This window comes from Triticum urartu, chromosome 5 (genome assembly GCF_003073215.2).
Source record: "Triticum urartu cultivar G1812 chromosome 5, Tu2.1, whole genome shotgun sequence".
NCBI classification, from domain to species: Eukaryota; Viridiplantae; Streptophyta; class Magnoliopsida; order Poales; family Poaceae; genus Triticum; species Triticum urartu.
In genome coordinates this window covers 590,253,649-590,324,887 of record NC_053026.1, presented here as the reverse complement: position 1 = coordinate 590,324,887, position 71,239 = coordinate 590,253,649, and the positions used below count along the sequence as shown (strand labels likewise).

At 46.5% G+C, this 71,239-nt stretch overlaps 3 protein-coding genes and 1 pseudogene across 3 annotated transcripts; 2 read left to right on the top strand and 2 right to left on the bottom strand.

Annotated features, from left to right (window-relative positions):
- The first annotated feature begins 36,226 nt into the window (after positions 1-36,226).
- LOC125507486 lies at positions 36,227-41,884 on the top strand (annotated as a pseudogene).
- An 886-nt stretch (positions 41,885-42,770) lies between these two features.
- LOC125507485 lies at positions 42,771-47,713 on the bottom strand. Its single transcript, XM_048672055.1, has 5 exons — positions 47,507-47,713; positions 46,736-47,395; positions 46,535-46,646; positions 43,094-43,146; positions 42,771-43,004 (listed from the first exon to the last, which is right to left on the bottom strand). The coding sequence occupies exons 1-5, from the start codon at positions 47,711-47,713 to the stop codon at positions 42,771-42,773; spliced, it is 1,266 nt and encodes a 421-aa protein (XP_048528012.1).
- Positions 47,714-56,614: 8,901 nt separating this feature from the next.
- Positions 56,615-61,002, top strand: LOC125511017. Its single transcript, XM_048676303.1, has 15 exons — positions 56,615-56,868; positions 57,678-57,772; positions 57,869-57,982; positions 58,094-58,198; positions 58,277-58,348; positions 58,549-58,661; positions 58,746-58,877; positions 58,968-59,036; positions 59,150-59,237; positions 59,360-59,431; positions 59,511-59,611; positions 59,697-59,814; positions 59,900-59,959; positions 60,428-60,538; positions 60,616-61,002. Exons 1-15 carry the CDS (start codon positions 56,682-56,684, stop codon positions 60,724-60,726), a joined length of 1,548 nt encoding a protein of 515 aa, XP_048532260.1. The 5' UTR covers positions 56,615-56,681; the 3' UTR covers positions 60,727-61,002.
- Positions 61,003-61,372: 370 nt separating this feature from the next.
- LOC125511018 (succinate dehydrogenase assembly factor 2, mitochondrial-like) lies at positions 61,373-64,336 on the bottom strand. The gene is made up of 4 exons (XM_048676305.1): positions 64,074-64,336; positions 63,833-63,959; positions 61,899-61,967; positions 61,373-61,816 (listed from the first exon to the last, which is right to left on the bottom strand). Exons 1-4 carry the CDS (start codon positions 64,259-64,261, stop codon positions 61,667-61,669), a joined length of 534 nt encoding a protein of 177 aa, XP_048532262.1. The 5' UTR covers positions 64,262-64,336; the 3' UTR covers positions 61,373-61,666.
- Between the last annotated feature and the right edge of the window lie 6,903 nt (positions 64,337-71,239).

The following is a 71,239-nucleotide window of genomic DNA, read 5'->3' as shown; positions in this document are numbered from 1 at the left end:
CCTCACCGGCATCACCGGACCCGTCGTCGCCGGAGCTTCGTCGCGCCGCCGCTTCCTTCCTCCTGCTGCTGTGTTTTATTCTCGAGGGAGACCAGCGCCCCGACCTGAAGCCTGTGTCCCTGCCTTGCGTGGACCTCGCCCTGCCTCCGCTCGATCTGCCTACGAGGCCCAGCTCCCTCCTTGGCGCGAAGCCCAGCTACAGCAGCACCCTGCCTCCTTTCGCCTGGGCCGGCCTCGCCTCGGCCTGCATCGGCTCCCGATCGACCTCCACGTCGCCCGCGCCTGGGCCTCCTTGCGTAAGGCTCAGCGCGCCAGCACCCCTCTGCAGCCTGCTCCTTCGACCGGGCCGAAGCCCATGGGTGAGGCCACCCACAGAGCCCCTCCTTTGTTTTATTTCTACTGTTGGGCCAGACTGCAGTTTCGGCCCGAGAGGTGTGTTTTTTCCGCATAACGTTTTAGTTAATTTTCCAGAGAACGCAGATCTATAGAAAAGCCCTTGCACTTCATGCATTTAATAACTCACCAACCGTGCATCGGATTAAAACAATTTATATATGAAACTTGCTTATAATTTCATCTAGTTTAATAATATCCAACTTTCATCTATGTTTAAAATGCTTAAGATACTGTTTGTTTAAACTTGCTTAATTAACTTGCTAAAATGATTTATTTCATAACTAAATAACCGTAACTCAGATTTTAATAAACTTTATATGTAAATGGGGTGGAAAAATGCCTAGTTTAACGTGGTGACCTTACCTTGCATGTTAAACAACTCTAAAATTGTGTTTAGGGCAGATCAGTACCAAACCTAATATATGCATATGAGGATTCTTCTGGACTTGTTGTTTGTTGTTCCAGCCTCATTTAAACTTGCCTAGATAGGTAGTTTTCTTTTGCTTCATCCTCTTGCCATGTTTAACAACATTTAATATTGTTGGATACATAAACAAGATCGAACTAAATAAGTCACGTGGTGTTTCGTCAATATGCAACGGAGTTGCATATTGAGCTCCACTTAATTTGTAGGGTTGTTTGTGCACTTTGCCATGCCATCCTTCATTAAACCGGACATGCATCATACTCGATTGTGCATCATGCCATGGTTATGTGATGGTTGTTTACTTTGTTGTTTGTTTCTTTCCGGGTTACTTCTCGCGTTAGCTTCGGTTTCATTCCGGAGTTGTGAGGATCCGTTCATCTACGTCTGTTTGTCTTCTTCATGGACTCATTCTTCTTCCTTGCGGGATCTCAGGCAAGATGACCATACCATCGAAATCACTTCTCTCTTTGCTTGCTAGTTGCTCGCTCCTTTGCTATGCCTATGCTACGATACCTACCACTTGCTTATCATGCCTCCCATATTGTTGAGCCAAGCCTCTAACCCACCTTGTCCTAGCAAACCGTTGTTTGGCTATGTTACCGCTTTGCTCAGCCCCTCTTATAGCGTTGTTAGTTGCAGGTGAAGATTGGAGTTTGTTCCTTGTTGGAACATGGATATTTTGTTGGGATATCATAATATCTCTTATTTAATTAATTCATCTATATACTTGGTAAAGGGTGGAAGGCTCGGCCTTATGCCTGGTGTTTTGTTCCATTCTTGCCGCCCTAGTTTCCGTCATATCAGTGTTATGTTCCCGGATTTTGCGTTCCTCACGCGGTTGCGTTATAATGGGAACCCCTTGACAGTTCGCCTTGAATAAAACTCCTCCAGCAATGCCCAACCTTGGTTTTACCATTTGCCTCACCACCACCTACTTTTCCCTTGGGAGTCGCTCTCTCGAGGGTCATCTTTATTTTAACCCCCCCCCCCCGGGCCAGTGCTTCTCTAAGTGTTGGTCCGAACCGGGCAGCCTGCGGGGCCACCTCAGGGAAACTCGAGGGCTGGTTTTACTCGTAGCTTGACCTATCTAAGTGTGCCCTGATGTAAGGACATATTTATCCCTAAGTGTTTTGGTGATTGATGACAACGCATTTGCGGACTAATCATGTGCCATGAGTATTCCAGACACTTCTTTGCTAGGCACAAGACGATTGGGTGCCCCTCGAAGACTGACGAAGATGGCGTCTTTTCAATGTTTCTTTTTGGTGGATTTGAGTCGTAGGAAAGCCGTACTATTAAGAGGGGTTATCCCCTCCTACTTCCTTGGAGCTTCCTCCGTTTTCTTACCTCCCTTGTCTGGCTGTCGTTGTTGGTTGCGGTAGTACTGCTCCCAGGTCAACGGTAGTACCGTAGGCATCCGCGGTAGTACCGCGCGGTGGCGCAGTAGTACCGCAGGTTCCCACGGTAGTACCGCTCCCCTGGAGCCGCACTACTGCTGCCCACCAGGCTAGTGCCGCCCCTTTGCGGTAGTAGGAGCGGATGTAGTTTTTTACATCCGCACCTACCGCGGTAGTACCGTTTTCGCCGAGCGGTAGTACCGCGCTATGCAGTCAGGCAGTAGTACCGCCCCTCGGCAGTACTATTGTGTCGGGTTTTTGCTACTTCCGTTTCTTTGCGGAAGTAGGCACGGAAGTTTCCCTTCTCCATTGGCAGGGATTTTTGCCTCGCGGTAGTACCGCATGGGGGGCGCGATAGTACCGCGCGTGCGGAAGTACCGCCCCCAGCTCCTGTGTGTCTGTTTATCGGTTCTGTGCTGGGGTTGCGGCAGTACTGTGGGTCGGTACGGTAGTACCGCACAGCCGTGCGGTAGTACCGCTTGGTTGCAAGCAGTAGTACCGCGCGGCCTTGCGGTAGTACCGCTGGCCAGGCGCGGTAGTGAAAGTGCGTTATATCGACTAGAGGGGGGTGAATAGACGATTTTTATGAAAGTCTTCAAAACGTGAGAGTTATGAAGACAAACAGTGAAGATTATGCCTATTACTATGCAGCGGAAGTTAGATTACACTAGGCCAGCCATGGTCATGTATTCAATAGAGTGAAAGCGCAATGAAAAACAGCTTCAGTGTAATAAGGATCAAGTAGAAAGAAGTTATGAAGCCAAACAGATCATACATTCATGTTGTGAAGACAAAATATAAAGCAAGCATGCAATGGCTTCACAATGAATAACTGTAAGTAAAAGGAAGTGGAGATGAAACCAGTGACACGTTGAAGACAATGATTTGTTGGACCAGTTCCAGTTGCTGTGACAACTGTACGTCTAGTTGGAGCGGCTAGGTATTTAAACCAAAGGACACACAGTCCCGGACACCCAGTCAAGGACACTTAGTCCAAGACACCCAGTCCTCACCGTTTTCTCCTTGAGCTAAGGTCACACAGACCTCGCCCAATCACTCTGGTAAGTCTTCAAGGTAGACTCTCAAACCTTCACAGACTTCGTTCACCGGCAATCCACAATTTCTCTTGGATGCTCAGAACGCGACGCCTAACCGTCTGGAGGATGCACCAGTCCTCAAGTGTAATAAGTCTTCAGATCACACAGACACGAAGACTTAAGTGATGCCCAATTTACTCTGGCTCTGGGTGGTTAGGGCTTTTCTCCTCACTAGGAATTTTTCTCTCAAAGGCTTCGAGGTGGGTTGCTCTCAAACGACAAAAGCCGTGCACTGAAATCTGAGCAGCCAACCGTTTATGGTTGTGGGGGTGGACTATTTATAGCCACTTGGCAACCCGACCTGATCTGTCCGAAATGACCCTGGGTCACTAAGGAACTGACACGTGTACCAACGGTCGAATTTTGAACTCACACGGCAACTTTACTTGGGCTACAAGTAAAGCTGACTTGTCTGACTCTGGACAAGATTTTCTCTCAAAGTCTTCGCTCGAAGACATAGGATTTGAATTAGGCATCACTTCAGTCATTCTGACTGGTTCTCTTGGACCCCACTTAACAGTACGGTGATTCCTATGACACAACATAAATGAAATAAAACTACGAAGGTTCTAAGTCTTCGAGTTCCATAAGCTTCATAGGGAGTCTTCTCATGTCATTGTCTTCAATATGAATATCTTCATAAGCCACCATTGTCTTCAATGTCTTCGTACATTTTTAGGGGTCATCTCTGGTAATAAAACCGAATCAATGAGGGACTTCTACCTGTGTTTTCCTGCAATTCTCACAAACACGTTAGTCCCTCAACTAGGTTTGTCGTCAATACTCCAAAACCAACTAGGGGTGGCACTAGATGCACTTACAATCTCCCCCTTTTTGGTTATTGATGACAAACTAGTTGAAGTTTTCAACAGGGAACATAATTTGTGAAATAGTAAAGGAATTTGTCTTCATAAGTTGCAAGGGCTCCCCCTGAAGATGTGCATATAAGTAATTTGCCTTTTGAATGCAAATGCACATGGCAGGTTGTACTTGTGGAGATCCACTTCAACTTATGATGACAATCCACTATGCATGTGAAAGTATATGAAGATAATGACATGCATAATGGAAAATGGACGTCTGCAGTAAGAGATGAGTGCGGAATTTATCGTCGCACATGCGGAATTTATCTTCGCATAACGGAGTGACAAACAGGTAGCAGACGGCCATCAAGGCTAAGTGTTACAACTCAAAGAAGCAAATGTAGCAAAAACGGGAGTTGTAAGCACGAAGCAAAATGTAGCAAAATATAAAGGCACCCGCCCAAAGTGACCCGCTTGAAGACTATAAACATCATGCTTCTCCCCCTTTTGTCAGTGATGACCAAAAAGGTTTGAAGACATAGAGTTGTCTACGCGTTCCCAGGCGCAGCAGGATCGGTGGAGTGGTTTGGTGGCGGTGCAGATGAGCTTGGTGCAGATTCGACGTGTGTTGAAGCAGGTGGAGATGATGTCGCGTCGTCGTCTTCTTCAATAATCCGGGCAGACACGGTGGCAGCAGAAGAAGAGAATTCTGACTCTTCAAGTGATGGTGTGCTTCGCATCACAGCTCTTCTTGGAGGCATGGAGTCAAATTGGAATCTCTCTCTGAAGCCATCCTCTTGCAGTTCAGCTTCATTGCTCATCATGGTGAGGCCTTTCCAGGTGCGGCGACAGGTCTCGTGTGCGACAAACGCATTCTTGGTTGCCAGATTTCTGATGCGATTGACGTCTTGCATGATGCTTTTCATCTGCCGTTTGAGCCAGTCGTGATGCCTATCTTGCTTTTGGTGAAGAGCCACAAGAAGCTCTCGGTCAGTGAGTGCTCGAGCGCGCTTCTTGGGTCTCTTGGCAGCTGTGCTGTCAGTGGCTTCAGTTGATGCAGGGGCACGTGTGGTGCCAGCCATTGGATACACTCGGGAGAGAGCTTCAACACCTTCAATATTTTGAGTGAAGCTCTGGTGTTCTGCATTTTGAAGACTTAATGGTTGCTTGCCAGGCTCTGGATATATTGCTTCAGCAGATGTGTCCACATCTGGCAAAAATATCCTATGGTTGCGGGCTGAGGGTTGATAGGAGATTGCAGAGTGAAGCTTGATCAGCCTCATAACCCAAGGAGCATAGAACTTCAATCCAAACAGTTCTGAGGCAGATGCTGCAAAGTGACGAATGAAGAGATCCTGTGCATTGAAGCATTTGCCATGAAGAATGCAGAAGATGAGAGTCTTCATTGCACCATCAATTGTTGCATATCGAGAATGTCCCTTTACAGGCCATAGAGTCCGCCTTATGATGTGATATATTGTTCTGGGTAGGTACTCTAAGTCTTCAACGAAGAACCTAGTTGGACAGGGTGCATTAGGAGGCAGTGGCTTCATTATTGAGAGCATCTGACTCATATCTGGCTCAGGATGCTGAAATATGCTCGCAATTGCTTCAGCATGGAGTTGGCACCCTTCTTCAAAGAATTCGCCAGGAGTGGGAAGGCCGGTAAGCTCAATTAGGTCGAAAGCATTGGCTTCATGATGGATATTGCCTGTCATCCACTCCAGAATCCATGTCTTCGGATCTCTGTTATAGCCTTTGATATGCAAAGTGGCATAGAACTGGAGCAGAAGCTCTTCGTTCCAGTGCTCTTCATCAGTGATAAATGGCAGCAAACCCACTTGCTTGAAGCAATCCAGTGCTTCTTCCAGACCAGGCAGACCAGCAACAGCTTCAACCTCAAGGCGCTTGTGAGGAAAGATGCGGCCTTGGTTGTATAGGATGCATGAATAATAGTTGCGCTGTTGATGGCTCCAGAACCTATCTGATACAATCCGTTCCCTTGAATAAGGGTTCTTGGAGCGGTCGAAAAACGTGTTATCTGCCCTGAAGCCGTTGATGTTGAAGGAACCAGGAGCTGATGCAGGACCTGGGAACCTTGGCAGTCGTGGGATCGGCTTCTGGACCTGGGGTCTGTATGCAATATGATAGTTGAATTGTGGTCCGGCAGCAGACTCAGGCACAGAATGTTCAGGAGCAGTAGCTTCATTGTCTTCTGAAGCTATTGTTGGGTTGGGCTCCACATTTGCTTCGGCGTTGTTTGTGGCAGCCTCAACATTTGCAGACTCAGGCACGTTCTCCTGGAGAACTGCTTCTTATTGGTGTGGGGGAGTTGGAGCTTGTGGTATCTCTGTATGCTCTTCGGCTGATGCAGCCGGAATGTGGTCAGCAGCCTGAGCCCTTGGCCCTTTGCGAAGCCTACGGAATTTGGGCGACGCTTGTGGAGTTGCAGTGGGCTGTGGCTCATCTTCCTCCTGTGGGCGATCTGCCCACGATGCATCTTGTGTAATTGGCGTCAATGGACGACCAATACTGATCAGTTCGCTTGTCTCAAGCTGAGGAAGGGCTGCATCACCTTGCACATTGTCTTGGAGACCAATGTCTTCAGCAGCGTTGGGTTCGTGCACAGTCAACTGACGATCTGCGTCAGGATAGCGGACGGAGAGGGGTTCAACTATCAAGGGCTCTGTGGGAGCAGCCCGAGATTTCTTGGTCTTGCGCTTCTTGATGATGGGTTCAGAAGGAGAGGCTTCAGAGTGTTTTCTCTTCTTAGCTTCAGCCTCTGCAGTCCGTGTCTTCTTGAGCTGTGAGGCGGTTGATCGACTCTTTGGCTTCGAGCCAGTCGTTGCAGCAGGGAAGATAATCGGAGCAGTTTCTGACCTTGGCGCTTCAGGTTCAGGCATAGCAGCCTTCTTTTTCTTCTTCGCGGCCATCCTGGGGTCAATGCCGGGACGCCCAAGTGCCTTGCGTTTCTCTGCCTCATTGTAGGCCTGCACGCAGCGATCAGCCAAAGTCTTCATGCGTTCTCGCGAGCCTTGAGCTTCGGCACGCGTCTTCAGGAAGTTCTCTTTCAGCTCGTGCAACATGATATTGAAGTTTCTCACTTCTTGCACACTGAGCTTGGCCACGTGCTTCTTGAACTGATCCTTTTCATAATCAATTTTCTGCTTCAGTTCTACAATTCGCTGGGCTATTGCAAGTTCTGAAGCAATTGCACCTTGAAAGGCAACGCTGAGGCCTATGGGTAGTTGCAGATCATCGAAGCTTATGTCTGGTGTGTCAAACCATTCATCAATGAAGCTGTGGATGACGGCGACATCAAACAGAGGCAGATTGTTGAAGATTTCAGCCTCCTCCTTGCTCTTGATGAGCTGCTCAAGTGCGTCATCTCCAAGATCTTCATCGCTTGATGGATCAATGTTTTCGCAGCACAGAACGGCAGCAGCTGTGAGCTCTTTTCCTGTGTGTGGCTGAGGCTTCTTGGCTTCTTGGGGCTTGGACACTCGTGATAAGCCTTCTGACTGCACACTGGCTTCAGGAGGTGCAGTTGCTAAAGGCTTCACTCTTGCGATCTTGGGAGAAGCGGCTGGCTTTGAAGCTTTTGGCTTCTTCTGCTTCGGCTTCAGCGCAGCACGGGCGTCATCTGACTCAGTATCTGCTGGAGGGTCATTCACAGTAGTCCCTTGGACTAGGATGCGAGTGATGAGGCCTGCAAGATTGGCATACGGCCCGATGATATTGGGATCGGCGTCGCGTGTGCCATCTGCCCTTGGTGAGGAGGGACCAGGGTTGAAGTCAAGCCCAAATTTCTTCTTATTTATCTTCGCTGATTGTTGTGCAAACTGAAAGTTGCGCTTGAAGAGATTATCATTGCGGCACCAGAGAAGTGATGACGGATGTGCTTCAGCTGGCTGTGGTCCTCTCACCATGCATGGATAGAAGCCTTGAGCAATGGCTTCGACTCTGGACCTGGGTACGAGATTTTTGTATAGTACGTCTCCCCACGGTCTCTTGATGGTGCACTTCTCCGCATATTCCTGAGTGACGAAGCGGTAGTGGAACCATTGCTCTGCCCAATATCTTCAAATCCATTGGATTCGTGTCTTGCGCTGACCATAGCTTTCTTCAGGATCAGTTTTGTACATCTCTGCCAATTCATCAGGCAGATCTTTGGACGTTTCACCACGTCGCTGTCTGCCTCCCTTCCTTGCTGCTGTTTCTGAAGCCATGAATAACTTGGAAGGCTTCAAGATGTTCAAAGGCTTCAAGGGCTTCCTTTTGCAAGAACTGGCTTCAGGAGAGTTGATGTGATGCTGTAAGTACTCTGCAAATGAATGCAGACAGCGACATACACTCACAGATAAGAAGTTGGTTCCAGATTTGTACGAACCCGCAGATCAGTACAAGTGAGGAATCTAACTACCTTATGAAGCACAAGTGAATATACTAGGCATGTCAAGAGATGTAGCGAGATAACTAACTGATGTGAAGAGAAACTCCTTATGGCAGAAAGTGACTGAACTATGGGATCAAAAGAGGCTGTAAAAAGAGGTTTTATTTACCACACTTGGAACTGCTAGACGAAGTGAGAGTTGAGGTCGAGCAGTTCGATCCTCCGTGCCCTAACTTGGCGACGGAAGACACCTACGGCGACGGCGGAGAGAGCGATGTCCGCTGTTGGCGTGAAAACGGCGTCGGAGAGGTTGCGGCAGTGAAGCGTTTCGTCGCCGGCGTCGTCTAGTGCTAGCGGTGGCGCTAGGGTTCGTGCGAGGGTGGAAGAAGGAGATAATGACCGCAGTGAATCGTGTATTTATAGGGATAGAGGCGGCACTGCGCTATTACGCAGGTACCCCTGGCGGTTCGCATTTGAGGCACGCGTGGCCAGTTAGAGGAAGATTGGGATTTGTTCCACGTCCCACGCACGCCTAAATTGTCGGGCGGTCGTTCCTGCTTCTCCAAATCTTATGTGGAGGAAAGAGCATTAAAATCGGACTTTTATGGTTGTCACTATGTCTTCAGCTGACAAGGACACAGTGAAGACATTTGACAGTTTCAACAGAATGCATATGACTTGGAGAGATAGAGTTTGAGATAGAGAGCATAGAGAGGTTAGGGTCCGATCACATTCACTTAGTTCAAAAGATTCAACCAAGAAGACATAGCTATAAGTGAATGCTGTAGAGGACAGAACATCAGTACATATATGTACATATAATCAACGCAGTGAAGATAATCATGAAGACATATTGAGAATGAAGCCAAACCAAATGTGAAGTCATTGAGAGGTAACGCCATGAGAGAAACACTTCAAAATGGAACGTTTGGTGGTGGCGTTACCCACCGTATAGGAAGTATTAGACCCAGACACGGCGCACAATTATCGTGGCGCTCCGAAGTCAAATTCCACATTAATGTATTCACACTTAGAATGTATGTCTTCATTGTTTGAAGATATACGCTACTTCGTGTGTTGCACATCTAAGTCATCAATATGCTTAAGTGTTAGGATGTGTGCCTGATCACAGGACATTTGAGGATTCCAAGATATTTAGCTCACACCGTAACTTGCAAAATCTCTTCTCATCCAAGGGCTTGGTGAAGATATCTGCCAATTGCTCTTCAGTGTTGACGTGTATGATATCAATGTCTTCCTTCACAACATGATCTCTGAGAAAGTGATGACGAATTTCAATGTGCTTTGTCTTCCGAGTGCTGAACTGGGTTGTTGGCAATCTTGATGGCGCTTTCGTTGTCGCAGTAAAGTGGCACTTGCTTCAGATGAATGCCATAATCCTTGAGTGTTTGCTTCATCCACAGAAGCTGAGCGCAGCAAGATCCAGCAGCAATGTATTCAGATTCAGCAGTGGAGAGATGATACACAGTTCTGCTTCTTTGAAGACCAACATACAAGTGATCGTCCCAGAAAGTGACATGTGCCTGATGTAGACTTGCGATCAACTTTGTCACCAGCATAATCAGCATCCGAAAATCCAACCAAATCAAACTCTGAGCCCTTTGGATACCATAATCCTAGAGTTGGGGTGTGAGCCAAATATCGAAGAATTCGCTTCACAGCTAAGTGATGCGACTCCTTTGGTGTCGCTTGAAATCGAGCACACATGCAAACACTAAGCATGATATCTGGCCTAGATGCACATAAATAAAGCAAAGACCCAATCATGGAGCGATATACCTTTTGATCGAACTCTTTACCATTGTCGTCGGGACCCAGATGATGCTTGGCTGGCATTGGTGTTGTGAAGCCTTTGCAGTCTTGCATACCGAACTTCTTCAGGCACTCTTTAAGATATTTCTCTTGAGATATGAAGATGCCGTTGCGTTGTTGCCGTATTTGAAGACCGAGGAAGAACTTCAGCTCCCCCATCATGGACATCTGATATTGCTCTTGCATCATATATCCAAACTCTTCACTATACTTCTGATTGGTGCAGCCGAAGATAATGTCATCCACATATATTTGGCACACAAACAGTTCACCATCATATGTCTTCGTGAAAAGAGTGGGATCCAGGGAACCAGGTATGAAGCCTTTGCTTTTCAGAAAGTACTTGAGTGTATCATACCAGGCCCTAGGGGCTTGTTTGAGGCCATACAGTGCCTTGTTGAGCTTGTATACCATATCAGGATGTTTTGGATTTTCAAACCCAGGTGGTTGTGCAACATACACTTCTTCTTCAATCTTGCCATTGAGAAAGGCACTTTTCACATCCATCTGATAGAGAAGTTTGTTATGATGATTTGCATAGGCCAGCAGTATGCGTATGGCTTCAAGCCTAGCCACAGGAGCAAATGTTTCATCGAAGTCAATGCCCTCCACTTGAGTATATCCTTGAGCAACGAGACGAGCTTTGTTTCTGACAACTTGACCATGCTCATCTTGCTTGTTGCGGTATATCCATTTGGTGCCTATTATGTTGTGCTTCCGTGGATCAGGACGCTTAACCAGTTCCCATACATTATTCAGCTCAAACTGTTGAAGCTCTTCTTGCATAGCTTGAATCCATTCAGGTTCCATGAAGGCTTCTTCAACTTTCTTGGGTTCTGATATTGAGACGAATGCGAAATGCCCACAGAAGTTTGTTAGCTGAGTTGCCCTTGAACGAGTGAGTGGACCAGGTGCATTGATGCTGTCAAGTATTTTGTCAATTTGTACTTCATTTGCAACACGAGGGTGTGTGGGGCGAAGACTTTGCTCTTGCTGATCTATGTGGTCATTTGAAGGTATATCTTCAGGCTGAGCATTGTCTTTATGTGGATCAGGTGCTGAGATGATAAGTTCTTCTTCAGGATGAGCTTCAGAAGGTACAATTTCTCCAGTTCCCATAAGCTTGATTGATTCATTTGCTGGAACTTCATCTAGCACATTTGGCAATTGTTCTCTTTGTGATCCATTGGTTTCATCAAATCGCACATCCACTGTTTCAACCACTTTGTAGTGGAAGAGATTGAAGACTCTGTAGGAGTGCGAATCCTTTTCATATCCAAGCATGAAGCCTTCATGTGCTTTTGGTGCAAACTTTGAGGTGTGATGTGGGTCCTTGATCCAGCATTTTGCGCCAAATACTCTGAAATAACTGACATTTGGCTTCTTGCCAGTTAGGAGTTCATAAGATGTCTTGTTCAGAAGCTTGTGAAGATAAACACGATTGATTGTATGGCATGCAGTATCAATGGCTTCAGTCCAGAATTTTCTTGGAGTCTTGTATTCATCTAGCATTGTTCTGGCCATCTCAATGAGTGTTCTGTTCTTGCGTTCGACGACGCCATTCTGCTGTGGCGTGTATGGAGCTGAGAATTCATGTGTGATGCCCAAGGTATCCAGATATGTATCAAGGCCAGTGTTCTTGAATTCAGTGCCATTGTCACTTCTGATGTGCTTTATCTTGGCGCCAAAATTGTTCATAGCTCGATTTGCGAAGCGTCTGAAGACATCCTGCACTTCAGTCTTGTAAAGGATTATGTGCACCCAAGTATATCTAGAATAATCATCAACAATTACGAAGCCATAGAGGCAAGCAGAAGTAGTAAAAGTTGAGTAGTGAGTGGGACCGAAAAGATCCATGTGAAGCAGTTCGAAGGGTTGAGTAGTGGTCATGATTGTCTTCGAAGAATGTTTTGCCCTTGTCATCTTCCCTGCTTCACAGGCACCGCATAAGTGATCTTTCTTGAACTTGACGCCCTCGATGCCTATGACGTGCTTTTTCTTCGCAAGGGTGTGGAGGTTCCTCATGCCAGCATGCCCAAGCCTTCGATGCCAAAGCCAGCATTCTGAAGCTTTTGCAAGAAGACATACTGCAAGTTGTGGTCCTGCTGAGAAATCTACCACATACAAATCACCTTTCCTATACCCTTCAAACACTAGAGATTTGTCAGATTCCATTAGCACCAGGCAGCGATATTTGCCAAACATTACAATCATATTCAAATCGCAAAGCATTGAGACAGACATTAAGTTGAAGCCAAGGGATTCAACAAGCATGACTTTATCCATGTGTTGATCCTTTGAGATTGCAACTCTACCTAGACCCAATACCTTACTTTTACCAGTGTCAGCGAATGTAATGTGGCTCTTGTCGGATGGACGTAAAGTTGAGTCCATAAGAAGGCTTCTTCTGCCAGTCATGTGATTTGTACACCCACTGTCAATAATCCATTCTGAAGACTTTGAAGTCGCTGGTGTCGTACCCTACAGTGCAGTTAGGGGGATAGGCTTCACGAAGAGTGTTGTGAAGCATAAACATTTGAAGAACCAATGGGTTATGAAAACTTAGATCCAGATTAGGACTACTGGGGAGAGTATCATGCGATTCAGGAACGAAGTACATAATGATGCCATTTGGGCAGTTTATCTTGCTCCCCACAAGATTTTTATGGTCCCCAGCAATATCATCAGAAAATTTTGTTTTTGTGCTGGAGACCTTTCCCTGCAAAAGAGAGTTAAGCTTTCTTAACCACCCACATCTTCAAGGGTGGCTTAGAAGCTATAAGTCTAAGTGCAACATCTGAGAATTTTGGCTTTGAAGCCTTAGCAAACAGTCTAGCAGGGGGACAATAATACTCATAGGCATAAGCAGAATAATTTTTGGTCATATGAACATGACGGTTCGATGAACCGCTCTCATATTCATATGCCTGAGTATAGTTTCCCTGCAAAACATTTGCGTTAGTGTGACTCAGGTGAGTCATCTGTCTGTATGGAGCCTTTGGACCATATGAAGCCTTTGGTCTGAGGTTTGTCTTCTTCAAGTGAGGTGTCATGAAGACATTCACAGGAAGATTTTCCAGACATGTTTTCGGAACCCAGATCTTCTTCATAGGCGGTCCATTCCTGCAGTTAGTACCAATGTACTTGGCAAACACTTCACCATTCTGATTCTTAAACATTTTATAGTTTGCATCAAAGGATTCATCAATGATAATTGGGTTAGCACAAGTGAAGCCAGACAGATTGGATGGATCTACTGAGGATTCCTTTGCAGCAACCCATGTGGTTTTGGGGTACTGCTCAGGTTTCCAGTAAGAGCCATCTGCATTAATTCTCCTCTCGAACCCAACACCCTCTTTCCTAGGGTTTCGGTTCAGAATCTGCTTCTTAAGGACATCACATAATGTTTGATGCCCTTTCAGACTTTTGTACATCCCTGTTTCAAGCAATGTCTTCAACCTAGCATTCTCATCAGCAATAGCAGTGGTATCCTCAGCAGAGGGGTTAGTTGCCACATCAACAGTTGAAGATATTGGAACAGTAGTAGCAGTGGAACATTCAGCAACAGAATTAGCATTATTACGCTCAATGCATTTAAGACATGGTGGTTCAAATCCTTCCTGAGCGGGACTGATCTGTTCGGCGCGAAGTGACTCGGTTTCCTTTTGAAGATCTTCATGAGCCACCCTTAATTTCTCAAGTTCTTGCTTCCTTTGAAGATAGTCATAGGAAAGCTTTTCATGAGTTGTTGAGAGAGTATCATAACGATCTTCAAGTTCCTGATACTTAATGTGAAGGTTTTTTATGTCTTCAATTAAGGATTCAGATCGAGTCATTTCAGCACCCAACAGATCATCGCTTCTGTCTAACAGTTTTTGAATATGTTCCATAGCTTTCTGTTGTTCAGTTGCAATTTTAGCAAGTGTTTTGTAGCTAGGTTTTGAATCACATTCAGAGTCATCGTCACTGGATGTTTCATAGCGAGTAGTGCGTGTGTTTACCTTGGCACCGCGTGCCATGAAGCAGTAGGTAGGAGTGGAGTCATTCTTGTCATTTGCGTCGGTGTCGGTGATGCAGTTATTGTCTTCAGTGTTGAAGATGGACTTGGCGACGTATGCTGTAGCCAGACTCGCAATGCCAGAATCAGACTCCTCCTCAGATTCCACCTCTGCCTCCTCAGATGCGGACTCCTCCTCTGAATCCATCTCCTTGCCAACAAATGCACGTGCCTTGCCAGATGAGCTCTTCTTGTGTGATGAAGACTTTGATGAAGACTTGGAAGAAGACTTTGAGTATTTCTTCTTTTTCTTGTCGTCAGAATCATATTCTTTGCTCTTCTTCTTCCTTCTGTTCTCATTGTCCCACTGTGGACACTCAGAAATGAAGTGTCCAGTTTTCTTGCACTTGTGACATGTTTTCTTCTTGTAGTCATGAGCAGAAACTTCATCATTCCTTGAGCTTGATCGTGAAGATTTTCTGAAGCCTTTCTTCTTGGTGAATTTTTGGAACTTCTTCACTAGCATTGCAAGTTCTCTTCCAATGTCTTCAGGATCATCAGAACTGCAGTCAGATTCTTCTTCAGATGAGGAGACAGCTTTTGCCTTCAAAGCACGAGTTCGCCCATAGTTTGGACCGTAGATATCTCTTTTCTCAGAAAGCTGAAACTCATGTGTGTTGAGCCTCTCAAGTATGTCAGACGGATCGAGTGTCTTGAAATCAGGACGTTCTTGAATCATCAGGGCCAGAATGTCAAACGAACTATCAAGTGATCTCAGCAGCGTCTTGACGATTTCATGTTTGGTGATCTCAGTAGCGCCGAGGGATTGAAGCTCATTTGTGATGTCAGTGAGTCGATCAAAGGTGTGCTGGACATTCTCATTGTCATTTCGCTTGAAGCGGTTGAAGAGATTGCGAAGGACACTGATTCTTTGATCTCTCTGGGTTGATATGCCTTCATTAACTTTGGAGAGCCAGTCCCAGACCAGTTTGGATGTCTTCAAGGCACTCACACGGCCATACTGTCCTTTGGTCAGATGACCACAGATGATATTCTTGGCAGTAGAGTCCAGTTGAACGAACTTCTTGACATCAGCAGCAGTGACACCTTCTCCAGCCTTGGGAACGCCGTTTTCGACGACATACCATAGGTCGACGTCAATGGCTTCAAGATGCATGCGCATCTTATTCTTCCAGTAGGGATATTCAGTTCCATCGAAGACGGGGCAAGCAGCGGAGACTTTGATTATCCCTACAGTCGACATAGCTAAAACTCCAGGTGGTTAAACCGAATCACACAGAACAAGGGAGCACCCTGCTCTGATACCAATTGAAAGTGCGTTATATCGACTAGAGGGGGGTGAATAGACGATTTTTATGAAAGTCTTCAAAACGTGAGAGTTATGAAGACAAAGAGTGAAGATTATGCCTATTACTATGCAGCAGAAGTTAGATTACACTAGGCCAGCCATGGTCATGTATTCAATAGAGTGAAAGCGCAATGACAAACAGCTTCAGTGTAATAAGGATCAAGTAGAAAGAAGTTATGAAGCCAAACAGATCATACATTCATGTTGTGAAGACAAAAGATAAAGCAAGCATGCAATGGCTTCACAATGAATAACTGTAAGTAAAAGGAAGTGGAGATGAAACCAGTGACACGTTGAAGACAATGATTTGTTGGACCAGTTCCAGTTGCTGTGACAACTGTACGTCTGGTTGGAGCGGCTAGGTATTTAAACCAAAGGACACACAGTCCCGGACACCCAGTCAAGGACACTTAGTCCAAGACACCTAGTCCTCACCGTTTTCTCCTTGAGCTAAGGTCACACAGACCTCGCCCAATCACTCTGGTAAGTCTTCAAGGTAGACTCCCAAACCTTCACAGACTTCGTTCACCGGCAATCCACAATTTCTCTTGGATGCTCAGAACGCGACGCCTAACCGTCTGGAGGATGCACAGTCCTCAAGTGTAATAAGTCTTCAGATCACACAGACACGAAGACTTAAGTGATGCCCAATTTACTCTGGCTCTGGGTGGTTAGGGCTTTTCTCCTCACTAGAAATTTTTCTCTCAAAGGCTTCGAGGTGGGTTGCTCTCAAACGACAAAAGCCGTGCACTGAAATCTGAGCAGCCAACCATTTATGGTTGTGGGGGTGGACTATTTATAGCCACTTGGCAACCCGACCTGATTTGTCCGAAATGACCCTGGGTCACTAAGGAACTGACACGTGTACCAACGGTCAAATTTTGAACTCACACGGCAACTTTTACTTGGGCTACAAGTAAAGCTGACTTGTCTGACTCTGGACAAGATTTTCTCTCAAAGTCTTCGCTCGAAGACATAGGATTTGAATTAGGCATCACTTCAGTCATTATGACTGGTTCTCTTGGACCCCACTTAACAGTACGGTGATTCCTATGACACAACATAAATGAAATAAAACTACGAAGGTTCTAAGTCTTCGAGTTCCATAAGCTTCATAGGGAGTCTTCTCATGTCATTGTCTTCAATATGAATATCTTCATAAACCACCATTGTCTTCAATGTCTTCGTACATTTTTAGGGGTCATCTCTGGTAATAAAACCGAATCAATGAGGGACTTCTACCTGTGTTTTCCTGGAATTCTCACAAACACGTTAGTCCCTCAACTAGGTTTGTCGTCAATACTCCAAAACCAACTAGGGGTGGCACTAGATGCACTTACAGGTAGTACCGCTGGCCGCGGGCTGGTTGGTGGGTAACGGTTGGATCTTTTCCACACACTATATAAGGGGTCCCCTTCTTCCTCGTTGACTCACCTCTTTCACCACTAAGCTCCATTATTGCTCCAAGCTCCATTTTCGCCCGATCTCACTCCCTAGCCAACCAAACTTGTTGATTTGCTCGGGAGTGGTTGAGAAGGCCCCGATCTACACTTCCACCAAGAGATATTTGATTCCCCCACTAATCCCTTGCGGATCTTGTTACTCTTGGGTGTTTGAGCATCCTAGACGGTTGAGGTCACCGCGAAGCCATAGTCCATTGTGGTGAAGCTTCGTGGTGTCGTTGGGAGCCTCCAATTGAGTTGTGGAGATTTCCCCAACCTCGTTTGTAAAGGTTCGGTCGCCGCCTCCAAGGGCACCAATAGTGGAATCACGGCATCTCGCATTGTGTGAGGGCGTGAGGAGATTACGGTGGCCCTAGTGGCTTCTTGGGGAGCATTGTGCCTCCACACCGCTCTAACGGAGACGTACTTCCTCTCAAAGGGAAGGAACTTTGGCAACACATCCTCATCTCCACCGTCTCCACTCTTGGTTATCTTGTGCCTTTACTTATGGAAGCTTATTTGTTTCATATATCTTGCTTGCTTGTGTTCCTATACGTGTTGCATCATATAGGTTGCTCACCTAGTTGCATATCTAGACAACCTACTTTGATGCAAGTTTAAATTGCTAAAGAAAAGCTAAAAATTGTTAGTTGCCTATTCACCCCACCCCCTCTAGTCAACCATATCGATCCTTTCAATTGGTATCAGAGCCTCGCCTCTTTATTAAGGACTTTACCGTCCAAAGAGTATGGTTGATACCATAGACGGTGTGGAGGAACACTCCGGTGTGAATCCGATCTCGTCTACGGGCGATGGGGGAACCTCGGTCTCTCGTGAGGAGTTCAATGTGGCCTTGGAGACATTGAAAACCTCCATGACGACTGAAGTTGAAAGCATGTTTACTAAATTTCTTGAGGGGCTTAAACTATCCACCGCATCGTTGAAAGTGGGTGACCACGCCAACAAGGTGACGAATGCTATCCCCGACAAGGGGGAAGCTAGTAATGAAAAGGCTCCTTCTTCTAGTGGTAAGAATGGCACCGGCATCTTTGCCCATGTGGAACCACCACTTGTTTATGGTGGACCGGTTCCTTCCACTCATTTGAATCATGCCGGTCCTCCCCCTAAGATTGTGAAAAATGAGGACTTTGATTCTTGGGTTTACCGCTTTAAACATCATTTAAATCATGTGAACACTAAACTTTGGAGAATCATTGAACAAGGTTTTTATCCGCATGATCCAAGCAACTTCACTCCTCGAGAAGCCGCGGATAATCAATTCAATGAGAATGCTCTCTTCATCATTCAAGATGCAATTCCACCCGAAGACCTACCTCATCTTCGTCCCTTCGCCTTGGCCAAAGATGCTTGGCATTGTGTTGTCTCTCTCTATCGGGGAAGCGCAAGAATTCAACGCTCCAATTATGAAGTTGTACAAGATGAGGCCGATGAGTTTGCAATGAAAGAAGATGAAGAACCTCGTGAGCTTTATCGGAGAGTAACCAAACTCGCGGTCTCACTACGAGATCACGGGAGCAAGGACACGGATGACAATTGGATCAAGCGAAAATTCCTCAAGGCAATGATGCCCTATCACAAGGCCATGTCCTCCGTCATTCGTCAAAGACCGGACTTTCACACTTTGACCTCAAGCGAAGTGTTAGATGAGTTTGTGGCCATGAACATTCTGGACAAGACCGCCGACAATGCGGTGCTCCGTTCTCAACGGGCAAAGAAGCCTAACCTTGCATTGAAGGCCAAGCTCACCGTGGAAGAAGAAGAAGAGTAAGAAGAGGAGAGCAACCCCGAAGATACGAAGTATGCATATCATGAACACATGGCACTTTCTTCAAGGCAATTTTGGAGCAAGAAAAACTCGAGGCCAAACTTTAGCAAAAGCAACTCGAGTGGCACAAGGGGCAAGCAACGTGTAAGGACTTGCTACAATTGTGGCAACGTGAGTCATTTCGTTGCGGAATGCCCGTATGAGAAGAGGGAAGACAATGGTGGCAAGCTCATCCGAAAGGACAAGGCCAAGTCGTTCCCCAACAAGGACAACTTCACCAAGAAGACTCCTCCCAAGGATTTGGTTGTGCAAGAAGAGTACAATGAGGATGATGACGATGATGAAGATGGTGAGTCGGTTGCCATGGCCTCCGTTGCCATTGCAACAACATCACGGGTGTCTCTCTTCGACTCACCCAACGAGAGCATCACCGCCAAGTGCCTCATGGCTAAAGCCACCAACAAGGTAACCTCCAACATCAAAACTACCATCATTAATCATCCTTCCCCGACGGATAGCATTAATGAACTTGAGGGAGCTAATGTGGAGGCTAATGAGTTTGAGGCCTTTATGGGAAAACTCAAGGGAAAATCCAAGAAGCACTTTGTTGCTCTCTTGGAACAACTTGGTGAAGCCAATGACATGATCGAGGCTCACGAAGACACCATCTCTAAGATGGAAGGGCATAGTCGTGACTATGCCGATGAGATTTCGGATCTTTCCAATGCTCTTGAGGAAGAGCGTGGTCTTCGTTTGGCTCTTGAGGAGTCACACAACGTTGATCATGCTAAGTTAAAGAAAGATTATGATCATGTCCTCATTGTTTCTCGTGTGCTAAATTCCGAGAAGGCCAAACGCGGGGTTGATCTTGCTAGACTCAAAGAGGAGTTTGATATACTTGACAAGGCCCACAAGGCCTTGAAGGGTATTCACGCTAGTCTCAAGGAGTCTCATGATCAACTCCAAGTGAAGCTAACTAAGGAGAAAGCAACTTTTCCTCATATGGTTTTAATTGATAATGCAAATGCTACTAACCCGTGTTGTGAGCATATACATCTTGTTGAGGAAAATGCGAAGTTGAAGGAGCAACTTGAGAGAGGTCTTGCGACTTGCATACAAGGCAAGAAGAACCTCAACGATCTCTTGATCAACCAAAAGGGAGGTGTGGCCAAGGAAGGGGTTGGGTACGTGCCCGACTCCAAGAACAAGAAGAAGAATGACAAGACCAAACGACCTCCTCCCCTCATGCAAACCTTTGTGAGGGAGGGAGAGAGTTCCCCTGAGGAGAAGAAGAAGAACAATGTCAAGAAGGGCAATGTCACCCCTCTCAACAAAGCCGGCGATTTTAACCCTTCTTATGTGTTATGCCGTGCTAGTGATGGGCATGTTTATGCCAAATTTGTTGGTTCTCTTCATGAGTACATTGAATGGTCTATTTGGGTTCCTAAGACCCTTGTTACTAACATCAAAGGACCCATTACAAAATGGGTACCTAAAACCAAGCATTGATCTCTTGTAGGTGTTTGCTTCCGGTGGTGGATCATGGTTGCTCGATAGCGGAGCTACAAATCATATGACCGGAAGCAAGGACTTGGTGGTGGACGTGCACAAAGTTCCATCTATGCCCACCAATGTCGAGTGGGGTGACGCCTCATCTTGTAAGGTATTGGGACTTGGCAAGGTGGTCATCTCTCATGATCTCTCGATCGAGAAGGTCATGCTTGTTGAGTCCCTTGCATACAACTTACTTTCCGTTCGTCAACTTGCTATCATGGGCTTTGCCACTTTCTTTGATATCGATACCGTGGCCCTCTTGTGGAGCAAGACTCTTAAAGTAGCTTTTGTTGGGCATGTCGAGAACGGTCTCTATGTGATTAACTTTTCGGAGCGACCCACTAAGACCGCGACATGCCTAATGGCTAAAGTTGATGTGGTATGGCTTTGGCATCGCCGTTTAGCCCATGTCAATATGAGATCTTTGCAAAGTCTCCTCAAGGGGGACCATGTCCGTGGACTAATGAATGTTAGTTTTGCTAAAGATCGTGCTTGCAGTGCCTGTATCGAAGGAAAGCTACATGAGAAGGCTCACCCTCCCACGACTATCATTTATTCAAAGAGGCCTTTGGAGCTCCTTCACATGGATCTCTTTGGGCCTCCATCCTTCGATAGTCTTGGAGGTAGGAAGTATTGCTTGGTGATTGTGGATGACTACTCAAGGTACACGTGGGTGTATTTCTTCAAGAGGAAGAGCGAGACCCAACAAACTGTCATTGACTTTGCAAATGAAGCACAACGTCAACACAATGCAAAGATCTTGACAATAAGAAGTGACAATGGCACCGAGTTCAAGAACTACACCTTGGATGAGTTTCTTAGTGATGAGGGAATCAAGCATCAACATTCCGCACCCTACACCCCTCAACAAAACGGTGTTGCGGAGAGGAAGAACCGGACGTTGATGGATGCGGCAAGGACCATGATGGCAGAGTTCAAGTCTCCGTACAACTTTTGGGCCAAAGCCATCAACACCGCGTGTCATGCATCAAATCGGCTCTACCTCCGCAAGGGCTTGAACAAGACTCCATATGAGATACTCACCGGTAACAAGCCCAACCTCAAGTACTTCCGGGTATTCGGGTGTAAGTGTTTCATTCTCAAGAAAGGTGTTCGGTTGTCTAAATTTGAGGCTAGAGCTTATGAGGGCATATTTGTTGGCTATGCTACAAACTCTCATGCTTACCGTGTCCTCAATAAATCCACGGGACTTATTGAGGAGACGTGTAACATGGAGTTTGATGAGAATAACGGCTCCCAAGTGGAGCAAAGTGGCACTTATGATGTAGGTGATGAAATTCCTCCCCAAGACATAAGAAGAAAGGATGTTGGCTTTATCCTACCCATTGAGGAACCCCTTGTGGCCGAAGGAGAAGGACAAAGCTCCACTCAAGTGGAGCCATCACCAACCCAAGGCCCACACGCTTCCGAAGAACAACATGAAGACCCTCATCCTCAAGAACATGACCAAGGGCAAGATCACGCTCAAGACGGTGTTGACACATCAAGTGATGCCCAAGGTCAAGTTCTCTCATCCTCCGAGCAAGTTCAAGAACAAGAACAAGCCCAAGACGACGCTCAAGATGATCAAGTGACCACTCCTCGTCTCACCCCCGAGGAGGAATTAGAGCATCGTGCCGCCAAGGTTGCTTCCAAGCTCTCCACCAAGGATCATCTCATGACGAATGTGCTTGGAAGCTTAAGAAAGGGGGTAAGCACTCGTAGACAATTAGCAAATTATTGTGAGCATCACGCATTTGTCTCTTGTGTGGAACCCCACAAGGTCTATGAGGCGCTAGAAGATCCGGATTGGCTCAATGCCATGCATGAAGAACTCAACAACTTCGAGCGCAACAAAGTGTGGAGATTGGTGCCAAGACCGACCGAGAATCACAATGTCATAGGAACCAAGTGGATATTTAAGAACAAGCAAGATGCCCATGGGATCATCATTCGCAACAAGGCTCGTTTGGTAGAACAAGGCTATTCCCAAGTCGAGGGTATCGACTACAGTGAAACCTTTGCTCCCGTTGCTCGTCTTGAATCCATTTGCATGTTGATTGCATATGCTTCTCATCACAACTTTAAGTTACAACAAATGGATGTGAAGAGTGCTTTTCTTAATGGTCCTATTAATGAATTGGTTTACGTCAAGCAACCCCCCGGGTTCGAGGATCCCTACTTTCCCGATCATGTGTATCAACTCGATAAGGCACTCTATGGCCTTAAACAAGCCCCACGTGCGTGGTATGACCACCTTACCGAGTTGTTACAAGACCGTGGTTTTGAAGTTGGGCTAATTGACCCCACTCTTTTTACAAAGAAGGTCAAAGGGGAGTTGTTTGTGTGCCAATTATATGTTGATGATATTATCTTTGGTTCTCCTAACAAAGCTTTCAATGAGGAATTTGCCGCTCTCTTGACCTCAAAGTTCGAGATGTCCTCCATGGGAGAGTTGAAGTTCTTTCTAGGGTTCGAAGTAAAGCAAAGAAGAGAAGGAACCTTCATCAATCAATCCAAATACACTCAAGACATGCTCAAGAGATTCAAGCTAAGTGACGTCAAGCCGGCTTCCACTCCAATGCCCACCAAGTGCCAACTTGACTTAGATCCCAATGGTAAAGTGGTGGATCAAAACGTATATCATTCCATGATTGGATCCTTGCTTTACCTTTGTGCATCTAGACCGGACATCATGTTGAGTGTGGGAATTTGTGCACGGTTTCAAGCCGCACCTAAGGAAAGTCACTATGTGGCGGTCAAACGAATCTTTCAATATTTGGCTCATACCCCAAACTTTGGCTTATGGTACCCAAGAGGATCAAACTTCAAGCTTGTAGGGTACTCGGATTCTGATTGGGCGGGAGACAAACTGGATAGGAAGTCCACTTTCGGAGGGTGCCAATTCCTTGGTTGCTCTTTGGTAAGTTGGTCTTCCAAAAAGCAAAGTTGTGTGTCTCTCTCGTCCACTGAGGCGGAGTATGTTGCTGCCGGTAGTTGTTGTGCTCAACTCCTATGGATGAGGCAAACTTTAAAGGATTATGGTGTCACTTGTGACAAAGTGCCTCTTTGGTGTGACAATGAAAGTGCCATCAAGATCTCTCTCAACCCGGTGCAACACTTCAAGACGAAGCATATTGAGATCCGGTATCACTTCATCCGGATCACATTAGGCGAGGAGAGATCGAGCTCAACTACGTCAACACTCATGATAACCTTGCAGATATCTTCATGAAGCCCTTGGATGAAGCAAGATTCCGCGAGTTAAGGCATGAGCTAAATATCATCGATTCGAGCAATGTTGCTTGAACCCTTGCACACCCCACCATACTCATCGTGTTGTCCTATTTAGATGTAGGCATGGACATAGGGGGAGTGATGTTCTCTCAATGAACTCTCCCTCCCCCCATTATGCATAAATCAATCAAGTCTTTCACATTAGCCATGTTTGATGGTACTTGTGCTTCAAAGACGAGTTTTGGTCATGGACCCAAGGATAATTCTTCGCGGTGCCATACCAATTGACTCAAACATAGGTGGCTACGGCCACCGCCCTCTCTTTTGGAAAGGTGGTGTCTCGTGGTTGGCTCGTTTGTCGTGTGCCTTTCTGGTTGTGTGTGTTGCGTGGTCTTGTGGTGTCATGTTGGCTCGGAGTGTTTTGTGCAAAGATCCAGTTTTTCGTGTGCTCGAAACGTGCATCTTCTTAAGCTCATGGTACTACCGCGTCTGGCCGCGGTACTACCGCTTTGGGAGGCACGGTACTACCACGCCACAGCACGGTACTACCGCTCTGGTGCGATACTTCGGAAGTACCGCGCCGGGCGGTACTACCGTGTCTGGGCACAGTACTACCGCGCCGTCGAGGGCGCGTGGGGTTTATGACTCGGGCAGGGGAGTTCCAACTCCCCATACCCATTCTTTTGTCTCTCTCTCCATGTCTCTCTCTCTCAAGAACAGCGCCGGAGGCCCTCGTCGGATCTCCGTCTCCGGCCACTCTCCTCGGATTCCAACCGGTGGGATCGTTCCCCACCACTTCCTCTTGCCATGGACCAAGGTTTTTCCCCAAATCCCTCTTTTTCTTGGCTGTTCTCTTGCTTCTAGGTTTTTGGGGAGAAACTTGTTGTTCTTGAGATTTTAGGCCAAACCTGTGCAAGAGTAGGATCTAGGAGAGTCGTGATGCGTAGGAAACATACTTGATATGCTGTCTTGTGGTAGCTTTGTCCAACCATAGTACCACCGTGGTTTCGCGGGCTTTTTTCAGATTTGAACCTGTTCAGATCTGACGCGGTGCGGTACTACCGTGCCTAATGTGCGGTACTACCGCTCTTGCGGTACTACCGCCCGTCAGGTCCGGTACTACCGTACCGTGCGGTACTACCGCTCTGCAGACGCGGTACTACCGCGCCATCCGCGGCGCTAAGGTCGTACTACCGCTCCTACACCCGGTACTACCATGATCGTGCACGGTACTACCGCGTCTAAGAGCCGTACTACTATCTTAGCTCCGCAGCACTTGGCAGTACTACCGTAGGGATCAAATCTCTCTCTAGGCATTTATCATGTGTGCTTTCTGCTTGTTTCACTTGCATTGTTGTGGTCTTTGCATTAATCTCTCTTGGCTGTTGTGGGTGTTTTTGCGTTTTGTGTCTCAGGTGGTGGCTCTCGCCGTTCCAATCCCAGTCGTGACACTGGCTCCAAGCGTCTGCGCAACCCCCAAGATGAAGCCCCAGAGGGCTCCAATGCCCCCAAGCGCAATGTCAAGACCACTGCCAGCAAGCAAAAGGAACCTGCTAAGGGCGTGGACGAGATTTCTGTCACTGAGTATGTCGAACGCCGGAGGGTCAATCCCTATGTGACTCCTCGGGCTGTGCTCAGAGGCACTGAGATGTTCTGGAACAAGCGACAGGTTCTCATCTATCTGGATGTAATCAAGAGCAAGCAGAATACATTCGTGGAGGTCAAGTGGATAGACATGCATCACATGCGGAAGGACAAGTTTCGTGACTATTTTGGAGAGGCTCTAGACCTGGTGGGGCAGTTTGCTATTGAGCCAGTGATCTCTTTTCACCTTGACTATGACCCTGAGCTCATCTGTCAGTTCTTTGCCTCAGTGTACTTTCATCCCGGGGAGGAGCGGAGGATGACCTGGATGACCAATGGCCATCAGCTGTCTGCTACATGGAAAGAGTTCATGGATCAACTGCACATTCCTGATGACGGGCTTCACACCCCCGTTGGTGTTCGCCCCCATGCCAACTCTGAGTCTGCTAGCAAGAACCTGCTTCAGCCCTTCCTTGTTGAGAAGGTACTCCCCAATGGCAAGTCATCTTGGGTGTTAAACTCCTTTCTGGATATCATGCATCGCATATTCCACAACACTCTGTTCCCACGCATTGGCGACAAGGACAAGGTACATGCATATCTCGTGGACATGTTGCTCTTGTGTGCAGAGGCACGTTCTTCTCAGACTCAGCCACTTGATGTCTCACACATCATGTGGTGTGAGCTTCGGTTTGCGGTGTTCACTCGCAAGGTACCTATCTATGGACCGTACCTGTTTCTGCTGCTCTCCACCACTTGGGAGAAGATGTACCCGGGTGATGAGTTCCTTGCTCCAGACTGGATTCGCCATGAGTCCATCAGCCTCCGCGTCAATCCCAACTAGGCCAACACCACTACTCGTGCTGAGGCCTCTTCTGCTAGGAGGGCTGCTGGTGAGGGGGAGGCTGCTGCTGCTGAGAATGTTGCTGAGGACCGTGCTGCTAGGTCCACCACTTCTTCCACTGAGCCGTCATGGGCCAAGAAGCTAAAGGACAAGATGAAGACTATCTTCTGCATGCAGTCGAAGGGACAGTACAGGGCTCACATGACAGACAAGGAGAGTCGCCGCCGTGACAAGAAGGTTATGAGGCTCTTTGGAGAGGATGTGTCTGGCGGGTCTGAGGACGTCATCACACCTGAGGCTGCCTGGATGTCAAAGCAGGGATACAAGTGGACCAGTTCAGAGGATGACCTCGAGGAGACTATCCCCGCCGCTGAGTCTGACGAGGAGCACGAGGAGCAGTGGGACGACTTCTCTGCCTGAGCCACCCCGTGTGTGTAGGTGTCCTCTCTGCCTTTTTGGCGTCTCGATGCCAAAGGGGGAGAGAGTGTAGGGATTTGCGTTGTGTCATGCTTGGTGTGTTTGTTTGCTTTGTCGTTTGGACCTCGTTTGCCTCGTTTCCTTTTGTTTGGTTTGTGCCTTCCAGACCTATCCTACATATGGTGTAAGACATATGCACTCTATCTATCTTAGTTAACTTATGTTTGTACTATCTTGTCTAGTGATAGATATGCCTTGTCTCTATAATATAGGGGGGCTCTGTTCCTAGTATTCATGTGCCATGCAGTCCATAGCACTCATCTAGGTGGCACACATCTAGGGGGAGCCCGTCTATATTATAGAGAGGAGGGGTTTGCATTTACTTAATAGTATTTTCTTTGTGCAAATCCCGTTTTGTCATCAATCCACCAAAAAGGGGGAGATTGTAAGGACATATTTATCCCTAAGTGTTTTGGTGATTGATGACAACGCATTTGCGGACTAATCGTGTGCCATGAGTATTCCAGACACTTCTTTGCTAGGCAAAAGACGATTGGGTGCCCCTCGAAGACTGGCGAAGACGGCGTCTTTTCTACGTTTCTTTTTGGTGGATTTGAGTCGTAAGAAAGCCGTACTATTAAGAGGGGGTCCGCGTTGGAAAGGTTTGGGTGGAATCATCACGTACACGTCTCCTTCTTATCCCCTCCTTCTTCCTTGGAGCTTCCTCCATTTTCTTGCCTTCCTTGTCTGGCTGCCGTTGTTGGTTGCGGTAGTACTGCTCCCAGGTCAACGGTAGTATCGTAGGCATCCGCGGTAGTACCGCAGGTGCCCACGGTAGTACCGTTCCCCTGGAGCCGCACTACTGCTGTCCACCAGGCTAGTGCCGCCCCTTTGCGGTAGTAGGAGCGGATGTAATTTTTTACATCCGCACCTACCGCGGTAGTACCGTTTTCGCCGAGCGGTAGTACCGCGCTATGCAGTCAGGCAGTAGTACCGCCCCTCGGCAGTACTACTGTGTCGGGTTTTTGCTACTTCTGTTTCTTTGCGGAAGTAGGCACGGAAGTTTCCCTTCTCCCCTGGCTGGGATTTTTGCCTCGCGGTAGTACCGCGCGTGCAGAAGCACCGCCCCCAGCTCCTGTGCGTCTGTTTATCGGTTCTGTGCTGGGGTTGCGGCAGTACCGTGGGTCGGTACGGTAGTACCGCACAGCCGTGCGGTAGTACCGCTTGGTTGCAAGCAGTAGTACCGTGCGGCCTTGCGGTAGTACCACTGGCCAGGCGCGGTAGTACCGCTGGCCGCGGGTTGGTTGGTGGGTAACGGTTGGATCTTTTCCACACACTATATAAGGGGTCCCCTTCTTCCCCGTTGACTCACCTCTTTCACCACTAAGCTCCATTATTGCTCCAAGCTCCATTTTCGCCCGATCTCACTCCCTAGCCAACCAAACTTGTTGATTTGCTCGGGAGTGGTTGAGAAGGCCCCGATCTACACTTCCACCAAGAGATATTTGATTCCCCCACTAATCCCTTGCGGATCTTGTTACTCTTGGGTGTTTGAGCATCCTAGATGGTTGAGGTCACCGTGAAGCCATAGTCCATTATGGTGAAGCTTCGTGGTGTCGTTGGGAGCCTCCAATTGAGTTGTGGAGATTGCCCCAACCTCGTTTGTAAAGGTTCGGTCGCCGCCTCCAAGGGCACCAATAGTGGAATCACGGCATCTCGCATTGTGTGAGGGCGTGAGGATATTACGGTGGCCCTAGTGGCTTCTTGGGGAGCATTGTGCCTCCACACCGCTCCAACGGAGACGTACTTCCTCTCAAAGGGAAGGAACTTCGGCAACACATCCTCGTCTCCACCGTCTCCACTCTTGGTTATCTCATGCCTTTACTTGTGGAAGCTTATTTGTTTCATATATCTTGCTTGCTTGTGTTCCTATCCGTGTTGCATCATATAGGTTGCTCACCTAGTTGCATATCTAGACAACCTACTTTGATGCAAAGTTTAAATTGCTAAAGAAAAGCTAAAAATTGTTAGTTGCCTATTCACCCCCCCCCCCCTAGTCAACCATATCGATCCTTTCACCTGAGAACGAGATATGTGCAGCTCCTATCGGGATTTGTCAGCACATTCGGGCGGTGTTGCTGGACTTGTTTTACCATTGTCGAGGATGTCTTGTAACCGGGATTTCCGAGCCTGATCAGGTCTTCCCGCTAGAAGGAATATCCTTCATTGACCGTGAGAGCTTGTGATGGGCTAAGTTGGGACACCCCTGCAGGGATTGAACTTTCGAAAGCCGTGCCCGCGGTTATGGGCAGATGGGAATTTGTTAATGTCCGGTTGTAGGAAACATGAAGTTGAACTTAATTAAAATACATCAACCGTGTGTGTTACCGTGATGGTCTCTTCTCGGCGGGGTCTGGGAAGTGAACACGGTGTTGGAGTAATGCTTGACGTAGGTTGTTCTAGGATCACTTCTTGATCATAGTTGTTCGACCATGCTTTTGCCTTCTCTTCTCGCTCTCATTTGCGTATGTTAGCCACCATATATGCTAGTCGCTTGCTGCAGCTCCACCTCATACCTTTTACCTTACCTATGAGCTTAAATAGTCTTGATCGCGAGGGTGTGAGATTGCTGAGTCCCCGTGACTCACAGATACTTCCAAAAACCAGTTTGCAGGTGCCGATGTTACCAAGCAGGTGACGCAACCAAGCTCAACGAGGAGCTCGATGAAGATCTTGTCCTTTGTGTTGCTTCGTTCTAGTTGATCAGTAGTGGAGCCCAGTTGGGGTCGACCCGGGATCTATGTAGCTTTTGGGGTAGTCTTCTTTTATTTTGGTTCCGTAGTCGGACCTTGATTGTATCTGGATGATGTAATGCTTTATTCTTGTATTGTGTGAAGTGGCGATTGTAAGCCAACTATGTATCTCTGTCCCTTATGTATTACATGGGTTGTGTGAAGATTACCTCACTTGCGACATTGCTTTCAATGCGGTTATGCCTCTAAGTCGTGCTTCGACACGTGGGAGATATAGCCGCATCGAGGGCGTGTCACACCCGGGCCTTCTCCAGGTCCGTCGCCTTCACCCGGTTTTCTTCTTCAAGAAGCCGGTAACGGTCAGCAGCATCTTTTAACTCCATGACCATCTTGGCAATTTTTTCTTTGCTCCCACAATGTGCGGCCTGTTCGGCCCTTAACTCTTCGGCCGCCTTTAAAGCGGCCGCATTACTACTCCTTGCTCGCTCCTTGGCTCGGGCAAGCTCCGCCCGAAGGGTCTCCACAGTGGCAGCTCCATCTGCAGTCACAACATATTAAAAATACTGGCATCATGCTGCTCTTACTATGTGACATTGATACGCCTCCAACGTATCTATAATTTTTTATTGCTCCATGCTATATTATCTACTGTTTTGGACTATATTGGGCTTTATTTTCCACTTTTATATTATTTTTGGGACTAACCTATTAACCGGAGGCCCAGCCCAGAATTGCTGTTTTTTGCCTATTTCAGTGTTTCGGATAAACGGAATATCAAACGGAGTCCAAACGGAATAAAATCTTCGGGAACGTGATTTTCTCACCGAACGTGATCCAGGAGACTTGGACCCTGCTCCAAGGAACAAAAGAGACGGTCACGAGGGTGGGGGGCGCCCCCCCCTAGGGCGCGCCCCCTGCCTCGTGGGCCCCTCGTTGCTCCTCCGGCGTACTTCTTCCTCCTATATATACACATGTACCCCCAAACGATCAGAAGAGGAGCCAAAAACCTAATTCCACCGCCGCAACTTTCTGTATCCACGAGATCCCATCTTGGGGCCTGTTCCGGAGCTCCGCCGGAAGAGGGCCGTCATCACGGATGGCTTCTACATCATCCTAGCCCCTTCGATGAAGTGTGAGTAGTTTACCTCAGACCTTCGGGTCCATAGTTAGTAGCTAGATGGCTTCTTCTCTCTCTTTGAATCTCAATACAAATTTCTCCCCCTCTCTTGTGGAGATCTATTCGATGTAATATTCTTTTTGCGGTGTGTTTGTTGAGACCGATGAATTGTGGGTTTATGATCAAGTCTATCTATGGATAATATTTGAATCTTCTCTGAATTCTTTTATGTATGATTGATTATCTTTGCAAGTCTCTTCGAATTATCCGTTTGGTTTGGCCAACTAGATTGGTAGTTCCTGCCATGGGAGAAGTGCTTAGCTTTGGGTTCGATCTTGCGATGTCCTTACCCAGTGACAGAAGGGGCAGCAAGGCACGTATTGCATCGTTGCCATCGAGGATAACAAGATGGGGTTTATTTCATATTGCATGAATTTATCTCTCTACATCATGTCATCTTGCTTAAGCCGTTACTCTGTTTTTAACTTAATACTCTAGATGCATGCTGGATAGCGATCGATGAGTGGAGTAATAGTAGTAGATGCAGAATCATTTCGATCTACTTGTCACGGACGTGATGCCTATATACATGATCATGCCTAGATATTCTCATAACTATGCTCAATTCTGTCAATTGCTCAACAGTAATTTGTTCACCCACCGTAGAATACTTATGCTCTTGAGAGAAGCCACTAGTGAAACCTATGGCCCCCGGGTCTATTCTCATCATATCAATCTCCATTACTTTAATCTTGCTTTGCTTTTTGACTTTGCCTTTACTTTTTACTTTGCATCTTTATACCAAAAATACCAAAAATATTATATCTATCAGATCTCACTCTCGTAAGTGACCGTGAAGGGCTTGACAACCCCTAATCGTGTTGGTTGCGAGTAGCTATCACTTTGTGCAGGTACGAGGGACTTGAGCGTGGGCTCCTACTGGATTGATACCTTGGTTCTCAAAAACTGAGGGAAATACTTACGCTACTCTACTGCATCATCCTCCCTCTTCGGGGAAAACCAACGCAAGCTCAAGACGTAGCAGACATTCACCAGAAAAATCACCTACCCTGTGCCTCGTCAAGCCGCTTGTTAACAAGCACAATGTCGGCATCTGCCGCATCCAGTTGCCGCTTCAGTTCGGCAAACCCATCAGTCCGGCTAGCTACCGGAGCTTCAACCACCTACACATAAAAGCGGTCTGATTATTACCTGGGACTATGATCCTCTGTTTGCCGCCGTTTTCGACGACAACCAGAGTCTCTGGGGCTACTATCTACACAGGGCACATCTAAAAATGTGCGGTACTGACAAACATGTACATCATTTCACGTACCTCAAAATCCGTCAGTAGACTTATAAAGGCTTCATGCAACCCGCTTTCGGCGGACGAAATCCTTTCAATCACCGTACCCATCAACGTACGGTGCTCTTCCGAGATAGTCGCTCGCCCTAGCAGATCCCTCAGTACGTCTGACCGCATACCAGACGGTGACGGACTCTTTTGATTGCTCTCTTCAAGAGCCGGATACTGAGAACTTCGGGTGGCCATAGGATTACCTTCTGGCCTTGCCGGATCAGGAGAAACCCTCCGCGACGACACCTCGGGGTCGTCCGCCTTGTGAGGCGGTGTGGCGGGGGGAGGCGTTTCGCTCTCCATCATCTCTGGAAGAAGATCCCCTGAAGATGAGCTCTGCTGAGAAGGGCTAAGATCCGAACTGCAAGATAAATGCTTCGGTTATTTTCCTCGTAAGTAAGGTAGGATATCTTCACTATTAAGTACTTTTTGATTACTTACAGCTCGGTAGAGGGCTGATCCCCGCGCGGACATTGTGTGGCAAGAATACCCTCAGAGGCAGGACCCTCTGGCGGAGACTTCTTCTCCCGTTTGGAAACCTTAGTTTCCGGATCTTCAGAGGTAGTCCTTTTCCTTCCCCGGGGAGAGAGAATGTCAGATTCTTCCCCTTGGTTATCCTCCCTCGTGGAGGCGCTCATTCCCTCGATTGGAATAGGTAGCGATGGAGGCCCTCTTTCGCCCTCTTTATTCCCCCCTTCATCTTCCTTTGAGGGCACTAGACAAGGTGCTGGCTCGAGCATCTTTTCCAGCACCGGATTGTCCAAGCCTTCAGGAAGGGGGCCGAACACCGGATCATCTTCGCCTTTGTTATTCAGTCCTGGTCAAAGAGCGACTCTTCAGAATGATGTCATGATTAATAAAGGGGCAGTGTGTTCGGCCATGGGATTACTTACTTGGGCAGCGGCGCGGTTGCAGCTCAAGCCCACGTCCTCGGTAGTGTCCCGACACTCTCTTTGGGGTCCAAAGAACGATTTGTACATCTCCTCGTGCGTCATGCCGAGGAAATTCTGAATAGTGTGCGGTTCTTCCGGGTTGAATTCCCACATGCGGAGGGGCCGGCGTTTGCAAGGCTGGACTCGACGAACCAGCATAACTTGCATTACCATAACCAGACTGAAATCTCCCTCGAAGAGATCTCGGATACGGCTCTGTAGTATTGGCACGTCCTTGGCCGGACCCCAGCTCAGCCCTCTGCTGATCCATGACATCAGTTGTGGTGGAGGGCCCGAGCGAAAGGTGGGGGCAGCTACCCACTTGGCACTTCGTGGAGCTGTGACGTAAAACCACTCCCGTTGCCACAATCCGGACACCTCTGGAAAGGAACCCTTTGGCCATGGAGCGTCAGCAATTTTGCTTATTAAAGCACCTCCGCACGCTGCATACTGCCCCTCGACAATCTTCGGCTTCACATCGAAGGTCTTGAGCCACAGGCCGAAGTGAGGGGTAATGCAGAGGAAGGCCTCACAAACGATAATAAACAACGAGATGTGAAGAAGGGAATCCGGGGCCAGATCGTGAAAATCCAGCCCGTAATAGAACATAAGACCCCTAACAAAGGGATCCAGAGCGAGTCCTAGTCCTCGGAGGAAGTGGGAGACGAACACAACGCTCTCGTCGGGTTCGGGAGTAGGGATGACCTGCCCTCGGGCGGGCAGCCTATGCGAAATTTCAGCGGTCAGATATCTGGCCTCCCTCAACTTCTTGATGTCCTCCTCCGTGACGGAGGAAGGCATCCACCGGCCTTGAAGACTGGATCCGGACATGATTGAAGGTCTGAAGCACCTGACATGGGCTTTGGGTGTTAGAACTCGAAGCGGGGGAAGGATTCGATTGAGCACGGGAGGGAAAAAGTAAAAGCCTTGTTCCTTTATAAAGGAGATGAATATCAGGCGTCCTCCTCGTGGCCGTTCGAGACTTACCTAAGATCTAGGATTCATACCAATAGGCACGGTTGGGTTTCCCACGTTTGTATTGATGAGAATCCCGTAATAAGGGGAACACGATCTCTGCTTTGACAAGACGTGTCAAGAAACCGCTTCGCGTTATGTGCGGGGCTGGTTAAAGAAAAACACTTCGAATAATTACCGGGCCATGGCGTGATGTCATGCTGCCAAAACGTGTCAGCAGATTAGATTTGTGGAAATATTATTCTCTCTACGGTGGTATGTGGAACTTATTTTGCAGGGTCGGACACTATCCTTGTATTCAAACTCTTTTGTGGTGTATTCAGAGGAGGAACCCGCCTTGCAATGCCGAAGACAACACAGCGCGCCGGACTCATCGTCATTGAAGCCTGGTTCAGGGGCTACTGAGGGAGTCTTGGATTAGGGGGTCTCCAGACAGCCGGACTATATCCTTTGGCCGGACTGTTGGACTATGAAGATACGAGATTGAAGACTTCGTCCCATGTCCGGATGGGACTCTACTTGGCGTGGAAGGCAAGCTAGGCAATACGGATATGGATATCTCCTCCTTTGTAACCGACCTTGTGTAACCCTAGCCTCCTCCGGTGTCTATATAAACCGGAGGATTTTAGTCCGTAGGACAACATACAATCATACCATAGGCTCGCTTCTAGGGTTTAGCCTCTCCGATCTCATGGTAGATCTACTCTTGTACTACTCATATTATCAAGAATAAATCAAGCAGGACGTAGGGTTTTACCTCCATCAAGAGGGCCCGAACCTGGGTAAAACATCGTGTCCCCTGCCTCCTGTTACCATCCGCCTTAGACGCACAGTTCGGGACCCCCTACCCAAGATCCGCCGGTTTTGACACCGACAATGTTTATTAATGATTTTTACTGAGAGTACACTGAGTTAATTTACTCTCAAAAAAGATGTGCCTCTAATGTCACCACTACAAAGATTTGACCGATTCATGCAGCCGTGCTTGCTAGCAAGACAAGATATTGTTGCACATCGATGATTGATTATTTCTGTATCAAAATGTAGACCACGACTTTTATCGCTAGCTTGAGCAATCAGTCAGTTGCCAACTGTTAATTAAGCTTTCATTTTTTTTGCACTTAGTTTAGTTGAGTGGGTATTGCATTTAGATTAGTTTCATCTAGACACATATCTGAATTCTTATTAGCTGGTGGTTGAGCCACAAAAACGTTGTTTCAATTTCTATAAGGCAATTCGAGCTTGACTTTAAAAACAAGGATTATGCAACTACAACATGACAATGAATAAATTGAAGCACAGAATTGGAGAGGTTGGAGAAGTCGGGTGCACAAGCTACAAAGGAAGCAGAGTTGGCTTAAAGTCCGAGAGAGAGAGAGAGAGAGAGAGCAAGAGAGAGAGAGAGAGAGCTATGTGTTCATATTTGGAGGTGTTCTTTAGGGGTTCGGTGGTGGTGCCTTTGGTGCCACAGTGTTTCCATTTTCTACCCCTAATGATCTTCTACCCAGCAACCTAGTGATCTCCTCCTCTTGCCATGTCAGCTTCCTACAAATCTATGTTCGACCACTGCTTGGGTCCTTTGTTGTCGCCAACTTGAGGTTGTGCTTGACCTCCATTTACACTCCACCATGGACATTAACCAGCCTTGGTAGAGATATTTTCTTCTGAGGCACTGTTTGTGAGTTGGCCACTCCTTCGTCGATAATTCCCACCAACTGACCTAACTCCCGATGTTGAATTGAAATTCCCTGTGTGCATGCTCGATGAGCTAAAGCCTTCCCCGCCATCATTATTACCTCGCCACATTCAAGACCAGCCTAGCGTTGAGTGTTGGATGAGTCGGGCTGGTATAAATGGTTATGGAACCATGCGTTATCATGTGCCAGTGGCTTCGCAGTTGCTACTGTTGATTTTCTCATTCCTCGACCTCTGAATTTGCCTATGTGTTGTCTTATGGTGCACTGTCCTACCTTGTCGTCCTCTCCTTTGCTTGTGGTGCCATGTACATGCTTATGACATAACCGACAGTACATCCCTCAACCATCTATATGCTTAAGTTGTTCATCCTTGCATTGTGTTGTAACTTTGTACTTCAATTTTATGTGTTTTCTTTGTTATTGCACGGTTTTCGTCATCGTAAATGAGGTTAAATTGTTTAAGTTTTCGATCCGGTTTCCCCTTATAATCTAGATCCCTCTATTGGCATTTGGCCAACTTTGAGTAATATATTTAGGTGGGGGTACTGCCCTCCCCCACCCCCTATACCTCATAAGAAAAACTTGTATGCCAATTTTTTATTAATACTAATTTGATGTAATTTAGAACTTTGTAACAAATATGTGAAATTTGTAATATTAGATCTTGTCACATAAATTGAAATATTAACTTTGCCTAAAATCTAAAAAGTGCACGCGCACTTTTTTGCGTAATCGAGCGGCCGGCTGGGAACCACACGATTTCAATCACGCGCGTGCGTCCTCACTTCAGGTGTCATCTGGTCGGCAGCCCACCCACCCGTCACCCCACCCACCGAGCCGGCCGAACCCACCATCCCCCCTGCTGTCTCTCGCAGTTCCCCCAATTCTTCTGGATCGAGGCGTCGTCGCCGTCGCCGTTGCCGTCGCCGTCAGCTCCTTCGAGCGCCTCCTCCATGCGCGGGCCTCACCGGATCTGCATGACCACATCCACATGCTGGCCTCCTCCTCTGGCTCGACCCCGAGATCCCCCACCCGGCTCCACCCCGGCGATGGTGTGGTCCAGGCCATCGTGCAGCCATGGATCTAGGCCATGGCCCTCCCTGCTCGTCCTTCCACCCCCTCTACCACGGCAGAGACGAGGCCCAATCACTCGCCACCCCCACGAGCTCCGGGCATGAGGTCCTAGACCCGCCTCATCTAGATCGGGCCGCCGTGTCGCGCCATCACCACGTGAACCCGGCTGCCTCCTCCATGATTGACGACGTCCACACGGACGGCCGTGCACCACCACCACCTCCCCCTATACTCGGCTATTGGAGGACGTGTAGGTGCTCCCAGCGGCCTCTCTCCTCTCTCTCTCTCTCTCAATATTTGCCATGTTTGCGCGGGGGATTCACTGCTCGTCGCCAGCGCAGGTAAGGTCCTACCCATGGATTTTCTTCTGTCCTCGGTTCTATCCATATCTCCTATCAATTACCCCGCATAGGTCCTGCCTAGGGGCGGCTGGTATTGCTCGTATTCATCGGACGAGGGAGGCTAGCGCGGAGAGGGTGCGACGGCGGGGGACGAGTTTGTCGGGCAGCCCATAGCGGTGGTTAACCGCATCCGCTTCACACAGTTACGACCATGGTGGCGTTGGTCTCATGAGCATAGCTCTCGTGCTGCTTTCGAACTAGAGAGGCGTGGGGATTATGTGAGATTTGAGTTTCAACCAGAGCGGGTAGATAATGGGATAGTGTATGTTTTTGTACATCTCTTTTTGCATCCGGGTTCATCCATGTTTTTTATTGTTTTTTCTAGTAAGTTGCAAACGGAGGAAGAAATAGTTGGCTATCTAGTTGTAAAATTTGCACAGGGATGGAAACATAGTTGGATTACAGGACGAAGGACGATCAGGCGTGTGTTTTTCAATTTCATTTTCCAGTTGCACACGCTCATATGTCAATTGGCTGCATCTGCATGATAGTTGCATGCTCTAGATCATTTAGTTGGCAGGACATTTTTTCATTTTACAGTTGCACAACCTCTCATGCCAGTTGGCTGCATCTACAGGGTAGTTGCATGCTCTAGAAATTATAATTGGGAGGGCATATTTTAGATGATATCTAAGTGGTACACTGCATAGCTGGTTAGCTAGTTGTAAACATTGCACAGGGAGGCAAACGTAGTTGGATTACAGCACAAAGGACGGTCGGTAGTCTGTTTTTAAATTTCATTTTTTAGTTGCACACGCTCATACGTCCGTTGGCTGCATTTCCAGGATAGTTCCACGCTCTAGATCATTTAGTTGGCAGGCCTTTTTTTGCCATGATATCTAAATGGTACACTGCCCTGCATCATGAAGCTACAACTAGGTTTTAGTTGGATTTTCACGGCTAGCTGTTCTAATTTTGTCACTATTGGTATGGTTTAGGATCCTATTTTTGATCCATCTATTATTCCCTAAACTACAATTGTCTCGTTAAACATGATCTCTCTGTAGAGCTTCATTACATCTCTGTGTAAAACACATGATTTTTTACACAGTTGCATGAGAACCAGCTAGGTGTTGGCATCCTGAACTTTTATAATTGCATAAGAATCAATTAGGAGTTGGTATCCTCAACTTTTCAAATAGTTGCACAACAGTATCATACGAGTTGGCATCCTCGACTTCCATAGTTGCACCCGAGCCATTTGGGAGTTGGCAGTCTCAACTTTTTAAATAGTCCCACAGCAATATCACATGAGTTGGCATCCACATCTATTTTAGTTGCGCAAGAACCAATCAGGAGTTGGCATCCCCAACTTGTTTTAATAGTTGCACAACAATGCCACATGAGTTGGTATCTTCAACTTCTTTAGTTGCACAAGAACAATTTAATAGTTGGCATCCTCATGTGCTCACATGCATCTGATTTTTCTAGGTTTGCAGATGCACTCGAATGTAGTTGCACTACTTATTTGAAAGAATATAATCTTTTAAAAATCACTATTTTTTTCATTTCGTGTGTTTAGACGGGCTAAATTCAAGCTAGAGCTAGTTCATTTTTTCTTAGGCTTCTTTTTTTGCCTCATGTGCAGGTTTTACAGGTTATGATGGTGGATGAGCTGCTATAGATTTGTGCACACAATTCTAAGCTACAAAATCACATACTACTGTGTTGAAAGATCAAAGAAAAAAAAGATGCAAACCAGATTCTTGTCTAGTTGGTAGTTATGTTTTCGTAGTACCTACAATATACTTTTCTTCTCTTTTCTTTTTTTGCTACATAGACATTGGTTCTTTCTACATTATGTGTGAAATAAGACTCTATGTGCTCTCTCCTATATATTTGCACATTTTCTGCATTTTGTTGCAGACATTGCTGTAAAAGTTGGTTTGTCCCATGATGTAGTAGCACGAAAATCACTTAAAATTGCACAGGTACCAGATCTCCCTTTTATTATTTCTGTTTATCGTCTCTTCAACTATGGAGAAGCTATTTTTTCAAAGAGAAATTTGGTGAGGGGGAAAGGGAAAGTCAAGGAGGGAGGATCTGAACAGGAGGAGGAAATGATCACCTCTTTTTCACCCTTGTTGGTGCTGTCTGATACTTTCTGGTCCGGATTCATGTTTTAGTTGCACACGTTTACAGCAAAAGTTGGCTTTGGATTCATGTTTAGTTGCACAAATATATGTTTATTTTTGCACAGACAACACACATCCATGTCTGTGTGTGTTGGTTGCACACAGTTACAACAAAAGCTGGCTTTTGGATCCATGATTAGTTTGCACATCTCTTTTTCTAGTCTTGGCTGTTTGGTTGCACACATAGCAGGAAAGGTTGGTTTTGGATCCATATTTTAGTTGGCAGAAATATAGGCTTCTATTTGCACACATGGAATAAAAAGGTTTCTTTTGGAACCCACTCTTTTTTAGTTGTGCAAATATGTGCTTCTTTCTGCATAAACAGTACATCCAGTCCATATTTTCTAGTATTTGGCTGTTTGGTTGCACACATTGCGCAAAAGGTTGACATTGTTGGAACTGTGATTAGTTGCACAAACAGGAACCCAGTCCATGTTTCTAGTTTGGGCTATCTGCAAAACTACTCCATTGTGTCTATTTGCACACATCCAGGCAAAAGTTGGTTTTACTACTGGGTCTAGTTGCACAGAGTGGTGTTTAATTAAACAGAGATCAAATTTTTTCTTTTTTGGTTACTTCCTTGTGTCTATTTGCACACATCTAGGCAAAAGTTGGTTTTACTACAGGGTATAGTTGCACACAGTGGTGTTTAATTACACAGAGATCATATTTTCTCCTTTTTTTGGCTTCCTATTTTGCTACTCCCTCCAACTATGGAGAAGACCGGTGGCAGATTTATAGGCAAGGTGAAGGGAAAGTGAAGAAGGTGAAGGGAAAGTGGAGAAGAAAGATACCCGTGAAGGAGGAAATGTGGACGAGGGGGCATGGGAAGCTTTTTCTAGAGAGTAGTGCGGTCATTGATAGCGACTGGGCTTTGTTTTCTGTTTGGTGAACTCATCTGGCTGGCAGCCGCTCACGAGCGCTAATGAGCCAATGAATTTTGTGGGACGGAAGGAGGCCTTCCTTTCTCGGAACGAGGGGACAGGAATTTTCTTTTTGTGGCCGGCCGCTCGCTACCGCTAGCGAGCCAACGGCCGCCAGCCAGACGCTTCCTTAACTTTGACGAACACTAATCCTACTCGGAGATTCGGTGACGAACACCAATCCTACTCGGAGCTCAAACGATTTGGTACCCCGTCCATATAATGATGCGTGCCTAAACTACCGCCGGTTTCCAATATCGCGTGATATATACGTAGTGCGTATAGTTTTTGCAAGAGCTCGATTGTCCGGCGACCATGGCGATGGCGACGCTGGAGGCCAAGTCAGCGTACCCGTCTCACATGCCCGGGAGCCTGGCGGTCACCACCGAGGCGGTGGCAAGGATGATGCGGCAGTGGAACTACCGGGAGGGCTCCGGCCTGGGCGGGCAGCGGCAAGTAGGGATGTAAGAAAAGCTCGAGGCTCATGAGCCGTTTGAGATTGACTCGTTTTTTGACTCGACTCGAGATTGACTTGAAAATAAACAAGCTGAGTTTGAACATTTTATGTAGCTCGATAGAAAAACGAGCTGATCTTGAGCCAATGTTGGCTCGCTCGATTTCAGCTCGATAGCTCGACAGAATATCATTATATTAAATGATCATGTCATATATTAAATGGAATTAAGATAATTTATTAATATATGCTATCCATAATTTTTCTTTATTTTATTTACCAACGAACATGGAAACTTATTAACTGTAGAGAAGATTGAAGACTAATTATGACAGACTATGTGTTAAATATCCTATATTTTTGGTAAAGGTTCCTAGCATATTCACCTTAATTTTTTGTTTTTCATCCATAGATTTATAATTTTTACCATCTCATTTAGCTCGAAATTAGCTCGAGATCGTTACAAGCTAAGCACAAGTCATGTTCTACAGCTCGATCATGAGCTTCACTTAATTTGAGCTCGCTTGAATTTTCATATGAGTTGAGCTGAGCCAACTCCAACTCGATCGAGCTCGACTCGTTTGCAGCCCTAGCGGCAAGGGATCATCGCCCACTTAGAGCCCGTGGCACTGCCGCGCCGGAACGTCGGGATCGGCCATGACGACACACCGCACGACAACGGGCTGCAGAACACGCCGCCGGTGGTCGAAGACGAGTGGTCCCGCCGGTGGCGGAACCTTTCACGAGTGCTGTCCCTTGAACGTGAGTGCTTCGACAAGACCCTCGCCCTGCTGCATTCGCTCGAACTCCAAGGGGATGGTAGCGCGGAAACGGCGGGCGCGCTGGCGGCGGTCGTCGAGTCGGCGAAGGTGTTCGAAGGGGAGCGCACGCCGGGGACGTGGAAAGCGTCGCTGCCTCCTGCCACCATACGCTACATCGTCGAGGAGGTGATCAGGCCGAGGATGGCCGCTGACGCGCGGGAGTGGGAGCCGCTGTGGAACCCGAACTGCCAGCACTGCTACGCCCGTGGATCCCCCTCGTCGGGCACTTGCCGGACAGCCTCTACGACACGGTGGAGAGCAAGATCATCAACCACGCCGATCACCACCACATCGTCTCGTCTTTGAAAAAGTACCTTCACCCGATGCAATGGGACGCCTTTGCCCGGCGTCACATCCTGCCGAGGCTCGCACGGCAGCTGCGGGAGCTGAGGATCACGCCGCCGAAGCAGATGGACTGCTCGTTCAGCACGGTGATGGGGTGGGAGCCATGGTGACCATCCTTGAAGCTGAGTTCTTCCACCGATGGGAAGAGGCGCTGCTCCACTGGCTGCGGTCCGCCAGGCCGTCGCGTGGTGCGCCGGCTGGAGGAATGAATTCACGCCGGAGCTGCTCGCGGACGAGCGCGTGCGCGCGCGCCTCGAAGCCGGCGCTGCCATGGTCGATCGTGAAACGCAGGGACTCAACAGAATTGTAGGCTATAGGGTGTAGATCTGCATGCATGCAATGCATGGGCTGCGATTTGTCCGGTAAATTTGGAAGTGTTGTATGCTACAGTTGTTGACGCTTGCTGCTGTTGAACATGCATGATCGCTCTGTTTTCTTTTTTCCTTTCAGAATTGGTCTTGCAGAGTTGAACATATATATTAGTATCTTTCAGAAAAAAATTTAGAGGAAAAGGGCAACAGCCCCGGCTCCATTGCATTGCAGAGAAACCTAAGTACTTACAAGATCTAGATCAACCAAGCCAGCAGGCAATATCTCTCCAAACTACAAGACTCCAGATTAATACAGCAGGAAGTAAACATTCAGTTGCTACAGAGGCATCTCAGAGACACTTGTCATTCAGAATTGCTCGTGCAGAGTTGCCTTGTATGCTTTGGCTTCAAGGATGCGTTCGGTTTCGATTCGAACCTTAGGACAGAAAAACAAAATTCAGAAAACGATGATTGAAATTCATTTTGTTTCAGTGTGCGCAAGATGGCAGTATTATGTTGCAGCAACGAAGAAATGCTACATTGGTAAAAAAAAAATCTTCGCGTTGATCTATTCTAATGTGCTCAAAATAACTTCTGTTTTGTCCGTCTCCATCTTCCATTCAATGGAGAAACCTCCGCAAAAGTTTTCATAATTCAGACTACACCTGAGTCCCTGACAAGTTTCTAACCAGACTGGACAGATAGACCATTACAGGAGAGCACAGGACCACCATTAGGTAAAGTTAAACAAAGCGAAGACAACTACCAGCAGAACTGAACAACAGCAAAACGATTGCACGACCAAGCATTGTCACAACCGGCTGTAGTGCTCAAGTTGACTGTGATCTATCTCACTTGTTGAAAAATTCGTTTGTGATGGTACATTCTCTACCAAGATTTTAATCGGCAACTGTGCGCGAGTCTTTAAGATATCTGCTACCGTAGACCAATTCATGACGAAACCCCTCAGGAATAGACACCCTATCCTTGATCCTACCCTTGACAATCGCAATGGTGTCGGACCTCGCAATCTCCACGGTTATGATCCGCCCCCCGGGGACCCTGGCAAAGATCACTTCCGCTTCGATATAATTCCCCCTAAACACATTAACGGAGAAGATCTCTCCATGCCCCTTCATAATAAATGGTATGATGGTCCTTTTTTAAAAATACATCAGCGAATTTTTTTCGAGACAGCCCGCGAAAATAAACAGCGGCTAACAGTATCCTGGGCCGGCCCAACAGCAAGTCGTCTATCTGAAACACTCGAAAATCCTAAAAAAATGTGCATGCGACAGGTATTGAACACATGACCTTGCACTCTCAATGAAATGAGCCAACCACTAGACTGACCCAATTATAATGACAAAAGAGCAGCGCGGTGTCTTAAGACTATTAACAGCTACATAGCTGAACAATTTTTTAGAATTTTGAACGTGACTTTTTTGAACGCAAAAGAAATTCAAAATTGATTTTTTAACATGCATACAAATTTTCCGAAAAGTAGAACAGATTTTAAACTCTGAATAAATTTTGAAAACCGCTATTTTTTTGAAATTCTGAATAATATTTGAAAACACAAACAATTTTAAAAGTCTTATTTTTTTCTGAAAATGCAACCATTTTTTATATTTTCAATTTTTTTTGAAAAATATGAATAAATAAATAAATATGATGCACATTTTGTAACATTGCGATTTAAAAAAAACGAGTAACCATCTAAAAGGTTCCAGACTAGAAAACCGGCCTGGTATCAACAATTAAAGAATTCTTTTTAAATCATAGTTCTTGCCACCCATTGTGCCATCAGGTGTGTGCACGTCATCGTAAGGGAAATCCTTTTTAGAAAATCTATCATAGCACATCATCGTAAGGGAAATCTTTTTAGGAAATCTATCAACACATTCTCTTCTTCTTCTTTCATGTTACCGGGTTTGTACGACACACCGGCTTTATTCAATTTCTTTATTACTCTCTACATTGTTGAATGTGTAAAAAAGTGCTATGGGACGGACTCTTCCGACTTAGGCGAAACCTCTATGTTGTACATGACGTACTTGTGGACTTTCATTAAATATACTCAAATTTTGCAGGCAAATGGGCATTGTCATCCTACCACTCCATGCAAAATTTAAACGAATTCGGACACCAAACACACGGTGGGTCACGTCCGATCAATATTTTAGGGATTATTCACCGGAAAAACCCTAGAAAATGTGTGAAATGTCAAAAATAGATGAAACTTGGTTTGGATGCTATCCATGAAGATAGAATGATGTGGAAAAAATTTGGGTCTATTTGATGAATATGTAAAAGAAAGTGCTATGGGACGGACTCTTTCGACTTAATCGAAACCCCTACGTTGTACATGATGTACTTGCACTAGTAGAAAACAAGGCTTTGGTCATATCTCAATATACACATTAGTCCCGGTTGCATTACGAACCGGGACTAATGTGAGCATTAGTCCCGCTTCGAGCGGCTAAAAGCATTAGTCTCGGTTTAAATGGGAAAGTCCCGGTTTGAGACACGAACCGGGACTAAAGGGTGTGATGCCCTTTAGTCCCGGTTCGTGTCTCAAACCGGGACTAAAGGGGTCATGGTATCTATATTATGTACTCCATATTTTCGTCTTTGTGTGGTTTAGAAACCAACTTCTAGAAAAATATTTTAGAAATTTACTCATGATTTATGAGACAAAATCGCATAGTCATTTTTTTTTGAGGAAATCATATAGTCATATGTAAGTCACATATTATTGCGAGTATTAATAGGCCCAAGGTTTTAGTTTCGCCCCGGGCCCCCAAAACCTCAGGACCAGCCCTGCCGAGGGCTAATGGGCCTTGATGGGCCCTAGTGGACAGAGAGGGGCCGGCCAGGGCAGGTCGCGCGCCCCCTCCCCTTGAGTCCGAATAGGACAAGGAAGGGGGGCGCCCCCTTGCCTTTCCCCTCTTCCATTCCTTCCTTCCCCCTCCTAGTGGGATTAGGAAAGGGGAGTCCTACTCTCACTAGGAGGACTCCTCTTGGCGCACCCTCCTAGGGCTGGCCGGCCTCCCCCTTGCTCCTTTATATACGGGGGCAGGGGGACCCCATGGACACACAAGTTGATCAGTTGATCTTTTAGCTGTGTGCGGTGCCCCCCTTCACCATAATCCACCTCGGTCATATCATCGCGGTACTTAAGCGAAGCCCTGCATCGGTAGCATCATCATCACCGTCATCACGCCGTCGTGCTGATGGAACTCTCCCACGAAGCTCTGCTGGATCGTGAGTTCATGAGACGTCACCGAGCTGAACGTGTGCTGAACTCGGAGGTGCCGTGCGTTCAGTACTTGGATCGGTCGGATCATGAAGACGTACGACTACATCATCCGTGTTCTCATAACGCTTCCGCTTACGGTCTACGAGGGTACATGGACGACACTCTCCCCTCTTGTTACTATGCATCACCATGATCTTGCATGTGCGTAGGAAAATTTTAAAATTACTATGTTCCCCAACATAAAGGCCCTCTAGAACTGGGACTAAAGGCCCATTTTCTACTAGTGTTGTGCACTTTCTTAAAATATAGCCAGAATTTTCAGGTTGCTGGGCATGGTCATCCTAGTACTCCACACAAAATTTGGACGAATTCGTACAAAAAACACACGTTGCGTCACGCCCGGTTAGTATTTTAGGGATTTTTCACGCAAAAAACTGTAGAAATTGTACGAAACCTAAAAAATAGATGAAATATGGCATGGCTGCTTGCCATGATGATAGTATTCAGTGGAAAAAATTTGGGTCCATTTGATGAATATGTAAAAAAAAGTGCTATGGGACGAACTCTTCCAAATTAACCGAAACCCCTATGTTGCATATGATGTACTCGTGGAATTTAAGAAAATATACCCAAATTTTGCAGGTAGTTGGGGAAAATGGCTATTTTTCTTCTCGTTCGTCTTTCCTCTCGCTTGGACATAGATTGTTCGCACGAATTTTTGAAAAAAATCACGGGTTTTAGAAAAGGTTTGTAAAAATTGAGACAGGTTTGTGGATCTAAAAATTGTTCATGTATTTGAGAAAAATCAGTGATTTGAGAAAAAAGTTCACAGGTTTAAGAAATTAGACACGGACTTGAAACACAGTTCACGAATTTATGAAAATTTCAGGATTTTAGAAAAATTCCGTGAATTTTAGAAAGGAAAAGAAAATGAAAATGAAAAAAGAAAAGGAGATCGAGAAAAAAAACAATAGAAAATTGGCTAGACAAAACCAGGAAAAAAGTAAAACAAGGCATTGCCTTTTTTGTTTACGTATGTCTGAGGGCATGGCTGCGGCCGAGAAACATTTGTAGAACACATGGGTGCATAGGTTGCTCACGAGTTGTTTACCATAAGAATAACAAAAGTTGCAATTTGTACACCAGCATCAGCATCAGCTCTGCCAGTTGGTTAGTGGCACTGTATGAATACAACGTGGTAATGAGTTCGAATCTCACTACCTGCATCTATTTTTGAATATTAAAAGATATATTAATAGGCCGACCCTGTGGGTGTTAGTACAGAATTGGATTCCTCGTACGTACGGCCTATACAGCGTACAACGGAACATGCGTATGAAAATGAATATGATGAGTGAAAAGACTATATTGCCCTTTATACGTTTTGGAGGAGGGTTGTACCGTAGCGGGGCATCTTCGGCATGGTGGACGACTGTGCCTCCAGCCTATCTATGAACACTTCGGTCAGTGCATTCTTCGAAGTTATTAGCGCGGCTCGCAGCAACGCAACAGCCTGCAAGAATAACGGAAATCATTGGCAAAACCCCCAACAAACTTAATTTACGCATTATTAGTTATGTGCTAATTTGCAAGCTAGATTACCTCCTGCTTCCCTACGGTAATGTCAGTCTCCAGTACCATAGCCTTGTTCCTCCCAGACCAATACTTCATCACAGACATGGCAGTTGCCTGATGTATAAGCAGATCATCGCCTACGACGTACTTTCGGTCCTCGACAATCTCAGGGTGGAAGCAGTAGCGTGCTAGCTCTGGCATCGTGTCCTTCCGACACCGACAGTCAAGCGGCCGGCACCGGTCGGACAAGATGTTGCTCAAAATGTCAAACGGCATAATGCTTGGATCCAGTAACATCACACCAGGGAGGCCACCTGTGAAGCACCCAGCATTGGCGAGATCGACAACGCTGCTATAGAGATTTGTGAAGCACCTGCCAAGATGGCAAGTGACAGCTCCTGTGTGCTTGATCACGCAGCTCGCAGGGTAAGTCAAGAAACCCATGAGCAGGTCCACGAACTCACGGTTGCATTCAGCATACATGACCTTCTTTTTATATGTGTCATAGAAAATCTTGATCTTGCTTTCTGGGAAAGAACCTACGGAATCTTGATCGGACGGTGGAATTTTCCGATCGATGCTCGGTTTCGCGGTAGCATGAGCAGCCTTGCCATCAGGTTCATTTGTTAGGAATGCATCACTGAGCACGGTATCTGATGAAAGGAAGGCCTTCAGCATGGATGAAACCTAAATCACAATTAAGCCCAGGTATTAGAAAAAAGAGGGGGTTCTACTCCAACGGTAAATTTTTTGTATATACTAGTATAGTACTATGCTGATGAAAATCGATCGTCTTACAGTGAGCCAGCTGACGGTCACTTCCAGCTCCTCAAAGCCATGGGCGATTCCATTAGAACCGAACGCTTGAGGCAGCGACTGTATGACTCCTGTAGATGCTGGCTTGATTGTCATGTCATCACTGATCACAAACCGTCCTGTGCCACGTACAAAGGTCTCTTTTCTGGCCACTTGCTCATAGTTGTAGACATGAAAAACTCTGGCCATAACTAGGCAACACTTGCAAACCCGATAGGAGCTTTGTTGCAGTACTTGCTAGCTGACTTACAGTCCCTGGCGATGAGATTTAATTTAATTAGTCAAGCTAATCATGAAGAATAACTGAATTGACACATAGATCATACTCCCTCCGTTCCAAAATAGATGACTCAACTTTGTACTAACTTTGTATTAAAATTAGTACAAAGTTGAGTCATCTATTTTGGAATGGAGGGAGTACTAGATATGTATGCATACTGGAACTCATCGTTGTGAGCAGGCGTGAGAAGCATGCCATGGCAGGCCTCGACCTTTAGCAGACCACTGTCCCTGAGGCGGTCCACGCTGCCGCAGAGGTTGGAGAGGCACCCCGGCGATGGCACGCCTGGTGCGCCGGACTGGAGGGCGGAGAGCGGCAGCGTGAGGAAGGAGAGGAGAACGTCGACAAAGTCGGAGCCAGCGTCAGCGAAGACCACGCGATTCCGCGACCTGTCCACGGCGAGCTTGATCTTGATGGCAGCCATAGCTGATAGCTCTCGGAGGTGGAGTCCAAGGGGCAAGGCGACGGAATGCTGGTGGCCGCTTGCGCGCGGCGTGTTTAAGTACCGCCGGAGAGGATGAGATCACGTACGCACGCATGGGGAATTGAGCTAGTCATTAAAGTGTGACGTCTTGGGAGCTTGGAGAGCCGCCATGGGTAATCAAGACTGGTCGCCGAATCCAATGAGGCCAAGATCAGACTGGTTCGCCACTCTTTCGGCGCGGTCGCGACGTTTGGATGTTGTCTCGTCTCAGAAATACTTATTACAAAATTATTTTTTAACCCAAAGCTCGTGGGTATTCCATTAAGTTTAATCCAGAAAAATAGTAGGTAAAACATGATTTACCATGATAGAGATGACAATCGAATGAAGCAACAAGTTGTTGAAACTAGTCATGTAATCAAGATCATAAGAAATAAACATCATATCTCTAACACAGAGGATAAGATGACATACGGAGCACCGGAAGAAGATGTAGGTGTGTCGTTCATCATGTCGCAAAAAAGGTCCTCGGTTGGGGAAGAAGTCGCCATTGGGGAACTCATTGTCAGGTATATTACCGTTCGCAGTCACATTGAACAAAGATCCAAATAGTCGAGCGGGACGCTCCCCAAAAACTTGATCGGCCCTCTCCAGTATCGGATCACAAGAGGAGGGGGTTTCAGAATCCTTTTTTCGAGCGAGATGGAAAAGAGGTAGGCGACGCAAGATTCTAGAATAAGGCCAAGAGTTGTGTGCATTCCGTCAATATGGAAAGAGGAACGACCTCTTATCCTGTGCCTCGAACATGGAGAGGAAGAGAAACATAATCGCTTTCCCACTAAGGAGGCGAAGAGAACCAAAAACCAATCCACTATGAAAAAACTGGTTCGGATTCTCACTAGTTGAAAAACGTTTCAACATTGATCTTGCGTGCCATAAATAAGGCATTGGGTACATGTGGCATAGGTCCTAGCGCGGCTCGATCACGAAGCACAACGGCTTGCGACGCGAGGCGGGCTGTGGAGGAGGAACGTGTGTGTGTATGTTCTCTTCTCAAGCTCTTCGTGATATATGAAACAACTTTCCTTATAAAAACATCTTCAATAGATGATGCAAATTTGAAGATGTAAAAATTTACATCTAAAAAATAAAAAATGCCAACTCCAACCGACGATGTAAAACGGAGATGTAAAAGACTAACTCCAACAGAAGATGCTAATTAGAGATGTAAAATCTAAAAACTTCCAACTACTACTTCTTTCAACATAGTTCAAACTACTTCATTTCATCATAATTCATGCATAGGTCAAACATAGAAAACATTAAAAAAACGACTAGCCCAACTAATCCAAACTACTCCCTCCGTCTAGGTGCATTAAGGTGCACCGCAACCTAGGCGCAAAGAGATTGGACTAGGAAAATAATTGAATGATGGATGAAGCCAATCACATCATTCTTTTCTCAACTAAAATTGTGCTATTAATAGAAGTCCTCTTTCAATACCAATAGTGTGCCACAGAAATTGCATGCAATGGTCCTTCAATTAATAGATGAGGTCTAATTAATATGCATGCAACTAGTACTCCCTCCGGTCCTTTTTACTCTGCACATTAGCTTTGTCTGAAGTCAAAGTTTGCTAAGTTTGACCAAATTTATATTACAAAATATTAACATCTATAACATCTAATAAATATAATATGAAAATATATTCTGATATGGATCTAATAAATGTGTTGTTATGTGAATGTTAATAATTTTTTGTATAAACTTGGTTAAAGTTGGATGAGATTGATTTTAGACAAACCTAATATGCAGAGTAAAAAGGACCGGAGGGAGTACTACTCTTTCGCGCCTTAGTGTTTTGGGATTATTTGGTTTTCGTAAGGTGACTTATACACCTAGACGGAGAAAGTACTCGTCGTCCGAGGGCGTCCATTACTCGTCGTCGTTGTCATCGGAGAGCCCCGAGGACTCCTCGTCCTCCTCCTCCGAGGACTCGATGGGGATCATCGCCGAGGGGGCGGCCTCGTCCTCCTTCTTCACCTCCTTCTCCTCCTCCTCCTCCTCCTCCTTCTTCTTCTTAATCTCCTCCATCCGAATGCCCTACGACACGAGCATCTCCGCATCCGCCCGTGTCTGGATCTCCACGAAGTTGAGGTCGGACTTTGGCCTTTCGGCACGCCAAACCGCCACATCATAGGCACGCGCGACCTCGTGGACGGTGGGGTAGGTGCCGAGTCAGAAGCGACGGCCGGCGTCGAAGAACTCCACCCTGAAGTTGCGGACGGCTTGGCCCGCACAGAGAAGAACCTGATGTTGCTCTTCGGGATCTTCTAGCGTAGCATGGTGGCAGCGGGGGGATGGTGGGGATGTAGGGAGGGGCCGGTGGGGATGCGGGCGGCGACGGTGGATGCGGTCTGGCGGCGGGCGGGCGGTGGCCGACTCGGGGACGTGGCAGAGCTGCGATGGATGCGGCCAGGGCGGAGCTGCGGGGCGCGGCGGCGGTGGATGCCGATGGGGCTGCGGGCGGGCGGGGACAAACCGGGGCCGGCGCGGGGCTGCGGGCGGTGGCGGCGCGCGGTGGATGCGGGCGGGGCCGGGGTGTGGGTGGGACGGCGGCGGCGGCGGTGGATGCGGGTGGATTGGAGATGTGCGGGCGGGGGCAGGGCGGCTGCAGATTCGCGGCGTCCGGCGGTGTAACCATCGGCGGGGGTGCGGGAGGGGGGGTCAGGCGCGGCAGTGCGACGGCGACACGCGGCAGGGGGGGGGGCGGGCCACGACAATGCGGCAGGCAGCGAGAGGAAGAAGAGGAGGAGGAAGGAAGTGAAATGAACGACATTTGGTGGGTTGGCAGGCCGTTGCGTTTTTACATCTTCATATGGTGGAGACGCAAATTTGCAACTCGAAGTGCTGTATTTTACATTTCTGAAAGGCGGAGATGTAATTTTTTTTTGCATCTACATCATCTGTTGTAGAGCTGATTTTAGGCTTCGAAGATGCAAAAGTTAGATGGCTGATTTTAGGCTTCGAAGATGCAAAAGTTAGATGTTTTTGCATCTACATTTTCTATTGAAAATGCTCTAAGTTGGTCTCATATATCTTTCACTAGCGGAGTGGGACTAAATTTTTCACACCCCTCTGTCATGCATGAATGGCCACATGGGCCTCCGGAGCGAATAATTCCAACATGTCCAACCATCTATTTGTTGCTTTTTGATCTGTGTGAACGCCTCTTTCTTTTATCTCAAATGAAACAATATATGAACTTTAAAGTTTGCAGGTCAACAATACATTAGAACAATGAAGTGCGGAAAAACTTTTAAATTTCTATTTACAGCATAAATACTATAAAAAATATTTCTTAACAAGAAAATAAATATCATTTTGTATATTTATTCCAGAAAAAAAAAACTCCTTTCACAAATTGCGGTTCCATTGTTTTGTTGATCTATAAAGTCTGGAGTCCATATGTTTTTTTCATTTAAGAGAAACTTCTGTGTAAGTAAGTTAATATTTGAGTAGCACACATCTCAAAGCAGTATTGGACATCTTAGATAAGGGGTGCAGTGCACATGTGTTCAGAAAAACTTGTCTCATTTTGAGCATAATAATAATAGCAATTTTTCCTATGTTGATTGTTTGACCTGTAGGATCGAATCTTATATATTTTTAAAAAAAATCATTGCACTACATTTTATAGGAAATTTTCATCCAAAAAACATGAAAAAGATTTGCGCTAACGGATAGAGAAGGTAATATGTGGTGGGTGACCACACTGACTTGTTTTGGCATTGAACTCGCTGAACCAACCTTCTTCAAAGAAGCCTCCCGGAGCGAGCACCAGAGGCATCAACGGGTTGTCCTAGTATATATCACTTCCACAGACCATGTCAGTACGGTCACATCTTTGGCATACTACTCGGATGTGTTCAAGGCTACGCTGTCTTTGCTACCGACCTCATTTCCTGCATGTTTTCAAGAAAATCTATCATCTAATGGAAATTCCATCCTGGTTCAAGGTACTAAGAGAAATGAAGTAGACACTAGGAGAACATACGTGGCTCCCACCCATAGATTCATAGCCTTTTTTGGCAGTGTAACGGATGATTCATGTTGCATTGGTCATTCCCAGGCCCCTCCCATAGACCCATCTGCCAAAGGGCCACAACCACACATAGCTCGAACACAATCTGTTGGAAATATGCCCTAGAGGCAATAATAAATTGGTTATTATTATATTTCCTTGTTCATGATAATCGTTTATTATCCATGCTATAATTGTATTGATAGGAAACTCAGATACATGTGTGGATACATAGACAACACCATGTCCCTAGTGAGCCTCTAGTTGACTAGCTCGTTGATCAATAGATGGTTATGGTTTCCTAACCATGGACATTGGATGTCGTTGATAACGGGATCACATCATTAGGAGAATGATGTGATGGACAAGACCCAATCCTAAGCCTAGCACAAGATCATGTAGTTCGTATGCTAAAGCTTTTCTAATGTCAAGTATCATTTCCTTAGACCATGAGATTGTGCAACTCCCGGATACCGTAGGAATGCTTTGGGTGTACCAAACGTCACAACGTAACTGGGTGGCTATAAAGGTACACTACGGGTATCTCCGAAAGTGTCTGTTGGGTTGGCACGAATCGAGACTGGGATTTGTCACTCCGTGTAAGCGGAGAGGTATCTCTGGGCCCACTCGGTAGGACATCATCATATGCGCAATGTGACCAAGGAGTTGATCATGGGATGATGTGTTACGGAACGAGTAAAGAGACTTGCCGGTAATGAGATTGAACAAGGTATAGGTATACCGACGATCGAATCTCGGGCAAGTACAATACCGCTAGACAAAGGGAATTGTATACGGGATTGATTAAGTCCTTGACATAGTGGTTCATCCGATGAGATCATCGTGGAACATGTGGGAGCCATCATGGGTATCCAGATCCCGCTGTTGGTTATTGACCGGAGAACGTCTCGGTCATGTCTGCATGTCTCCCGAACCCGTAGGGTCTACACACTTAAGGTTCGGTGACGCTAGGGTTGTAGAGATATTAGTATGCGGTAACCCGAATGTTGTTCGGAGTCCCGGATGAGATCCCGGACGTCACGAGGAGTTCCGGAATGGTCCGGAGGTAAAGAATTATATATAGGAAGTGCTATTTCGGCCATCGGGACAAGTTTCGGGGTCACCGGTATTGTACCGGGACCACCGGAAGGGTCTCGGGGGTCCACCGGGTGGGGCCACCTGCCCCGGGGGGCCACATGGGCTGTAGGGGGTGTGCCTTGGCCTATATGGGCCAAGGGCACCAGCCCCTAGAGGCCCATGCGCCAAGAGAGAAAAAAGGGGAGAGTCCTACAAGGGGAAGGCACCTCCGAGGTGCCTTGGGGAGGATGGACTCCTCCCCACCCTTGGCCGCACCCTTCCTTGGAGGAAGGGGCAAGGGCTGCGCCTCCCCCTCTCCCTTGGCCCTATATATAGTGGGGAAAAAGGAGGAGCAAACCAACCTAAGGCCTGGCGCCTCCCTCTCCCTCCCGTGACACATCTACCTCCTCCCGCAGCGCTTAGCGAAGCCCTGTTGGAATCCCGCTACTTCCACCACACCGTCGTACTGCTGGATCTCCATCAACCTCTCCCTCCTCCTTGCTGGATCAAGGCATGGGAGACGTCTCCCTTCCGTACGTGTGTTGAACGCGGAGGTGCCGTCCGTTCGGCGCTAGGATCATCGGTGATTTGGATCACGACGAGTACGACTCCATCAACCCCGTTCTCTTGAACGCTTCCGCGCGCGATCTACAAGGGTATGTAGATCCACTCTTCCCTCGTTGCTAGATGACTCCATAGATAGATCTTGGTGACACGTAGGAAAATTTTGAATTTATGCTACGTTCCCCAACACAATCTTGGTACTACAAGTTCAAAACCAAAACCATGCATGATGAGAAATCTCAGGATGCTCCCAATTAATATAAATCATCCATTTTTCACCATCCAATGGACAGTTCATATAACGAATATTAAGATCCCATCAAAGACTAAAAAAATTTAACTTCACACTTCTTTTGAGGGCTGGGGGCAATGCCCCCCCCCTCCCGGATAGTATGTGGTGGGTGACCACACTGACCATATTTGGATTGTTTTTGACGATGAACTAATCGGACCAGCCTTCTTTGAAGTAGCCTCCTTGGGCGATCACCAGCGGCTTCAATGAGCTGTTACCTAGTATATATGTTTTCCACAGCATAGTCACGTCTTTGGCATACCAGTCAATGACGATCGAGGCTCCGGTGCGGTGCATTTGCCACCGACCTCATTTCCTGCACATTTTGAAGAAAATTTGTCATCTCTAACTGAAATTCCATCTTGGGTTACGGTACCAAGAGAAATGGAGAAGACACTAGGAGAACATACCGAGCTCCCACCCATAGATTTCGTAGCCCTTTCTGGCGGTGTAACGGATGAGCCATGTTGCATTGGTCATTCTCAATCTCCTCCCGTAAACTTGTCCGCCAGAGGGCCACAACCACTGAGAGCGTTCAACTCGAACACAATCTTGGTGCTGCAAGTTCAGAACCAAAACCGTTCATGAAAGAGATCTTAGGGTGTTCCCAATTAATATAACCGCCCATTTTGCGCCATCTAATGACAGTTCATATAACCAATATTAAGATCCCATCCAAGACCTCCAAAAAAATTGACCTCACACTTCTTTCCAGGGCAAGGGCAATGCACCCCCCATACACATAGCATAACCACTGTTTTTCTTGGCTCCGCCCTCCTTCCATCAGAATGTGACTGCTACATAGCATGCGAATTGTGGTGGTGGGCTATATGGTTGCTGCTTGTCGGGGCTAAAAAAGGTTCGCTTTGAACAATCACGACTATCCAACAACCGGATACCAAAGAAAAAGGTAACGATATGTTTTCTTTGAACAAAAGAGGGATTGTGTCATCTCATCTCATTGACCAGCAATCTCTACTCTGGTGTGGCCAACAAATATTAATGTGCCAACTACTTGGTGTGTGACAAACCTCATGTGGCTTCAAATTCAATAGACCAACCTCTCATGTCTTCAAATATCAATGTACCATCTACTTGGTGTGACCAACCTTTTGTAGCTTCGAGATATGCCATATCTACTTGGAATGATAAAAATTTTGTAAGCATTTAATACATATAAATGTACTAGGGATACGTACAACCTTTGTAGCATCAAGATGTATGAAATTGACTCGGTATGGTCAACAACTTGTAGCTTCTAGATAAACCTAGTTTACTTGGTATGGATTGTAGATCCAATATCAAAAGACAAAGGCTAGGGCTCACAAATATTTCCTATTTGATCTCCTGACTATTATAGAATTATTGCTTAACTGATTGTGTGACTACGAGAGCAGTTGTACCTCCAACATACCTGTGATCGAACACAAGGTTTGACGTCATGTGCATCCATTCAAACATATTATTCTTGTAGTAGGAGAGGACATTGCTGTTAACAGTGAGGCGAACGTGGTGAATCCCTGCTCCTAAGCTCCATGGATCTATTCTTCACTAGGTGTTATGTTAGTGAGTGAGTGTGTTTATGTAAATTATACTTTGTGTTTCTTAACAAATTAAAAAAAATAGTAACGTTCTTGAGGAGATGATCATGAATTCGATTTGCATTCTTTCCAAGGATGAGAGCGCAAATTGTGAAGTTCTCCAGATGGCCTCAACAGACCAGTCATGTTTGTGCCACGAGTCGGAAAAGGCTCTCTCTTTCTCTAACGCCCTTGACGTCTTTGATCTTCCCACAGCATATCTCAATCTCTACCCAATCAAAATCTTCCTACATTGAACCACTAGAATAAAGTTGCCCCATTGCCACACAAGGGGTTTTAGCTACTAAGAGTAGTAATTGGTGATTGTTGTTGGTGTTGAATTTGTTAATTCACAGAACAATAAGCGTTTGCATATGTAATAACTTATGTATGGTCTGTGGTGTGTTTGTGTATAAAGGTTGTCTATGTTGTGAGTAATTTGATAGACCCTAATGTCGTGAATTCATCTCCAGGTGGGTCATCGGCTATGAAAGTGGTTGCGCAAGTGTGGGGAATTCACATGTCAGATGGGCATGATGGTAGTGAATGAAGGAGACCATGAGGTGGGAAATGGTTTTGGAACGGCATTCCTGAAAACAAAAGTATAACGTTGTCAAGGGTCATGAACTCAATTTTCGTTCTATCCAAGGATTATAGCGCAAACTGTGAGGTTCTCGGGTTGGCCCCAACAGACCGTTCGTGCTCGTGCCACGGTCGGAAAAGGCCCTCTCTTTGTGCAACGCCCTCGACGTCGTTGATCGCTTTGTTCCGTCTTGCCGCGCCCCGACGCCATTCCTTGCCTCGATCCCAAGCTTCGGACAATCCCGGTCGGCGCTGCTGCTATATAGCGTCGCTCATGTCGTCCGCGCCGACGGTGGAGGCGCTGGGGAGGCAGCCGGACGTGCCCGGGACGGCGGCGGCGGCGGAGGCGATGGCCAAGGAGAAGAAGGACGGGGTGGTGAAGGAGGTGATACGGCTCGAGAGGGAGTCCGTCATCCCCATCCTCAAGCCCAAACTCGTCATGAAGCTCTCCTACCTCATCGGTATCGCCTCCCTCGCCCCGTTGATCCGGCCGTCTCCGCTTCTTTCTTTTCGGTTTCATTTCGTCTGATCGTCCGTTGGGCCTAGAGGCGTCGCATTTCTTTAAACTGGGAGACGAGTCCGGTGTTTCTCTGAATGAATGTCTTGTGCAGTTCTAATTAATTGGGCTGCACGGCTGGGCAATCCCTGACAGTTAGGGTTGAGAGTGCATGGTGGCTGGTTCGCCAATTCAATCTCACTCATTCATTAGTTTATTACTATTAGACAGGAAGTACTTACCAATGGATCAGATATCAGATCTTTCCATTATTTTCTGAATCAGCTAATATGGGGTATTTGTGTGTGCACTGCAAAATATCAGTTAATTAGTCAATAAGTGTTTGTTAGTACATGGAAATAATTAGACATCCAATGTATAGTTTCTGATAGTTTAGAAGTGGACTGTTTTATGTGCTTCCCACTTTTTCTTCGACAAAACCCAAAAGGTTGGCCTATCTTTTCCTTTTTACTGTTCTTGGGAGTTTTGATTGTTTTCAGGTCTTATATGTCAGTTGGTCATCTAAGCTTTTGATTGAACCAGGATGTATTGTGGTTCTGTAATCTCTTTTGCAATCTAATATGACCCACTGAGTGCCACTTACAATCATTTGCGCAGATCTCTGACTCGTACGTTCATGAGTTGGAATTGCATTTCAGTTACCGGCTGGACGTAGAGGCCATAAACATTACCCTAAAATTGAAGGATTGGATTCTTAAAACAGTTCTACATTCCAGTAACGCACGCATGTGCCTGATTTATTTTCCTCTTCAGAGCAAGATAAAGACCGTGCCGAGTTTATGAAGCTATGCAGGAGGGTGGAGTACACTGTACGTGCTTGGTATCTCCTGCAATTTGAGGATCTAATGGTAGGCATGTTCAAATATTACCTTCCTTTACCATTCCGTAACTGTCTCCGAGTTGGTAAAGTCTCTTGCAGCTGAATATTTTGTTCTGTGGTTCAGCAACTATACGCCCTATTCGATCCTGTTTCTGGTGAGAAGAGTTTGGAGCAGCAGAGCCTGACACGTGATGAAACTGAAACCCTTGAACTCAATTTCTTAACGTACCTTTTTCAGGTTGGATCACAACCCGTACCTTCCGATCCTAAATAAATGTGATTTGCCACATTTTATCTGGCCAATAACCAAAATTCCCTCTGTTCCATATATGTCCGTGGTCTTAACTAGATAATGGACAAGAGCAACTTCAAGTTGTTGTCTGATGAAGAGAATGAAGTAGCTCATTCTGGTCAGTATCTTCTGAACCTACCGATCAAGGTTGACGAATCGAAGGTCAGAAGCTACTTAGTCCCAAATCAGAATCAGAACAATTGCGCCCATAGATAGTGACTGATTCATGAACAATTACAGGTCGACAAAACGCTGTTGAGCAGGTACTTTAAAGAGCACCCACATGATAACCTACCAGCATTTGCCGATAAGGTAACTTTAATGGGCACGTGCTGTATATTTACTTTCAAGAAAAAAGCAACCATTTTATTCTGGTGGTTTCGTTAACAGTTCCGTTTAATATCCATACCTCACCGACATGTACAAGTTTGATTTGATGTTAAAAGCATTTCCCCAGTTCTGTATAACTATTCTTGTATCGGAGTGCTGATCTCATCAACCATACATTGTAGTATATTGTCTTCCGGCGAGGCATTGGAATCGACCAAACTACCGATTACTTCTTTATGGAGAAAGTTGATGTGATCATATCTCGAGCCTGGAGATTCTTGTTAAGAGTCACAATGTATGATAGCTTGATCCAGAATCAGCATGTTTTTTCCTTCTAAGCTGGACTTATCATTTAATATGACAATTCTATTTTAAATAGGATTGAGAAATTGTTCTCTAGGAAGCGACAATTGAAGCCAAAGAAAGACACAAAGAAGACTGACGAAGTCAATGACGAAGAGCCAGCAGACCTCTTTGTTGAGCGCATACGCCTTGAAAAAATGGAGCTGAGGTAGAAGATTAGGACTCTCCTTGACAGTAAAAAATTTAGACTAAAGTTGAACTCTCGATATCAATTGAGTGTTTCTCCTTTTTACGGCAGCATAAGGAATCTACTAAGAAAGATGACAATTCAGGAGCCTACATTTGAAAGGATAATCGTGGTATATAGGTAATTCTCTCTGAACATCCTTCCCTTATACGCTTAAAAATGAAGCAATATCTTATCTTCAGTGTTGACATATTTATGCAATTGCTTATTGTGCCGTGACCGTAATATCACAGGAGGGCTAGCAAAGAAACTAAGAAAGATCGAGGAATATTTGTAAAGCATTTCAAGAATATTCCAATGGCTGACATGGAGTTAGTTCTGGTAATATGATTTACCATATAAGCCATTCATATGTGTTTGTGTGTTCTTCACATATTTATTCTGGTAGGTTCTATACTTATTTCCTCTCTGACATATCTGGCACCATTATATATATGTTGTAGCCAGAGAAGAAGAACCCTAGTCTAACACCAATGGATTGGGTCTTGTTCCTTATTTCCGCGGTGCTTGGTTTGGTATGTCTCTGGTGCTTTAGATACCAAACATTCTACTGAGTTTCTCTTGATGACCATATCAATTGCCTTTTCTTTTCAGGTCACTCTAGTAGGTTCTCTAGAAATGCCAAAGGCTGACATATGGGTCGTGACAGCCATAGTTTCTGGTTTGGTTGGATACTGTGCGAAGATCTACTTTACGTAAGAGATCTAAACTTACTTTTTATTTTACCAATGTGGTGAATTTCTGGGCTGATATGTGACAAATTTGTCTTTCGTCAAATAGATTTCAGGCAAACATGGTGACTTACCAAAATTTAATCACAAAATCGATGTATGACAAGCAGCTTGACAGTGGGAAAGGAACACTTCTACACTTATGCGACGATGTGATCCAGCAAGAAGTATTAATCGATCCCCGAACACATCTCTTTGTTGTGTGTAAAATGTCTTGTTTGTGGCGCTGACATATCGCAAACTCCTCGACAGGTTAAAGAGGTTATTGTTTCTTATTACATTCTGATGGAGCAAGGAAAAGCAACTATACAGGTAAGTGTGTCTACATGATGCTAATTCCTATGTCCTATTTCATTCATATACAGTTTTCCCCAGTTTCCTCCTTTGACGCCAATGTTCTTGAGAATCTTCTGATGTACTCAGTGGATATTATCCTGACGCAGCCTAATTTTCTTATAGATGCATTCTCTGTTTCATCTGATTTAGACTTGCAGAAACTAAGTTACCTGAATATCTCAGTTAGTCAACATCGCTTATTTTTTTATTGTGTACATTCTTTTTTTTCATCAATATGGGAGACATCACACAACAAGCTACTGAATGTCTCACATCTGATTAAGATGCATATGTTTAGAGTACAAGTGTTCTTATCAAGGAAAATATCACCTTGTAGGACCACGCTATATGTTTTTCCCCTGATTATATATCATCTATGCAGATTTTGCACATAGATGACATGCCCTTTGTGCTTTTGACATATGAATTAGCCGATCTTTGCAGGATCTTGATTCACGTTGCGAACAGCTCATCAAGGAAGAGTTTGGCGTGGAGTGCAATTTCGACGTTGTTGATGCTGTGAAGAAGCTTGAAAAGCTTGGAATTGTGTCCCGGGTAAGATTGCCAAAAGCTACTCTACAGAAACTTCAAAGTTCGAAGTTCCTGATTCTTTCAATAAACTTCTCTACCAGGACTCAATCGGGAGGATCGTGTGCGTTCCGTTGAAGCGTGCAAATGAGATCATAGGAACTACGACCGAGGAAATGGTGATGCGTGCCCAGCAAGCACCGGCTGGTTCGTAGGCTCTGCGCCTCTGCAGAGTAGCAGAGAGAGTGACATCTTCTCCGAAGAATATCGCAGGCACATTCCATGAATCCAGAGAGACAGTTTCTCTTAAAGTAATTTCCTCATGTACCATAAATAATCTTGAATGTTGCATCATCTTATTCTTTCATTTCATGGTCATTTTTTTGTAATATATGAGTGATCGCTGTGAGATTTCATTTTGTTTTTCTGTATAAGAGTTGAATAAACAATTTGTACATGAAGATCTGAAGTATTTGTATTGCAATGCTTGATGTATGATGTATCTATTCTACATTAGTTAATTTTGGCATAATATATGATTGAACAATCAAAGATGTAAGTAGGATGTCAAGAGGATGGAGGGATGTAGGCGACTAAATTTTTAATATAATGAGCATACAAGGAAGCAATTCAGGAGTATTTTTTTAGCAAATTTAGGGACGCGGATAAATTAAGTTCTCTAAATATACAACTAGGGATTGCCACCTTATAATATATGAGCATACAAGCAAGCAATAGGTATTCTGCAACCTTCGCTCTTGGGACTAACCTGATTTCAAACTTAACGATCACATTAATCTCTTGATTGCTCGTCATCAATACCAAAATCTACTTAAGGGCCTAAAAGTACATTCGGTGATATTAAAGAATACATACATCACAGTTACTAAATTGAGTGAAAATGCGCCAGTGATTTGTGCATACATAGTTAATTCCGATCTGGAACAAGGAGATGCATTTGGCTGCACAGTACCACTACAGACGACACGTTTCCCTCGACGGGAACAAGTGAAACCTTATTCCTAGCACAGATCAAATGACAATACAAATCATGGCGCGTCACTAACCATGACTTGCTTTATTTACACAAGCATCATACACACCGAGGATAACAAGCTGAGCTTTAAGACTGCGATAATGGTTTCAAGCACCTTATCACTGGTTTCCGTACTTGGGTCCATCCAGACCCCTCTTGTCCTTGTCATCCCACCCTCTCACCCAAGGCTGGCCAGGCGCTGACCGGGTCTCTGGGGAAGAGTGCTTGCTCAGGTTATCCGTCACCTTCGACTTAATGGCAGCAAATACCTGTTTGGGCACAATTCGTTTAGTATAGAAGCAATGGAAATATTAGAGGGGCAGAAGAAGAGTTATTTGTGGTATGACATACAGGATTAGAGTTTACAGTCTCTGGCGGTTGCTCTTGACCAGTAAGCCATTTCCACAAGTCTGGGTTCTCCTGAAGAATCAAACAGTTATAGAATTAGAACGAAAATCTACACAAACAATATACAGGAAGCGAAGTGATCCCTTAATGACCATGGGAGTTCGCAACCGCATTTTTTTTTTTGCAAGTGTATGGAAATAAAGAAATATCTCTTCTGGTTTTGATGCTATTGATATTCTTCATTCGCGAATGATGGCAAGAAGCAATAACACTTGTAAGCAGCATCTAACAAGATAACTTAGACAGCAGTCTAAAAAAAAGTAAGACAACAGATATAACAAAGTGTGAATGTGTCTCTGCTACCTACCATCATAACAAGAGTAAGACATTAATTGTCAAAAAAACAAGAATAGGACATTTTGGCAGGCGCATGCTTCAGAAGAAAATCATGACTTGTTAGTAATGTGTCAAATAAGCAGCTCAGTCCAATAGTCAATACTACTTTATCCTAAGAGTTATTCTGATCATCATAGAAGCCACATCCAGATTTATAATCATTAAGGTACCAATTGTCGTGTGTGTGTGTTGGGGGGGGGGGGGGGGGGGGGGGGGGGGGAGGTAGATATTTTCGCGGAAGCCGAAAATTTGGAATCGCTTCAGGGGGGCTTAAGGATTTGAGGACCGTAGGTCTGTAATACGGAAGAAGCTCAGCAAGCAGTGTACTAGGCTTCAGGGATTATTATTAAAGCAGCAGAGATAGCAAGCAGCTGTCATAATGTATAGAGGTAGCACTAATGACCAACTGGTTAGAAACATAATCTACACACTAGAGAGTTCTGAAAGAAAATTATATATGAGCTGGAAAGGAAAAATTACTGTACCATCTGGAAGAATATCTTACGGTTCTACAAACTACAATTGCCCCAAGATTCTAATGTCAACTCTAACTGTGATCACCAAATATCTAAAGGGGATATGAACAATACACTACAAAAACTTGGTTTAAAAAAACCTTGATGGGGGTGAAATTGGTACTTCCTCCACCGCAATTCACATGGCGCCCTTGCTTTTTGTGATTTAGCATTGACCATCAATTAGACGAATAATATATGAGTAATGTGCCATAAAAATTATACCATTGGAAACTTTTTTTTGTATGAATTAAACGGTACAGGTTTTTGTGGAACATAATATATGTTTCACTGGTCAAATTGATGGTCAAAGTTGAACACTGGAATGTGCGGACGCCATGTATGGAGGGACTATCTGATTATGCTGATCAAGAAACTAAATCATGCAGACAGACTGGACAGATACCACACCAACTAGATATTTTGTGAAGCAACTAGGAACACTTTGTTCACATTCAGCTGGTAATTCTACATATTGTTACCATAAGGGATGGACAAGTCTAACACAGCTGGGTTATGCAGTACTTTACAACAAAATCAGATAACACTACAGAGGAACAACATTGTTAATATGCATGTGCTTTTGAGAATGATTGGCTGTAACACAGGTAAAATCTCGACACTAAACCCTGAACATGAGATGTAATAGAAGTGTTTGTCTATTCAATTTTTGCAAACTGACCGAGGGACATCAAACTACATCTGATACTTGCAGCATGACTCACATCACACTGAACATTCCCACTGACATTTTTTACCAGTACATATCATATAAGCTGGTGGGGTGGTTCCTGACCAATTTAACTGGGTCAAGCGTGACACAAACAGGCTGAAGTGATGAATCCAGGACAAAGAAACATTATGCTATTACCATCACACTGGAGAAAGATTATTCAGAAACCAAGAATATCCCTACTAGCTGATTTTTTTTTAAGTCTGAAGTATGTTACAGCAAACCATAGTAACACAGAAAAGCAATTGGGTGACGAGCTAGTTCAGTAAAGGGGGAGGGGCAGGAAAGCTCACGAGGTCGAGGATCTGGAGCAGGGAGCGGATGTTGGCCTCGTCCATGGAGCGGACGTGCTGCTCCACCCAGGTCCCGAGCACCAGGTCCAGCTCCAGGAAGCCCCTCTGCTTGCTCCTGTACATCAGACTGCACGCACGCACGCACGCAGGTATACGAGGACGTGCGCGGCCCCTCGATCAGCAAACGTACTTGGTCGCCCAGAGGCTGAATATTCGAGGGAACGATCGGATAGGAGGGCACCTGTTGACTAGGCGGCGGCGGCTCTCGTCGTTGGAGAGGTCGATGGCGGTGCCGGCGGTGTTCTGCTGGGTGGAGGCGGTGACGGAGAGGAGGCGGCTGGAGGCCGCGGGGAGGAGGGTGCGCAAGGAAGCTGGAGAGGGGAGGGCGCGGCGGAGCTGGAGCGCCCGGCGGAGGAGCGTGGCCGCCATGGCAGCGGGGGGGGGGGGGGGGGGGGGGGGGGAGGGGCGTGGCTGGCTGGTGGGCCGTGTCGCCTCTTCACAAGTCGGGCTGGGTTGGTGACTTTGGGTTCGTGATGGCGCGCGGTGCGGCGTGGCGGCCTCCTGGGCCAGACGACGACAAAGCCAGGCGTTGCGGTGCGGCAACGGGGCCACGTCGACACCCATACGGTTCCAGCGCCGTGGGGCGGCAACGAGGTCATCGCTCACAAAAAAAGAAAAACCAGCGCACGAGCGCGGCATCGAGGCTTAGGGCATCGCCAACATCGTACCTTTTTTTTATCAAAGAGATCACATCTATTATAGAGATTTACCGGAAGTACAAAAACATCTTGAACATAATAAAAATTATATCAAGTTTCATGGACCACCGAACGACCATTGCCGCTGCGAGAACGAACCGCCGACGGGCCGCTGTCGCCGCTCCCATACTGAAGCCTGCCTGACCTTGTCGGTGACAGTTGAGAAGTATTCGTGCGCATGCCTCTAAGAACCAGCGCCCCAAGGCCGCAGTCGTCGTCGTTGAATCCTTGACCGATTTGAAGAATTTGACATCAAATATCGCCGTTTCGTACGCGCGGCGAGAAATCCTAACCTCGCCGCCCCGAGGAGCTGGCAGGAATCTACGATGAAACTCCGTCTAGTCTGTCCCAGCGAACGAACTTGAGGAGGATTGGAGCCCAGAAGACTGACTCAAATAAGAAGCACCGCCATCCATCCAAACCCCGCCCCTGCGAGAACTAAAACCCTACCTATCTACTAGCGGAGACGAGGCACCAGAAATCCCCTCCCCACCACCGGCTGCTGGGGTGGTAGGTGGAGGGGAGGCAAATTCATATGCTCACCAGCGAAGATCAAGGGAATGAAGGTTTTTCCTAGTCGCCTTCCCGGGAGGGAGGGGGGAGGGAAGCAATCGCTTTGATCAACTTGGCATCATACCTATTGCATAACGTCATACGTCCAATCGGACGTATGGACACCCCAAACATTCGTGGGCTCGTCTGGACCTGTTCGCGGAGATTGGTAGAGAAGCCGGTCATCCGATCGCATGCGCAACTATCCGCCTCATTCCAAAACCGTGTTCAATGAAATTCATGCAAGCCGACGATATTTATTAAATTTTGAAATTTTTAATCCTGAAAAGATGAAATTTAAAGAAGTACACCAAGTGAAATTTAACTAAACTACGAGGTATCGGACGGTGACCTCGTACGCATGGCAGCTTTGGCCGGCGGCACCTCTGCCGGCGTCGTCGTTCCAATGACCGAATGGCCCGTACAAGTCACGACAGCCTTGATCAGCCGCCGCCTGCGGCGTAACCAATCGACTGCCTCCACAACCTAGCACAGGTGCTGAGCCATGTTGTCCTGGCGGCGATGGTCGCCCATGAACGCCGGCCTGACACGCCCGACCTTCCCTTGGCGAGAACATGGGTGGCATGCTCGGACTCGACCATCACTATTCTGAACAGCTAGTTGCTGATTTAGTGCCGACGTTGGGTGGATGTCGGTGCGGTGGTCTCAGACATGTCCTCGGCCCAAGCCAACACAAGGTCGGGGTCCGCAAGGTCCCAGTCCCGGGGCGCCTGCTCAACTGTTGCCTTGTGGGAGGCCATCATGTTGTGCGAGGAGGAGCCGTCGCCGCCGACACGTCCAAGGTAGTGGAGGAGCCAACCCATTTTCACCGGCGCCACTAGCTCCCGGACCGACGAGGCGACGATAACGGCGCCGGTTCCTGCCGCATCGAAATCTATGCGACAGGGCCGACTAGAAGAATGACCTGACCATGTTGCACCATGGCGACGAGAGCTCATCCTTCATGCATCGTCCGATTTGGATGTCGTGGAAGCGCTGCACCGGCGACGAGGGTGAATCCTGCTTGACGTGGACGTTGCGCTGCGATGAGGGAGGCGTCGGACCATGGTCATGGCACGACTGCTCTACCAAGAGCAACATCTAGTCGAGAGATCCTCGTCCATGTGTGCGGCCTCGGCGAGGAAGGGCGGCTGTTGTAGCTCTTCGCCGTCCGAGGAGAGCACAACCTCTTCCATCACCGTGGCTGCCGATGTGCCCAAAGAGCATCGGCGGTGCCACGATCCGGACGACCTCAGCCCCCTCCCCCCGCGCGCGTGGGCGCTGAAACCACCAGGAGCCGCTGTCGTACTTTCCCATCATTGCAGAGTGGAGTTCGGCGGAGAGGAGATGTAGGAGGCATGAACAAGATGATGCTATGTAGGGTTTGTCGGCGTGGCCATCCTATTTCAAAAGCCAGATTGGCCGATCCCACTTTTCTCCACGTCTGCATTGAAGCAATGAAGCGACGTCAGTCAGCCGTTCGGTCGCGTCGGCCAGACCGTTATTCATGTCATGCAGTCACGCCCACTTTGGAACGGCATATCGACATGAATGGGTGGAGAGTTTCTAGAACAGGACGCGTGATGAGGATTTTATGTGGGTCTAGGGTGTTGGGCGCCTACATGGTGGAGGTACGGACGCCCACAAATCTTCTCTGGGTTTGCCTCCGATTTGCAGGTATTTGGATGAACGGTGACTTAGGGTCATGCGGGCCATCTGGTCTACGACCCCATGTGTCAGTCAATCCCAGTTGATGGGACCGCATCATCTTGAGTGGAAAAAGTTTGTAATCCAAACCAAATCACATATGGATGTGAAGCAGCTAGCCGCTTGTTGTCCATGGCGAAGGCCCTGATCCTGGCAACCGCGGATGCGCACCGGGTGACTCGACGACTTCGAGGAGGAGCTTGGAGCCTGGATAGGGGATCCGCTCGATCGACACCGCCGGACCGGTTGGCGACGGACCAGTCTTGGTCGACGCGACGAATGGCGTGGTTGGGGACGAGGTCGGAGCGGGACGTGGGTGACGGGGCATGCACACGATGAAGACCATTGTTCCCGCAGCTGCAGCCAAGGGAGGTGTGGCGTGCGAGCGTGCCTGCTGCGGTCGCCCGTCTCTTGTGTGGCGGCTGGGTTGGGAGCTCGTGGGGCAGAGAAGGAGGACAAGGGGCGGCCGGCGGCGTGGAGGTTTCCAGCGGAGGGGAAGGGCTAAGGAGGAAATAGAGGCCGGGGTGCTAGTGTGGTGGGGAAGGAAGACGACTGACGGGTGGGCGTCATGTTCAATGTAAACATCGTTACCCCTTTGCCACGTCAAATTCGTGGTCAACTGGCATTTAGTGTTTTTGGTCCATGATCAACGTTGCGTTCAATGCATTTTGCGACCAAACCACAAACTGATGTTTTTTCTTCTAATGACACACAATTATGATGGTTTTATGGATTTCGCTCGGCGGTGCTCATATATGCATGTGTGGTCTTGAAAACAAAATTGTTTGAGTCGTCATGCATGCAGCACACCGTGGGTCGATGGGCTTGACTGCTCACTCGCACTATACCCCTTTACTGGTAGCGTTTTGCTTTCCTCTTTTTTTTTGGAACCGAGAAATGTACTCCTAGACCGTGACCTGGCCTGGTCTCTCTCTCGCGCCCGGTCGATCTTGTTGTGTTTCTTCGACAAGCCAACGCTCGGTAGTTTCTTCCAGAAGGCAAGCAGATGAATAGTCGCCAACCGGCAGTAAAGGACGGCAGAGGAGAGATGCAGACAACATGTTGAATTGACTCTTCTTGTTCTGTCACGAGTATTCACGCACGCACGTCCCTGCTTCTCTGCAGTGGAGTGGACCAAGGTAGAGCAAGACTCTTTTTTCTTTTTCTTTGAAAATACTCTCTCTGTAAACTAATATGATGATCTAAACGCTTTATATTAATTTACGGAGGGAGTAATTCAGATCTATTACCAAGGTTCATCGGAAGTATAAAACATCTCAAACATACTAAAAATTACATCAAGATATCGAGACCACTAAATGATCACTACCGCCGTCAGAAAGAGCCGTCGACACGCCGCTGTCACCCCTCCCCTATCGAGCCGGTTTGACCTTGTCGATTACAACAAGGAAGTCTTCGTGCACGTGCCCCTAAGTACCAGCGCCTGAAAGTGCAGTCGTCGTCTTTGGACCCTTGAATAGGTCTAAAGCAACTGATACCAAATCTTGCCACACGACAAGAAACACTAATCTCACCGCCCCAAGAAAACGGTAGTAATCTACGCTGGAGCTCCGTCCACTACGTCCAGATGAACGAACTCGAGGAGGATCGAAACTCGGAAGACAAACTCGAAGAAGAAGGGCGGCCATCCACCCGATCGCCGCATCTGCAAGGATTAAAAAACTCTAACCTAAACTGCTAACCGAAGCGGTGGCACCGGGATTCCCTTCCCCGCCACCGGCCGTCGGAGCGGCGGGCAGAGGGGAGCTGAATCCACGGGCTTGCCAACGAAGTCTGGAGGAGAGAGTTTGCCATAACCACCAAAGGATGGAGAAGGGAAAGAGAAACCTGGCCACCAAGGGATATGCTAGTTCCTTACGACCTAATTCTAAATTGTGACGGTTAGAGCAAGACGTTTGCTCAATAGTTGGATGCATGGTGATTCCTTGTTGGCGTTACAACAGCTATTACTCCATTTGTTTGTTTCATAATATAATACGTATAATTTTTTTGAAAAGTCAAACAAGCAAATTTTGACCGAGTTTACCAAAAACAGTTTATATAAACATGAAAAATGTAACTGACGATGTATTCGATGATATGCATTTGGTATTTTAAATGTACATATTTTATCTATACAAATATGGCCAAATTTGTAATGTTTGACTTTTAAAAAATCCATATGCACTACATTATGAAATGGTGGAAGCTATTAGTCGACGTGAACCCTGACTTTGCACTAGCGCTCTTTCTTTGCAATATACTCCTTCCCTTTTTAACAATCTAATAGAGTAACTCAAATAGAGTTGCAATATTGGCTCAATCATCATAATAATTTTCGATATGTTAATTTTGATTTAAAATAGCACTCCAACAGAGTCGCCAATGCCTTCACATCACTACATTTTCTGGAGCTCGCTCCAAAAATGAGCTCCTAGCCTCCATATATGGAGGCCGTGGAGACCAATTTAAAACAAGCCCCATATTGAACTGCTAGTGTGGGAGAGAAGTGTCAGCTTCTTCCCTGCATGCCCCACACGGGATTTGAAGTAGCCCAACCTCCCACGCGCCATGCGATGACACCCAACCATTAATACCATGACGGCCCCCTCAGATTCCCGCGGCGGCCTATCGGATGGCCACCATATGGCATCATCTCCTGGCTTGGGTGTGAGAAGGCCGGAAGGAGCTGTGTGAGTAGCTGGGAGGTGTGTGAACATACCACGACAGCTCATTAGAAGATGAGCCCCTTGACCGTCCATCGTCAGTCGCCTCCCCAACTGCCTCCTTAATGGCGTCTGTGGCAGCATATAATCCGTCTTCAGCACCTCCCTTTCTCCTTTCGTCGGCCTCCAATACAACACCCACTTCCTCGTCAATGGCGTAGCCAGAGGAGTTCCCCTCGTCTTCAATCTCGAGGATGAGGAGAAGGAGAAGACAGATCCCCTTGCCCCATCGTGGGTCAAGTATGATCTGGCTAAAGAGAAGTTGCGGCAGGAGGAAGCAGAAGAGGGCGTCGGATTTTCAACCCCGAGCCCGCCTCCTCTCTCACTGCTGCCGAATGACTGAGCTGAGACAGTGTCGTCGAGGCGACTGCATTCCTACTTGAACCCACCCTCGCCAGCCATCGTGGCCATGGCGGTGGGCATGGTATCATGGCCTTGGTGGCCATGGCTGCAACTAGGCCTCGTCATGGAATCCATCCACCACTATTTGCTAATTATTTTATGGTTTAACCAAGTGTTATTAGTTGTTCCATCAATTTAACTTGCATTGCCGTCACTTTTTTAGCAAAAAAAAAATAGGAATGAATGAAATCGAACTAAATCAAATATGTTTTGAATTTTGGATTTTGTGGAGAAGAACTGTTGTATTCAATGACAAAATGAGATACACATGTAAGGGCAACTCCAACGACATGCATCACAACACCCATAAACGTCCGGACCGCGTGGCCCGGTCACCTTTTGCTCTCCAACATCATGCATCAAACATCTACGAACCAGTCCGGATGTCCGAATTCCCATAAATCCAAACCAAACCAGTAGGAGTTTTGGAGGAGTCTAGGTAGTCCGCTTGGCCAACTGTCGGTTGGAGCACATGTTCTCAGGCTGGTTGTAACGGGGAGTATCATATACTAGTATCATGTATATGATACTAGTATATGATACTACCTCCGTAATGCATAGTATCATAAGTTAGTATCTTAGATTGCCTTATTAATTGTCATGCATGACATAAAGTAGTAGAACATTTAATATGATACGGTATCATGATATGATACACACCTCTCTTTCCTCATTTAATTGTGTTCCACATCATCCAAAAAGTCTACTCCCTCCATCACAGTTTAAAGGGCGTACCTCACATCTCTCTGGGCCCAAGGTCGCTAGCGATTGGCAGGAATAAATGATGCGCTGAAGCTGCGGTAGTTAAGGATATGTGTCTAATTAATCGCCAAATAAATGCATAGTAACCTCCCCGTCCAATAAAAGGCCTCGCACAGCCATGCATGCAAACAAAACCGATTCACACCTCCACCTAAAGTTTCAGTTCACACCATGCATGCGCACCAGGAAGGCAAGCGGAAGGAGTAATTTCAGCAGGCTAATTAATGACCTGCGCCATATTTCCCTCTAATTATGAAAAAAATTGGTTTTGGAAATACGCCCTTTAAATTGTGATGGAGGAAGTAGTTGATATGCATGATAACGCTTATGATACTTCTATTACGACCAGCCTCATAGCCCATGTGTTTTTTCCTTTAGGTCCACCTGGCCCACTTACGTTGTTGTCAAAAGGAAAGGTAATTTTCTTTTTTGAAAAGAAAAGAAAAAACTGCACGTGCTGAGAACAGAGAAAAAGGAGGGAAACCAGAAGGAAGGAACCT

What these genes read in the sequence shown, in the direction of transcription:
- LOC125507485 (XM_048672055.1), bottom strand. Translation starts at nt 47,713, where the DNA reads ATGGCCAGAGTTTTTCATGTCTACAACTATGAGCAAGTGGCCAGAAAA. An exon ending in TTACCGTAGGGAAGCAGGAG is followed by an intron (nt 46,647 to 46,735) that starts GTAATCTAGCTT and finishes TTATTCTTGCAG; the next exon opens with GCTGTTGCGTTGCTGCGAGC. An exon ending in GCCGAAGATGCCCCGCTACG is followed by an intron (nt 43,147 to 46,534) that starts GTACAACCCTCC and finishes ACATTTTTTTAG; the next exon opens with GATTTTCGAGTGTTTCAGAT.
- LOC125511017 (XM_048676303.1), top strand. Translation starts at nt 56,682, where the DNA reads ATGTCGTCCGCGCCGACGGTGGAGGCGCTGGGGAGGCAGCCGGACGTG. An exon ending in TTCTTGTTAAGAGTCACAAT is followed by an intron (nt 58,662 to 58,745) that starts GTATGATAGCTT and finishes TATTTTAAATAG; the next exon opens with GATTGAGAAATTGTTCTCTA. An exon ending in TTTCCGCGGTGCTTGGTTTG is followed by an intron (nt 59,432 to 59,510) that starts GTATGTCTCTGG and finishes TTTTCTTTTCAG; the next exon opens with GTCACTCTAGTAGGTTCTCT.
- LOC125511018 (XM_048676305.1), bottom strand. Translation starts at nt 64,261, where the DNA reads ATGGCGGCCACGCTCCTCCGCCGGGCGCTCCAGCTCCGCCGCGCCCTC. An exon ending in TGCTCCAGATCCTCGACCTC is followed by an intron (nt 61,968 to 63,832) that starts GTGAGCTTTCCT and finishes TTGATTCTTCAG; the next exon opens with GAGAACCCAGACTTGTGGAA. An exon ending in AGACTGTAAACTCTAATCCT is followed by an intron (nt 61,817 to 61,898) that starts GTATGTCATACC and finishes GTGCCCAAACAG; the next exon opens with GTATTTGCTGCCATTAAGTC.